The sequence below is a fragment of the Triticum aestivum genome, chromosome 6A (genome assembly GCF_018294505.1).
Source record: "Triticum aestivum cultivar Chinese Spring chromosome 6A, IWGSC CS RefSeq v2.1, whole genome shotgun sequence".
Taxonomy (NCBI): Eukaryota; Viridiplantae; Streptophyta; class Magnoliopsida; order Poales; family Poaceae; genus Triticum; species Triticum aestivum.
Genome location: NC_057809.1, coordinates 325,444,155 through 325,516,243, shown reverse-complemented (window position 1 = coordinate 325,516,243; position 72,089 = coordinate 325,444,155).

Below are 72,089 nucleotides of genomic sequence, written 5' to 3'. Positions count from 1 at the left end.
CGTTCCTGAATCGCTTGCTACTCTCCCTATTAGTCATAATCTGGATCTAAGCTTTCATGACCCACTGGCTCGTCAAATGTTTTTGCTTCACAATGCTCTTCGTGAAGTCTATCCCCCTAACTGCACTGTAGGGTACGACACCAGCGTCTTCAGAATGGATTATTGATAGTGGGTGTACAAATCACATGACTGGCAAAAGAAGCCTTCTTGTGGACTCAACGTTACGTCCATCCGACAAGAGCCACATCACATTTGCTGACACTGGTAAAAGTAAGGTATTGGGTCTAGGTAGAGTTGCAATCTCAAGGGATCAACACATGGATAAAGTCATGCTTGTTGAATCCCTTGGCTTCAACTTAATGTCTGTCTCAATGCTTTGCGATTTAAACATGATCGTAATATTTGGAAAATATCGTTGCCTTGTTCTAATGGAATCTGACAAGTCTCTAGTATTTGAAGGGTATCGAAAAGATGATTTGTACGTGGTAGATTTCTCAGCAGGACCACAGCTTGCCGTATGTCTTCTAGCAAAAAGCTTCAGAATGCTGGCTCTGGCATCGGAGGCTTGGGCATGCTGGCATGGGGAACCTCCACACCATGGCAAAGAAGAAGCATGTCATAGGCATCGAGGGCGTCAAGTTCAAGAAAGATCACTTATGCGGTGCCTGTGAGGCAGGAAAGATGACAAGGGCCAAACATCCCTCGAAGACAATCATGACCACCACTCGACCCTTCGAACTGCTTCACATGGATCTTTTCGGTCCCACTCATTACTCAACTCTTACTACTACTGCTTGTCTCTATGGCTTTGTCATTGTTGATGATTATTCTAGATATACTTGGGTGCACATAATCCTTTACAAGATTGAAGTGTAGGATGTCTTCAGACGCTTCGCCAATCAAGCAATGAACAACTATGGCGCCAAGATAAAGCATATCAGAAGTGACAATGGCACTGAATTCAAGAACACTGGCCTTGATACATATCTTGATACCTTGGGCATCACACATGAATTCTCAGCCCCGTACACGCCACAGCAGAATGGGGTCGTCGAACGCAAGAACAGAACACTCATTGAGATGGCCAGAACGATCCTAGATGAATACAAGACTCCAAGAAAATTCTGGCCTGAAGCCATTGATACTGCATGCCATACAATCAATCGTGTTTATCTTCACAAGCTTCTGAACAAGACATCTTATGAGCTCCTTACTGGCAAGAAGCCAAATGCCAGTTACTTCAGAGTATTTGGCGCCAGATGCTGGATCAAGGACCCACATCAGACCTCAAAGTTTGCACCAAAAGCACATGAGGGTTTTATGCTTGGATATGGAAAGGATTCGCACTCCTACAGAGTCTTCAATCTCTTTCATTACAAAGTGGTTGAAACAGTGGATGTGTGGTTCGATGAGACCAACGGTTCACAAAGAGAGCAACTGCCAAATGTGCTAGATGAAGTTCCATCTAGTGAATCAATCAAGCTAATGGGAACTGGAGAAATTATACCTTCTGAAGCTCATCCTGAAGAAGAACTTATCATCTTAGCACCTGATCAACATGAAGACAATGCTCAGCCTGAAGACATTCCTTCTAACAATGACAATGATCAGAAAGAGCAAAATCTTCGCCCTGTGCATCCTCGCGTTGCCAATGAAGTGCAGATTGAAAGAATAATTGATAGCATCAATGCACCCGGTCCACTCACTCGTTCAAGGGCAACTCAGCTAGCAAATTTCTGTGGGCACTTCGCATTCGTCTCAATAACAGAACCCAAGAAAGTTGAAGAAGCCTTCATGGAACCTAAATGGATTCAAGCTATGCAAGATGAGCTTCAACAGTTTGAGCTGAATAATGTATGGGAACTGGTCAAGCGTCCCGATCCTCGGAAGCACAACATAATAGGCACCAAATGGATATACCGCAACAAGCAAGATGAGCATGGTCAAGTTGTCAGAAACACAGCTCGTCTCGTTGCTCAAGGATATACTCAAGTGGAAGGCATTGATTTCGATGAAACATTTGCTCCTGTGGCTAGACTTGAAGCCATACGCATACTGCTAGCCTATGCAAATCATCACAACATACTTCTTTATCAAATGGATGTGAAGAGCGCCTTCCTCAATGGCAAGATTGAAGAAGAAGTGTATGTTGCACAACCTCCTGGCTTTGAAGATCCAAAACATCCTGACATGGTATACAAGCTCAACAAGGCACTGTATGGCCTCAAACAAGCCCCTCGGGCCTGAAGTACAGTGAAGAGTTTGGATATATGATGCAAGAGCAATATCAAATGTCTATGATGGGAGAGCTGAAGTTCTTTCTCAGTCTTCAAATACGACAGCAACGCAACGTCATCTTCATATATCAAGAGAAGTATCTCAAAGATTGCCTGAAGAAGTTCGGTATGCAAGACTGCAAAGGCTTCATGACGCCAATGCCAGCCAAGCATCATCTGGGTCCTGACGACAATGGTAAAGAGTTCGATCAAAAGGTATACCGCTCCATGATTGGTTCTTTACTTTATCTATGTGCATCTAGGCCAGATATTATGCTTAGTGTTTGCATGTGTGCTCGATTTCAAGCGGCACCAAAGGAGTTGCATCACTTAGCTGTGAAGCGAATTCTTCGATATTTGGCTCACACCCCAACTCTAGGATTATGGTATCCAAAGGGCTCAGAGTTTGATCTGGTTGGATTCTCGGATGCTGATTATGCTGGTGACAAAGTTGATCGCAAGTCTACATCAGGCACATGTCACTTTCTGGGACGATCACTTGTATGTTGGTCTTCAAAGAAGCAGAACTGTGTATCTCTCTCCACTGCTGAATCTGAATACATTGCTGTTGGATCTTGCTGCGCTCAGCTTCTGTGGATGAAGCAAACGCTCAAAGACTATGGCATTCATCTGAAGCAAGTGCCACTCTACTGCGACAACGAAAGTGCCATCAAGATTGCCAACAACCAAGTTCAGCACTCGAAGACAAAGCACATTGAAATTCGTCATCACTTTCTCAGAGATCATGTTGTGAAGGAAGATATTGATATCATACACGTCAACACTGAAGAGCAATTGGCAGATATTTTCACCAAGCCCTTGGATGAGAAGAGATTTTGCAAGTTACGGTGTGAGCTACATATCCTGGAATCCTCAAATGTCCTGTGATTAGGCACACATCCTAACCCTTATGCATATTGATGACTTAGATGTGCAACACACGAAGTAAAGTATATCTTCAATCAATGAAGACATACATTCTAAGTGTGAATACATTAATGTGGAATTTGACTTCGGAGCGCCACGATGATTGTGCGCCGTGTCTGGGTCTAATACTTCCTATACGGTGGGTAACGCCACCACCAAATGTTCTATTTTGAAGTGTTTCACTCATGGCGTTACCTTGCTATGTCTTCACATTTGATTTGGCTTCAATTTCAACATGTCTTCATGATTATCTTGACTATGTTGATTATATATATATACTAGTGTTCTGTCCTCTACAGCATTCACTTATAGCTATGTCTTCTTGTTGAATCTTTTGAACTAAGTGAATGTGATCGGACCCTAACCTCTCTATGCTATCTATCTCAAACTCTATCTCTCCAAATCATATGCATTCTACTGAAACTATTGAATGTCTTCTCTGCGTCCTTGTCAGCAGAAGATACAAAGACAAACCTTAAGTCCACTTTCAATGCTCATTCCTCCACATGAAACCCGGAGAAGTAGGAACGACCACCTGACAATCCAGGTGTGCGTGCGACGTGGAACAAACCCCAAAATTCTGCATAATGGCCACGTGTTCCTCAGATGCGAATCGCCAGGGCCACCTGTGTAATAACGCAGTGCCACCCCTGTACCTATAAATACACACTTCATGGAGGTCATTATCTCTTCTTCCACTCTCGCACGAACCCTAGCGCCACCGCTAGCCCTCGACGACGCCGGCGACGAAGTGCTTCACTGCCGCAACCTCTCCGACGCCGTCTTCACACCGACCGCGGACATCATCCTCTCCGCCGTCGCCGTAGGTGTCCTCCGTCGCCAAGTTAGGGCACGGACGATCGAACTGCTCGGCCTCATCTTCCACTCCGTCTAGCAGTTCTTAGTGTGGTAAATAAAACTTCCTTTTTACGGCACCGTTGATCCTATGGCTTTGTCACTTTCTACCACAAGCAGTTTCTATTCACACAAGTTAGATCTCTCTCATACTGCATCTCATAACATGCCTAGTATATTCACTTATGCTTCACAAAGTAGTTAGATTCCTCACTTGTACTGATCTCTGGATTCGTACAAATCTGGAACCAACTCCTTATCTATGAGTGAATGTCTTCGCACGATGAGGTCAATGTCTTCTAAACTGATTTATATTCAAAATCTTATGAGAATGCATATGACCTCTTCCCCTTCCCTTGCACCTTAATGCTGTCACAGGTACATGTCCGTGGGAGAATCCCTTGGTTCTCATAGTCTGCATTCATTTGCAGAATGCTTACAACATCATATAAATTCTCCCGAAGCAAGTTCCTGTTTGTCCAGCAAGCGAAAATCTTTGAAGCCTTTGAACGTGTTGAAGCCTTTCAGTTTAAAGTTCATGGCTTCAGAGAAATCAACAAGGAAGGGTGGCAGAAAGCGTCATGGAGAAACATCTAGAGATCTGCCAGATGACCTCTCAGAACTGTACAAGACAGATCCTGAAGAGGATTACAATCAGCGCAAGACCCGAATCCAATGGATTCGAAGATATTGGGCAGAACAATGGTTCAAATACCGGTTTGTAACCCAGGAATATGCTGAGAAAAATGCCATCAAGAGACCGTGGGGAGACATCCTATACAAGAATCTTCAACCCAGGTCCAGAGATGAAGCCATTGAACAAGGCTTCTATCCCTGCATGGTCCGTGGGCCACAGCCTGCTGATGCACACACATCGTCACTACTATGGTGTCGTGAAGACATTCTGTTCAAGCGCAACTCCCAGTTTGCCCAGAACTCAGCGAAGCAAAACAAGAAGACATTGGGACTAGACTTCAACCCTGGTCCCTCAGCTCCAAGGGCTGATGGCACACGAGATGCAGAACCCAATGTCGTCGGTCCTTTCTACAACCTTGAAGGCCTCATCACCCATATCTTGGTTCAAGGGACTGCAATGAATGAGCCTGCAGCTGACGCTGAATCAGATGAAGCGCCTGCAGCGTCGAAGCCAAAGAAGTTGAAGAAGCCTAAAGCTTCAAAGCCTGCCCCTTCACCAAAAATCTCACGAGCGAAGCCACTGGCAACTGCACCTCCTGAAGACAGTGTGCAGTCTGAAGATTTATCACGCATCTCCAAGCCCTAGAAGGTCAAGATGCCTCTGCCACACACCGGCCAAGAGCTAACAACTGCTACCATTCCGCGCAATGATGCCATTGATCTGTCAAGTGATGAAGATCTTGCAGATGACGCTCTTGAGCAACTCATCAAGAGCAAAGAAGAAGCAGAAATCTTCAATGATCTGCCTCTCTTTGATGTAACAATCATCCACAACTTCATTGACGAGTGGTTTGACATGCCAAACATCAGCTTTGAAGATCTGCAACTACCCATTAGCCTCAGTGTCGCCTTCCATGGCACCATTGCTTCAGAGCTAGCTATCGCCCAGCGCATTGTTGAACTGAAGCAGAAGATTGACTTTGAGAAATCTCAGTTCAAGAAGCATATGGCCAAGCTCAGCGTGCAAGAGGTGAAGAACTTCAAGATTATGCTGCACGAGCTCAAGGAAGCCTTTCTCAAGAAACGTGCAGAAGCTCAGGGTTTGCATGAGTGCATGAAGGTTCTGGCTGACAAATGTGTGCAAGCCTATAATGAGGCTGAGAAGCGCAAGGCCCTTGGGCGTCCTGGCATCGACCCCAGGATGGCCGCAAAGAAGAAGAAGAAGCCCGCTATGGCTGAAACCGACGCACCAAGGCAGGAAGCAGATCCCATTGTCTTCCCAACTAGAATGACTGGCTCGAAGCCAAAAAGCCGGTCAACCGCTTCAGAGCTCAAGAAGACGAGGACTGCTGAGGCTGAAGCCAGGAAGAGAAAACATCCTGAAGCCTCTCCTATTGCCCCCTCTAAGAAGAAAAGGAAGACCAAGAAAGATCGGACTGCTCCCACAGAGCCCTTGATTGTTGAACCCATTTCCATGGTTCACCCCGACGCCGATCCACAAGAACGTCAACTGACTGTCCATGAGCCTGCTTTCATAGAGGCTCATGAGGCTGAAGACTTTCCAGCAGCTGATCCCATCGCTGCTGAAGACATTGGTCACCATGACCATGTTGAAGATGATGCAACCCTTCCTCAGCTAGAGCACCAACAGGTATCATCGCCTGTGCTCACGCACAGCAAACTCATCAGCATTGGTCGTCCACTGACGCCAATTGCACATGATGCTTCATGGGTGGATCGCCCACAAGAGGAAGAAGACTTTGAGGCCCAGCCAACGGCAACTCCAGAGGCATCACCCGCGTTGCGCAGGCTTCGCAAAGGTCCAAGGCCTCAAGTCTCTGCTGAAGACAATCCGGCTGCCACCACCAACACCACTGAAGCCACTGACGTTGTCATGGCTGAAGCTAACGTGGAGCCCTCACCAACAAAATCACCAGAAATCAGCGAAGCCACTGATCCCTTCACTTCTGTTCCTGAGTCTGCTGCCGGTCCCCAGTTCGACTATCATGTTGAGCACAGGCCTCAGGTACAGAAGCCAATCCCAAGATTGCCAAGGTTCCCAGGTCCTGCATCAGCACCTGGCTCCTTCAATATCAATGGCTTCAGAGCAGACAACACATTCTTCAACAGCTCCAGGAACCCCTACTCCAGGGAAAGAATATCATCTGATCGGTTCTGGAGTTATCCGCAGCGAAGCTATTACTCATGCGTTCTTTACAACCAAGGTCGCATCTTCCCACACAAGCGCCTTGACATTGAAGCAATAGCTGGTCTGCCCTGTCTGGAAGAAGCTCTGCATTGCTTCAAAGAAGTTGGATTGCTGTCATTCGTTACTGACCAAGAGCATTGGAATGAAGATTGCTGCTCCAATTCTATGCCACACTTCACATCCGCGGGTATAGCAGAGATCCGAAGACTTGGGTCCTGGAGTGGATGACAGGAAACGTTCATCACGAAGCCAAAGCCTTTGACATCATTGAGCTCACTAGTTTGCCCACTCCTGGCGATCTCTACGAGCATGGCTGTCAGCTTCATAGTGAAGCTATTGAGAGCACCTTTCAGAAGACTGAACCTAATATGAGTCAGATGCTCAGTATGATGAAGCCATTGCCCCAAGATGCTGCTTATCCCACGGAGTTCTTCGTTGAAGACCTTGAATATCTGCCAAGAACCATTTATCACATTATAAGGCGAACTCTCTAGCCAATCAAAGGACATTCTCCCCATGCCAAGCTGGAAGGTGCAATGAAGACTTTGGTCTTCTACATTCTTCATGGAAAATGCTTCAATACACAGGATTTCTTCATTCGCCAACTTGCCGCATCTGGCTCTGATCTGTTTGGTTTGAAGTTCTACGCCCCTTGGGTGATGCGGCTGATCAAACTTCACTCCGCTATCTCATATCAGCCCTCGGCCCGCAACCATCGGATCTTTTTGCCTGATGTGGATATGTCTATTGAAGCCATCTATCCTGAGCCCGCCAAGGAACCTCTCAGTCTTCAGAATGCAGAGCATCAAAGTTTCACTCAGAACGTTGAAGGCGTGGAAGCCGTAACTCGTGTGTATCCTTTGGCTGGCACTACACGTGCACCGCATCCTGCTCTCACTGAAGCCACTGATAGTACAACTGCTCCACGACCCAAGAAGTGCACTCATGTTCTCAACGACCGAGAGCTTCTTGTGGCTCTTCATCAGAAATAGGATAGGCATCATGACTGGTTGAAGCGTCAGATGCAAAGCCTCTTGGTGGATGTTAATCGCATTCGCAATCTTGCCACCAAGAATGCTTTTGTTGCCCATGAAACCTCTCACCGCACATGGAAAGGGCTAACGCTGATGTGTTCTCAAGATGATCTTCAAGAGGATGGCTTCACTAAGCGATTCAAGTTTGACTCCACACCTCCTAGAAGGGCAGTGCTGCGACAAACTCCATCCCTTGAAGACTCTGAGTTCTCTTCCTCTGCTGCAACTGTGAATGCCAGAGTGATCGAGGATGAAGACGATGCTACTTCACCGCCACCTCCTTCAGCATGCTTCGACTCTGCTCCAAGCTCTTCAGCACCACCAAACACCACCAACGACCCTGCTGCTTCACCTACTCCTCATGGGAACGAGTAGATGCTCTATGTCTTCAAACCTTTTTGGTCCTTACTGACAAAAGGGGGAGAAGCATATGAGGTTGATAGTCTTCAAGCGGGTCCATATGGGCGGGTGCTTTATATTTTGCTTCGTGCTTACAACTCTCGTTTTGCTACATTTGGTTCTTTGAGTTGTAACACTTAAACTCGATGGTCGTCTGATACTTATCTGCCACCTTGTGTTGCGATGATAAATTCCGCACTTAGATCATTCTGCAGACGTCCATTTTCCATTATGCATGTCATTATCTTCATATACTTTCACATGCATAGTGGATTGTCATCATAAGTTGAAGTGGATCTCCACAAGTACAACCTGCCATGTGCATTTGCATTCCAAAAGCAAATTACTTATATGCACATCTTCAGGGGGAGCCCTTGCAACTTATGAAGACAATTCCTTATCCTTTACAATTTCACAGATTATATTCCCCGTTGAAAACTTCAACTAGTTTGTCATCAATCACAAAAAAGGGGGAGATTGTAAGTGCATCTAGTGCCACCCCTAGTTGGTTTTGGAGTATTGACGACAAACCTAGTTGAGGGACTAATGTGTTTGTGATAATTGCAGGATAACACAGGTAGAAGTCCCTCATTGATTCGGTTTTCCTACCAGAGATGACCCCTTAAAATGTATGAAGACATTGAAGTCAAAGGTGGTATATGAAGATATTCACATTGAAGACTATGACAAGAGAAGACACCACATGAAGCCTATGGAGCTCGAAGACTTAGATCTTTCGTAGTTCTCTTTCTTCTGTGTTGAGTCATAGGAACCACCGTACTGTTAAGTGGGGTCCAAGAGAACCAGTCAGAATGACTGAAGTGATGCTTAAACAAAACCTTTGTCTTCGAGTGAAGACTTTGAGAGCGAATCTTGTCCAGAGTCGGGCAAGTCAGCTTTGCTTGAAGCCCAAGTAAAGTTTCCGTGTGAGTTTGAAATCTGACCGTTGGAACACGTGTCAGTTCCTTAGTGACCCAGGGTCATTTCGGACAAATTAGGTCGGGTTGCCAAGTGGCTATAAATATCCCACCCCCTACAACCATAAACGGTTGGCTGCTCAGATTTAGAGTACGACTTTTGTTGTTTGAGAGCAACCCACCTCGAAGCCTTTGAGAGAGAATTCCTTGCGAGGATAAAGCCCTAACCACCCAGAGCCAAAGAGAATTAGGCATCACTTAAGTCTTCTTGTATGTGTGATCTGAAGACTTATTACACTTGAGGACTGTGCATCCTCCAGCCGGTTAGGCGTCGCATTCTGAGCATCCAAGAGACATTGTGGATTGCCGGTGAAGGAAGTCTGTGAAGGTTTGAGAGTCTACCTTGAAGACTTACCAGAGTGATTGGGCGAGCTCTGTGTGATCTTAGCTCATGGGGAATACGGTGAGGACTAGGTGTCCTGAGCTGCATGTTCAGGACTGGGTGTCCAGGACTGTGTGTCCTAAGGTTTAAATACCTAGCCGCCTTAACCAGACGTACAGTTGTCACAGCAACTGGAACTGGTCCAACAAATCATTGTCTTCAGCGAGTCACTGGTTTCATCTTCCCTTCCCTTTACTTACTGTTACTCCTTGTGAAGTCATCGTATGTTCGCACTATCTTTTGTCTTCACTGAGTGACTGCGTGTTCTGTGTGGCTTCACAATATCTTCCTACCTGATCCTTACTACATTGCTACTATTAGTCATTGTGCTTTCACTCTATTGAATACTTGACTATGGCTTGCCTAGTGTAGTCTACCTTCCGCTGCAGGGTAATAGGTTTATTTCTATCGTTTGTCTTCATAACTTCCACGTTTTGAAGACTTACATAAAAATCGCCTATTCACCCCCCCTCTAGTCGATATAACGCACTTTCAGAAGCACTAGAGAAAATGACAAACTACTCCAAAAGATATAAGTGAAGACCAATGAGTAGTCGAATAATTATGTAACTATGTGAAGACTCCTTCTCATAAATAAAATTTCAAATCTTAAGTACTTTATTCAAACAACAAGCAAACCAAAATAAAATGACATTGCAAGGATAGCACATATCGTGTGAAGAAGCAAAAACTTAGGCTCAACCAAAACTGACCGATAGTTGTTGAAGAAGAAAGGTGGGATGCCTACTGGGGCATCCCCAAGATTAGAAGCTTGAGACATTTTGGAATATTAACTAGGGATGCCTTGGGCATCCCCAAGCTTGAGCTTTTGTGTCTCCTTAATTCCTTTCACATCGCGATTTCCCTAAATCTTAAAAACTTCATCCACACAAAACTCAACAAGAACTCGTGAGATAAGTTAGTATAAATCAAAGCATAAACCTTATCATTCTCTACTATAGAAAATCACTAAAATTATTATTTGACATTGCATACTAAATGCCTCTGCATATTTAATAGTCCTATCCTCAAATAGAATCATTGAACAAGAAAACATATGCAAACAATGCAAACATAAAAGCAATCTGTCTAAACAGAATATTCTGTAAAGAATGGTAGAGGAATCGTACTTCCCTAACTCCAAAAATTCTGAAAAATTACCACACTGTAAAACATTTGTTGTTACTCATTGTGTAAAAATTTCAAGATTTATCATGTTCTGACTATTCACAAATATTCAAAACATAACATCAAACTTTCTGTTTTTAAACAGCAACAACCGGACTTGCAAAATAAGCATGCTAAAGGCTATACTTGACCTTTTTATTGAAATAAAAGATGAAAAACATTGATCTAAATAATAGCAAGAAAATATTAATAAAAGAAAATGACGCTCCAAGCAAAACACATATCATGTGGTGAATAAAAATATAGCTCCAAGTAAAGTTACCGATGAATGAAGACGAAAGAGGGGATGCCATCCGGGGCATCCCCAAGCTTAGGCTCTTGGTTTTCCTTGAATATTACCTTGGGGTGCCTTGGGAATACCCAAGCTTAGGCTCTTTCCACTCCTTATTCCGTAGTCCATCAAAACTTTACCCAAAACTTGAAACCTTCACAACACAAAACTTAACAGAAAACTCATAAGCTCCGTTAGTAAAATAAAGCAAATCACCACTTAGGTACTGTCAAGACAAGAATCATAATTTCTCTCACACGATTCCAACTGTACCCTATCATTTCTACAATTTATATTAAACAATATAAGCCATATAAACTAGAAAACAAGCAAACTATGCATCGAAAACAGAATCTGCCAAAAACAGGACAGTCTGTAGTAATCTATAACTCTCGAATACTTATGTAAGTTCAAAAATTCTGAAAAATCAGGACGACCCGAGCAATTTGTTTATTAATCTTCTTCAAAAATAATCAATATTTTATCATGCTTCTGTTAAAATGAGAATTGTTTTTCTTAGCGCAAAAGTTTCTATTTTTCTGCAAGATCAAATCAACTATCAGCATAGATCATCCCAAAGGTCTTACTTGGCACATTATTGAAAAAAAGCTATAAAACATGATTACTACAATAGTATAATCATGTGATCACATAAAAAAATTAGGCAAAAGTGTTGGGTTCTCTCCCAACAAGCGCTTTTCTTTAATGCCTTTCTAGCTAGGCATGATGATGACAATGATGCTCACATAGAAGATAAGAATTGAAACATAATGGGAGCATCATGAAGCATATGAATAGCACATTTAAGCCTAACCCACTTCCTATGCATAGGGATTTTGTGAGCAAACAAATTATGGGAGCAAAAATCAACTAGCATAGGAAGGTAAAGCAAGCAAAACTTCAAGATTTTCAACATGTAGAGAGGAAACTTGATATTATTGCAATATGTAAGAGCACATGTTCCTCTCTCATAAAAAAATTCAGTAGCATCATGAATGAATTCAACAATATAACTATCACATAAAGCCTTATTTTCATGATCCACAAGCATAGAAATTTTACTACTCTCCACGTAAGCAAAATTCTTCTCATTCATAGTAGTGGGAGCAAACTCAACAAAATAACCATCATGTGAGGCATAATCCAATTGAAAATTAAAATCACGATGACAAGTTTCATGGTTATCATTATTATTTATAGCATACATGTCATCACAATAATCATCATAGATAGCAACTTTGTTCTCATAATCAATTAGAACCTCCTCCGAAATAGTGGATTCATCACTAAATGAAGTCATGACCTCTCCAAATCCACTTTCATAAATATAATAATAAGATTCAACACCCTCCAAAATAGTGGGATAATTATTATCTAAAGTTGACACTCTTCCAAACCCACTTTCATAAATATAATCATCATAAATAGGAGGCATGCTATCATCATAATAAATTTGCTCATCAAAACTTGGGGGACTAAAAATATTATATTCATCAAACATAGCATCCCTAAGCTTGTGGCTTTGCATATCATTAGCATCATGGATATTCATAGCAAACATACTAACAACATTGCAATCATGCTCATCATTCAAATATTTAGTGCCAACCATTTTATTAACTTCTTCTTCTAACACTTTGGCACAATTATCGGAATCCTTATTTTCACGAAATACATTAAAAAGATTAAGAGTATGAGGCAATCTCAATTCCATTTTTGGTTGTTTTCTTTTATAGACTAAACTAGTGATAAAAGAAGAAACTAAAATATTTGATTGGAAGATCTAAAGATATACCTTCAAGCACTCACCTCCCTAACAACGACGCCAGAAAAGAGCTTCGTTGACGGGATGTGAGTGCCTCTTACCTAGCCTCCTTGGAAATGGCGCCAGAAAAGAGCTTGATGTCTACTACAAAACTTTATCCTTGTAGACGTTGTTGTGCCTCCAAGTGCAGAGTTTTGTAGGACAGTAGCAATTTTTCCTCAAGTGGATGACCTAAGGTTTATCAATCCATGGGAGGCGTAGGATGAAGATGGTCTCTCTCAAACAACCCTGCAACGAAATAACAATGAGTCTCTTGTGTCACCAACACACCCAATACAATGCTAAATTGCATAGGTGCACTAGTTCGGCAAGGAGATGGTGATACAAGTGCAATATGGATGGTAGATATAGATTTTTGTAATCTGAAAATATCAAAACAGCAAGGTAACTAGTACCAAAAGTGAGCAAAACGGTATTGCAATGCTTAAAAACAAGGCCTAGGGTTCATACTTTCACTAGTGCAAGTTCTCTCAACAATGATAACATAATTAGATCATATAACAATCCCTCAACGTGCAACAAGAAGTCACTCCAAAGTCACTAATAGCGGAGAATAAACGAGGAGATTATTGTAAGGTACGACACCACCTCAAAGTTATTCTTTCTGATCGCTCTATTGGGCTATTCCTATAAGTGTCACAAACAACCCTAGAGTTCGTACTAAAATAACACCTTAAGACACAAATCAACCAAAACCTTAATGTCACCTAGATACTCCAATGTCACCACAAGTATCCGTGGGTTTGATTATACGATATGCATCACACATCTCAGATTCATCTATTCAAACCAACACAAATAATTTCAAAGAGTGCCCCAAAGTTTCTACCGGAGAGTCAAGACTAAAATGTGTGCCAACCCCTATGCATAAGTTCACAAGGTCACAGAACCCGCAAGTTGATCACCAAAACATACATCAAGTAGATCACGTGAATATCCCATTGTCTCCACAGATAAGCACATGCAAGACATACATCAAGTGTTCTCAAATCCTTAAAGACTCCGATAAGATAATTTCAAAGGGAAAACTCAATCCATTACAAGAAGGTAGAGGGGAAAAACTCCAGATGATTCAACTATAGTAGCAAAGCTCGCGGTACATCAGGATCGTGCCAAATCAAGAACATGAGAGAGAGAGAGAGAGAGATCAAACACATAGCTACTGGTACATACCCTCAGCCCCGAGGATGAACTACTCCCTCCTCATCATGGAGAGCGCCGGGATGATGAAGATGGCCACTGGTGATGGTTTTCCCCTCCGGCAAGGTGCCGGAACGGGCTCGCGATTGTTTTTTCATGGCTAGAGAGGCTTGCGGCGGTGGAACTCCCGATCTAGGTTCTGTTCTAGGGTTTTGGGGATTTATAAGAGGTGTTGGCGTTGGGAACAAGTCAGGGGGCCCACGAGGAGACGACAAGGACGGGGGCGTGTGCTAGGGGGGTGCCCTCCACCCTTGTGGTGGCCTCGGGACTCCTCTCCGATAACTTTTGGTTCCAGTATTTTTTATATTTTCCAAAAATATTCTCCATAAATTTTCAGGTCAATTGGACTCCGTTTGTTATTCCTTTTCTGCAAAACTCAAAAACAAGGAAAAAAAAGAAACTGGCACTGGGCTCTAGGTTAATAGGTTAGTCCCAAAAATCATATAAAATAGCATATAAATGCATATAAAACATCAAAGATAGATAATATAATAGCATGGAACAATCAAAAATTATAGATACGTTGGAGACGTATCACTTGGACACCAAAACCGTGAAGAAAACCTCCAGGCAGGTGATCGAGAAGTACTAAGTTAGTACTGAAGTTCAAGATTCCAGTTGCCGGCAGGCCCCGCATCGGCAAGCCAAGACCCGGCAAGCTCCTTGCCGGAAATCTTCCCCCTTCTCTCTTCTCGACTGCTCCACCCTATCGACTGGCTGGTGGCTTGTCAAGATTAGGTGTCAAGCGGGCGAGCGACTTGGGGAGGATCATCAGGACGCATGTCAGCACATCACATGCACATCAACTTTATTGACACCCGTCTAGTGGACGTGTCGATGAGATAGGATCATTCACGTCAATGGCACATAAGGAGAGACACCTTTTGACAAAGGATTGCTATCAGTTCATGGCTCATTAAATGCCCTTGTCCTAGTCTCGCAGGATTAGGTTGAATAGCATCGAGACCACTATTCACATTGTAATGACCATATTGCCATCGTGGTGACCTTCTTTTGTCTATAAAAGGAGGCTCATGGCTACCATGGCATGGGTCGACACCCTGCTCACTCTTACACAGTAGCTGCACCCGGCTCACACATTTTTGGCAAGCTGCGCTTATAACTTGATCCCCAAGCAAACCACCCAAAGACATGAGTAAGGTTTTACGCCTCCACGCTGGCCCGAACGTGAGAAAACCTCATGCGTGTACTCTTGGATTTGCTCTCCGTGCTCGTCGATCTCCTAAGCCGAACTGCAAATGGATCCTCGCTGGTCCCATAGATCGTCGTACTCCGACATCTTTGGCGCGCCAAGTAGGGGGATCGCTTGTGCGGATCCACTCTAGCAGTCTTCATGCAAGTTTCATCATCTTCTTCATCCATGGCATCGAAGAAGAAGAGCGTGGCGGTGGGTGCACCGTCGGGCTCCAAGCTGCCGGTCTAGATGCCTCCGGCGGGCAGGACCGGCGGCGAGTGCTCCCCACACCCTTTCGGCGACAAGAGTCGTACTTGCTCCGTCGGAAGCCACAACCCGCGTGTTGCTACGTCGAGAGGTGGTGTCACGGTTCAGAAGGTCACTACGGCTACATCCAAGGACGATGCCATAGGGTCCAAGAAGGACGGAGTGGCGGGACGCACTGAGGCCATCGCAAGATGGACACGAGACGCTTCCACGCAACGATGTCAACCCTGGCCAACGGCTAGGTAGGGAGCATGTGCACCATTCTCATGGTACACATGGCCTGCCCACCACGTCAAACTCCTAGCGAGCATCGACCGTGTCAGTAGGACAGATGGAGCTCCTTCTGCCTCACGTAGAAGTCGAGCCACCTCTCAATCCTTGCACCCAGTCATGCCCACGCCACCGGTGGAGGTGCTGGCGCAGGTGGAGCTATTGTTGAACTTTCCTTTGGCTCAAGAGAAGATGGATGAGTGGGTTGCCACCATCCAGAGCCTCGTGTATTTCGCCAGCAACGATGGGGCACGGCCGGTGGGTCCCTCTCACTGGCAGCCAACAATGCCATTATGGAGGGCTAACAGGTGAACTGTGGGTGCTGCACCAACGGTGCAGTCCCCTCCTCGGCAAGTATGACAAAGCCAGCGGGTCGACGCCCATGACAATATGTCCATGGCGTCGTTTGATCCGCATGGCCTCCGGAGTCGCCACCTAGACCAACGCCATGTCATCAAGGACCGGCGTGCTGAAGATTCTCGAACCACCATCGAGCGACACCGGTAAGCGCACCATCAATCAGATGCGCGAGAAGGGCCAGTGGTGAGAGACCATGCGCCGGGGTTCCTTGAGTGCCTACCTATGATGTGGGTTGTCTAGTGTTTACCTACGAGCTGCGACAAGTTCAATGGCCCCACTCCCAAAATTTCAAGCCTAACTTTTCGGACAAGTACGACGGCAAGCTCAACCGGACTGAGTTTCTTGAAATCTACACCATCGCGGTGCAAGCTGCTGGTGGCAGAGACGACAAGATTCTCGCCAACTATTTTCCATTGGCGCTCAAGTCCATCGTGAGATCTTGGCTGATGAACTTGCCGGAGACCTCCATTTCTTCTTTGTCGGACTTGTGTCATGTGTTCATTCAGACTTATATTGGGGGCCACGAGCCTCCAGGAAAGCCCATCGACATCCACTTGATTCCACAAAAGGATAGTGAGTCCCTTCATAAGTACGTCCGGAGGTTCAACCGTGTGCATCACAACATCCCCAATGTGCACCCTGCTGCTGCGATTGCATTGTTCCACATGAATGTGCACAATCGCTGGATGCAGGCAGAGTTGAACTTCGGTCAGGTGAACACCATCAATGAATTGTACACCTTGGCGGATCAGTGTGCACGTGCTAAGGAGGGGAGAAGACTTCTCGGGGAGGACGCCGGAGCCGAGGTTGATTCTGAGAATGATGACGCGTCCACCCCCAAAAAGATAGGCCAGAAGCGCAATCACAAGTGCAAAGACAAGGTGGTGATGGTAGTTGAGAGTTCCGGCAACTTAGATGCCGCCAAGAATCCCAAGACTGACAGCCATAACAACGAGCTTGCCGGATGCGCTGATTGTAGAGAGGTTGTGGCAAGCGAGAAGGTGGATGGCTCTGGCAAAACCAAGGGGTCGTACTGCAAGATCCACCGCACCAAGGACCACGACTTCAATGACTGCCGACAAGTGGAGCAGCTTGCCGTGAAGCAGAAGCAAGAGTACGAGAAGCATGACCAGGAGAAGGACCAAGATGGTGCTGGTGGGTCCGGCAACAAGAACTACGGTGGCCGTGGCGGTCGTCGGGCCAAGGGTCAGCAGTAGAAGGAGAATCCTACTCGCGGCCATGAGAAGTAGGAAGGTGAGGATGGTGATGATGAGGAATCTAGAGAATAGGAGTTCCAAAAGGTTGTGGAAGCCATGTGCGTTGACGGAGGTGCATCTTTGCACTCCTCTCACTGCTAGCTCAAGCAGTGGGCGTGTGAGATCAACACAGCCGAACCAGCAGTAGAGGCGCAGAAGCCACTCAAGTGGTCTGACACACCCATTGTTTTCGAAACTGAGGACCACCTTGACCGCTCCACTGTGGTCAGGTGTTTGTCTTTGTTAGTCTCACCAACAATTCGCAACCTCAAGGTGACGAAAATACTGGTTGACGGTGGGGCCAGCTTGAACTTGATGTCCCCCGATGTGATTAGGAGGCTGCAAATCCCTGATGGAGATCTCCGAGAAATGGGAACGTTTTAATGGATCAATCTGGGGAGGAGCCAGCCCACCGGCAAGGTTACCTTACTGGTCACTTTTGGTACTGAACTGAACTGTAGGACCGAGAAGGTCGCTTTTGATGTCGTTTCCCTACAATGGCATTCTTGGTCGTCCGACCCTGGCAAAGTTTATGGCGGCGGCCCATTACGCCTATAATACTTTGAAGATGCTGGGCCCGATGGGCATCATCACTGTCCACTCCGACAAGAAGGACAAAATTATTTGCGCCGACAAGCTCTACCAGGAGGCAGTGGCAACATCTGCCGTCAAGGCACCTGCTCCTACCGGCAAAGCTCCAGGGGAAGGAAAGAAGAAGAAGACCGGCAAGACCTCTAACAAGGACTCTGAGAAGCGCACCTCTTTGGAGTGTAGCGTGCCCATTGAGGACATGTCGGAGAGCTCCACCAGCAAGATCAAGAATACCAAGGCCTCACCACCTGCTACGAAGCAAGTCTCCGCAAGGGAGGATGGCACTGGCCTTACTTTTACCGTGAGTGCCACCCTTGATGGAAATTAGGAAAGCGCGCTCGTTGCCTTCCTGCGGGGGAATATTGATGTGTTTGCATGGCAACCATCAGATATCCCCGGTGTTCCTAGGGAGGTTATTAAGAACCACCTTGCTATCTGCCCTGATGTGAGACCCGTTGAGCAGAAGGCCAGGAAGCGAGCTTTGGAGCGGCAAGAGTTCATCGCCTAAGAAATCCAAAAACTAGATGTAGTAGGTTTGGTCAGAGGAGTGCTCCATCCAACTTGGTTGGCAAACCCAGTGGTCGTTTGCAAGGCAAATGGGAAGTGGAGGCTTTGTATTGACTTCACTAATATAAACAAAGCATGCCCAAAGTACCCCTTTCCCTTGTCGCAAATTGATCAGATTGTGGACTCCACCGCTGGCTGCGACTTGCTCTCTTTTCTTGATTCCTACTCTGGTTATCACCAGATCTTCATGGCCAAGGAAGATGAGGAGAAGACGAAATTCATGTGGTACGTACTACTTTGTACACATGCTTTTCGGATTAAAGAGTGCTGGAGCAACATTTGCAAGGGCTGTGCAAGTTGGTTATGCCTCTCAGCTACACATAAATGTGGAAGCCTACATGGATGATACAACGCTCAAAACCAGGCACAAGGATTCCCTATCCGGGATTTAGAAGAGACATTTGCAAACTCTCGCGCAAGATCAACTTGAAGCTCAACCCTAAGAAGTGTGTGTTTGGCGTCCCATTCAGCAAGCTTTTTGGGTTCTTTGTATCTCAGCGTGGAGTTGAAGCCAACCCCAACAAGATCAAAGCAATTAAGCAGTTGGAAGCATCAAAGCGCGTCAAGGACATAGGGCGTCTTGCTGGTTGCGTGTCAGCTCTAAGAAGGTTCATCTCCAAGTCAGCTGAGCACGCCTTGCCATTTTTCAAAATCTTGAAAAAGGCAGGTTTGATGCAATGGACCCCTGAAGCGGGGGCCACACTCCAAGACTTGAAGGAGTACCTTGATATTCTCCAACGTATCTATAATTTTTTTATTGTTCCACGCTATTATATTATCCATCTTGGATGTTTTATATGCTTTATTATGCTATTTTATATCATTTTTCGGACTAACCTATTAACCTAGTGCCTGGTGTCAGTTGCTGGTTTTTCCTTGTTTTTTTCTTTTACAGCAAATAAATACCAAACGGAGTCCAAACAGAACAAAACTTTTTGACAATTTTTCTTGGACCAGAAGACACCTAGGAAGCTTCAGGAGGAGGGCAGAAGATCAATGGATTGGCGACAAGCTTGGAAGGCGCGGCCCCCAGGCTTGTGGGCCCCCTGTGCCTCCTCCAAACCTAAACTCAGCTCTATAAATACCCAAATATTCATCATATACCAGAGGGCACACCAAAAATACATGTCCACCGCCACAAGTTTCTGTCCCCGTGAGATCCCATCTGGAGACCTTTGCCGGTACTCCACTGGAGGGGGATTCAATCACGGAGGGCCTCTACATCAACCTTTCTGCCCTTCCGATCATGTGTGAGTAGTTTACCACAGACCTACGGGTCCATAACTAGTAGCTAGATGGCTTCTTCTCCTCGATGTTCTTGGAGATCTATTCGATGTAATCTTCTTTTGCGGTGCGTTTGTTGAGATCCGATGAATTGTGGGTTTATGATCAGATTATCTATGAATATTATTTGAGTCTTCTCTGAAGTCTTTTATGCATGATTAAGATAGCTTTGTATTTCTCTCTGATCTATTGATTTGGTTTGGCCAACTAGATTGATTTTTCTGGGAATGGGAGAGGTGCTTTGTAATGGGTTCAATCTTGCGGTGTCCTCACCCAGTGACATAAGGGGTAGCGAGACACATATTTGTATTGTTTCCATTAAGGATAAAAAGATGGGGTTCTCATCATATTGCTTGAGTCTATCCTTCTACATCATGTCATCTTACTTAAGGCATTACTCCGTTCTTTATGAACTTAATACTCTAGATGCACGCTGGGTAGCGGTCGATGTGTGGAGTAATAGTAATAGATTGATGCGGCTTGAACTACGTTGGTATTTCCCCAAAGAGGAAGGGATGATGAAACACGACTACGGTAGGTATTTCCCTCAGTGATGAGAACAAGGTCATCGAACTAGTAGGAGAACCACGCAACACCACATAAACAGCTCCTGCACACCAAGAACAAATACTTGCAACCCGACGTAAGAGAGGGGTTGTCAACCCCTCACGGGTAAAAAGATAGGTAAAATTGTAGTAGATTGGATTAATAGATCTCGCGGGAACGCGAGATAAAATAAATAAATAAAAATTGCAGTAAGGTATTTTTGTATTTTTGGATTAATAGATTTGAAAATAAAAACAAATAAAAATAAACTGTGAAGGCAAATATAATAAAGAAGAGACCCGGGGGCCGTAGATTTCACTGGTGGCTTCTCGCGAGAAAAATAGCATACGATGGGTAAACAAATTACTGTTGGGAAATTGATAGAACTTCAAATAATCATGACGATATCCAGGAAATGATCATTATATAGGCGTCACGTCCAAGATTAGTAGACCGACTCCTGCCTGCATCTACTATTATTACTCCACACATCGACCGCTCTCCATCATGCATCTAGTGTATTAAGTTCATAGAGAAACAGAGTAACGCAATAAGAATGATGACATGATGTAGACAAGATCTATTTATGTAGAAATAGACCCCATCTTGTTATCCTTAATAGCAACAATACATATGTGTTGTTTCCCCTTCTCTATCGTGGGAAACCACGACCACCTATGGGACCAAGGGTCCCTTGCTGGTTCGGCAGGGGGGATGTCATGTTGCAAAAATAGCAGAAGGGCGTGGGGCAGCATGACAGAGATCACACGGGCGATTTTACATAGGTTCGGGCCGCCATGAGGCATAAAACCCTACTCCAGCTTTGGTGGATTGATGGTGGAAGAAATGTGGAGAGCGTAGTACACCTGCCCGGCAGGGTTGCCTAGGGGCGCAGTGACTACACGCGTATGAATGTGTGGAGATTCAATCCTCTAACCCTTTCTACGGTTGCGATGGGCCGCCTTTTATAGGTTAAGGGGTCACCACAATGGCAAAGTAGTCATTATGCACTAATAAGATAGTAAACAGTGCTATCATACCTAACTCTGCAGGCTGACAAGGTGCATTAAATGTGCCGCCCGACGTCACATCATCACTTGCCCGGCAAGCCTTGCCAGGCTATCTTGCCAGCTTCACACCTACTCTCTTGACACATCGCAAGACGGGTGTCTCTTGTAGGCTTCTCCTATAGAAAGAGGCCGCCATGTGGCGAATGGCTACCACTTAGTCACTTTGCGGCTTGAAACCGCATCGATTGACGATGTGGGTCGTGGTGGAGTAGTTGGGCGAGGTGGTTTTGCCTCCGCGAGTCCCAGCAGGCCCTGCCGGGACATCTAGGACTCTCTCTTCCGGGGGTGACCCCGCCCTCGCCGAGCTCGTGCCTACCCAGCAAGGGAGGCTTTCCTCCTGGTGGTGTCTTGCTTCTCTGGGTTGATCTTGGTCCTCTTGATCTGCATGTTGGTCCTTCGAAGACTTCGGTTTCTTGTATTCTGGCATGGCCTTGGCTTGTCCGTGCACAAGTCAGGGGAAAATATACACTCCTGTCTGTTTTCCCCGACATAAGCCCCCGGGCCTAAGCCACACGTCTTGGCGCCGCATGTTGGGTTAGGCCCCAAACAGTGCACAGACACGTGGCAGGAGAGGGCTGCGCATGCCGGTTTGCCATGACGATTGGTCAATCCAACTTCCAATTCGCACAATTACTTCACGTCATGGGGTCATGGGACTGTTGCAGTTAAGATAAAATGGTAACTTTCTGAAGCGTCGTGCCTCCGTTCTGCACTCCCCCTCCTTAATAATAGGGAAAAGCGGAGCGGCACGGCTCACTTGTTGCTTGTCTCGCCCCCATCATCTTCCTCCGCAAGCCAAACGATGGTTCCCCCTCCCACTCTCCCATCCGCCACCGCCCTTCCCACCTAACCCTTTCCCCATCCGCACCGCCGCCGCGGAAATGGGGAAAAGGCCAGCAGAGAAAGGAAAGCAGATGACCGCGGTGAAGGAAGTAGCCACCGAGGGGAGCAAGAGTGCGGCGGAGCTGAACAAGAAACGGAGGGGAGACACCGTCTTCCTTCTGTCAAACATGAGCGGCCCAGTTCTTCAAGTGGGGTATGGGTATCTATGGGGGAGACCTGTTCCGAAAGGGCATGGAGCGCCCAATGTTTTGGCGGAGGGGAAGGAAGATCCGCCAGACTCGTATCAGTTCTTTTGTGCTTACTTTATCTGCGGCCTTGATACGTCTCCGTTGTATCTACTTTTCCAAACACTTTTGCCATTGTTTTGGACTCTAACTTGCATGATTTGAATAGAACTAACCCGGACTTATGCTGTTTTCAGCAGAATTGCCATGGTATTATTTATGTGCAGAAACAAAAGTTGTCGGAATGACCTGAAACTCCATGGAGATTATTTTTGGAAATAATAAAAAATACTGGCAAAGAATCAAGGCCAGGGGGCCCACACCCTAGCCATGAGGGTGGGGGCGCGCCCCCTGCCTCGTGGCCCCCCTAGAGCTCCACCGACCTCAACCTTGACTCCATATATTCGTGTTCGGGGAGAAAAAAATAAGGAAGAAGGATTCATCGTGTTTTACAATACGGAGCCGCCACCAAGCCCTAAACTCTCTCGGGAGGGCTGATATGGAGTCCGTTTGGGGCTCTGGAGAGGGGAATCCGTCGCCATCGTCATCATCCACCTTCCTCCATCACCAATTTCATGATGCTCACCATCATGCGTGAGTAATTCCATCGTAGGCTTGCTGGACGGTGATGGTTTGGACGAGATTTATCATGTAATTGAGTTAGTTTTTTTAGGGTTTCATCCCTAGTATCCACTATGTTCTGAGATTGATGTTGCTATGACTTTGCTATGCTTAATGCTTGTCACTAGGGCCCGAGTGCCATGATTTCAGATCTGAACCTATTATGCTTTCATGAATATATGTGAGTTCTTGATCCTATCTTGCAAGTCTATAGTCATCTACTATGTGTTATGATCCGGCAACCCTGAAGTGACAATAACCGGGACCACTCCCGGTGATGACTGATACGTCTCCAACGTATCTATAATTTTTGATTGCTCCATGCTATATTATCTAATGTTTTGGACTATATTGGGCTTTATTTTCCACTTTTATATTATTTTTGGGACTAACCTATTAACTGGAGGCCCAACCCAGAATTGCTGTTTTTTGCCTATTTCAGTGTTTCAGATAAACGGAATATCAAACAGAGTCCAAACGGAATAAAATCTTCGGGAACGTGATTTTCTCACCGAACGTGATCCAGGAGACTTGGACCCTGCTCCAAGGAACAAAAGAGGCGGTCACGAGGGTGGGGGGCGCGCCCCCCTAGGGCGCGCCCCTGCCTCGTGGGCCCCTCGTTGCTCCTCAGGTGTACTTCTTCCTCCTATATATACCCACGTACCCCCAAACGATCAGAACAGGAGCCAAAAACCTAATTCCACCGCCACAACTTTCTGTATCCACGAGATCCCATCTTGGGGCCTGTTCCGGAGCTCCGCCGGAAGAGGGCCGTCATCACGGAGGGCTTCTACATCATCATAGCCTCTCCGATGAAGTGTGAGTAGTTTACCTCAGACCTTCGGGTCCAAAGTTAGTAGCTAGATGGCTTCTTCTCTCTCTTTGAATCTCAATACAAAGTTCTCCCCCTCTCTTGTGGAGATCTATTCGGTGTAATCTTCTTTTTGCGGTGTGTTTGTTGAGACTGATGAATTGCGGGTTTATGATCAAGTCTATCTATGAATAATATTTGAATCTTCTCTGAATTCTTTTATGTATGATTGGTTATCTTTTCAAGTCTCTTCGAATTATCCGTTTGGTTTGGCCAACTAGATTGGTAGTTCTTGCCATGGGAGAAGTGCTTAGCTTTGGGTTCGATCTTGCGGTGTCCTTACCCAGTGACAGAAGGGGCAGCAAGGCACGTATTGTATCATTGCCATCGAGGATAACAAGATGGGGTTTATTTCATATTGCATTAATTTATCTCTCTACATCATGTCATCTTGCTTAAGGTATTACTCTATTTTTAACTTAATACTCTAGATGCATGCTGGATAGCGGTCGATGAGTGGAGTAATAGTAGTAGATTGTAATGCCCTCATGCGGCTATATCTCCCACGTGTCGAAGCACGACTTAGAGGCATAACCGCATTGAAAGCAATGTTGCAAGTGAGGTAATCTTCACACAACCCATGTAATACATAAGGGAAAGAGATACATAGCTGGCTTACACTCGCCACTTCACACAATACATGAATAAAGCATTACATTCATCCAAATACACTCAAGGTCCGACTACGGAACCCAAAATACAAGAAGACTACCCCAAATGCTACACAGATCCCCGATCATCCCGACTGGGCTCCACTACAGATCAATTAGAACGAAACAACATAAAGGACAAGATCTTCATAGAGCTCCTCCTTGATCTTGGTTGTGTCATCTGCACGGTTCAACGGCACCTGCAAACTGGTTTTGGAAGTATTTGTGGGTCACAGGGACTCAGCAATCTCACACCCTCGCGATCAAGACTATTTAAGCTTATGGGTAAGGTAAAGGTATGATGTGGAGCTGCAGCAAGCGACTAGCATATATGGTGGCTAACATACGCAAATGAGAGCGAGAAGAGAAGGAAAAGCACGTTTGCACAACTATGATCAAGAAGTGATCCTAGAACAACCTACATCAAGCATAACTCCAACACCGTGTTCACTTCCCGGACTCCGCCGGAAAGAGACCATCACGGTTACACACGCGGTTGATGCATTTTAATTAAGGTCAACTTCAAGTTTTCTACAACCGGACATTAACAAATTCCCATCTGCCCATAACCGCGGGCACGACTTTCGAAAGTTCAAATCCTTGCAGGGGTGTCCCAACTTAGCCCATCACAAGCTCTCACAGTCAACGAAGGATATTCCTTCTAGCGGGAAAACCCGATCAGACTCGGAATCCCGGTTACAAGACATTTCGATGATGGTAAAACAAGACCAGCAAAGCCACCCGAATGTGCCGACAAATCCCGATAGGAGCTGCACATATCTCTTTCTAAGGGCACATCGGATTGTCCAAGGTTCTGGTAGGCCAGCCCAGAGTTGCCCCTGGTGGCCACCGGCAGCTGACAGGTTGGACCAACACTCAGAGGAGCACTGGCCCGGGGGTTTAATAAAGATGACCCTTGGGTAGGCCTACCCAAGGGAAAGAAAAGGCTAGGTGGCAAATGGTAAAACCAATGTTGGGCCTTGCTGGAGGAGTTTTATTCAAAGCGAACTGTCAAGGGGTTCCCATTATAACCCAACCGCGTAAGGAATGCAAAATCCGGGAACATAACACCAATATGACGGAAACTAGGGCGGCAAGAGTGGAACAAAACACCAGGCATAAGGCCGAGCCTTCCACCCTTTACCAAGTATATAGATGCATTAATTAGATAAGAGATATTGTGATATCGCAACAAGTAAACATGTTCCAACAAGGAACAACATCTCCATGTTCCAACAAGGAACAAACTTCAATCTTCACCTGCAAGTAACAACGTTATAAGAGGGGCTGAGCAAAGCGGTAACATAGCCAAACAACGGTTTGCTAGGACAAGGTGGGTTAGAGGCTTGGTTTAACAATATGGGAGGCATGATAAGCAAGTGGTGGGTATCGCAGCATAGGCATAGCAAAAGAGCGAGCAACTAGCAAGCAAAGATAGAAGTGATTTCGAGGGTATGGTCATCTTGCCTGAGATCCCGTAAGGAAGAAGAACGAGTCCATGAAGAAGACAAATGGAAGTAGTCGAACGAGTCCTCACAAACGCGACGTTATCGGAACCAACCCAAAGAAGCAACACCGGAAAGAAGCACACAACATAGTAAACAACCAACCCATGAACATGGTATGATATGCGGGATGCGGTATGCGGTGCACATGCATGATTTGAAAAGGAATGATTGAACCTGGCCTCAACTTGGAAATCCAAGAGTGCCACTGGAAAAGTGAGGTGATTTCGGTTGAAATCAATATAAAGATCACCGGAATCGGATGCACGGTTTGGAAATGACAAGCAAAACAAATATGGCACCGGTCTGCGATAAACAGCAAGTAGCCACCTAAATGCATCACGATGAATATGCTACAGCACTCAAACATGGCAACAAAATACATGGCATGGATGCACTCAAGATGCTTGACAAAAGATGAACACTGAGCTACGGCTAATTCACCGATTAACAGGTTCAAACAAGCATGGCAAAAATGCAAATGATAACAGGTTTCAGGCTTAGTGAAATAACAACAAATCAGGAATTTATCATCAGCAAGCACATTTTAGAGCATGAAAACTACATGCTACAGGAAATTAACATGGCAAAGCAAGGCATGGCATGAAGCTACTCAAAGCACTTAACAAAAGGCTTTTAGTGACCTTGAGCCAAAAGGGATCAGAAAATACAATTGCAAGCATGTGAACATGGCAAAAACATAAACAGATTCAGACTTGGTGAAAAACTGGAGCATGCAAAATAGTTAACGAGTAGGCATGTTTACGAGCTCGATGCACTCACTACAGAGCATGGCATGACAAACTAAACATACACCCATCAAGAATACATGACATAGAAGCTAGACATGGCAAGAACAACAACATAGCATACACGGATCAATAGCAACATCCTCGGCAAAATCGCTAATAAGTCAACAATCTTCCAGGATTCACGATATAGCAAAAGTAGAGCTCGATTGACTCAAGCTAGGGTGCTCCATAAATGCAAACAAAGACATGGATGGATAGAGCACCACAGTATTAACAAATCATCCTTACTGATCATCCTCAAAAGAGGCACGGATCACTAGGAAACAACATGAACATATGGCATATCAACAAAATCAGGACAAGGACTTGGTGAAAAACTAAGTCCCTGAAATCAGCATTACCGATTACGCTACTTTGCAAGCTTGTGCTAGTCACCACACATATCACAAAAATACATGGTAAGCACCTCTGTAAAGATGGCATGGCATATAACAAAACTCATGTAGAGCTCAGGACCATATCATGCACACATTAATCATGGCAAAAATGACAAATAGCTATTTGATGAAACAGATCTGACAAGTTACTCACATAGCCCTCTTCCAACAGCATTTCGGGCATCAAGATAAGCTAAAACAAAAATGATGCAATGAAATGAAATGATGTACTCATCGAGGCGAACATTTCGATATGCTACACGCTCAAAACGAAGCTATGGATGCAAAGTTATGACATGATGAACATGGGCACATGAATCTGGAAACTTCGGGGACTTAGTGAAATTTTACCTCCGCGAGAAGTCAACGCGGGATGAGGATATCCGGGACGGAGGGATCCGTGGACGGGCGCGGGCGTTTGGATCGGGCACCTGGTGGATCTGATCCGCCTTCTTCTCCGGCGAGGCGCGGACTCCGGCGACGCGGGAACTCCCGCGAACGGTGGCGCAACTCCCGAGGAGGCGGCGGATGAGGGCAAGGCGGCGGCCGGCGAAGCTCGCGGCGGCGGCGGAGAGGCGAAGAGGCGACGGCGGTGCACGATGGACGAAGTCCGGTGACGAGGCGGCGGAGTCGCGGGCGCGCACGGGTCCAGTGGCAGGCGGCGGAGGTCGCCGGCGGGAGGCGCACGGCGGTGTGGCGGCGGGATCCGTCGCGCGCGCGGGGCTGCGCACTCGGGCGGAGGCGGTAGAGCGGTTCGGGCCCGGGCGGGCCTGCCCTGGGCCCGGTGGGCCGCGGCGGCGGGGAGGAGAGAGAGGAGGCGGCGCGGGACGAGGTGGCGCGTGCTGATTGGAGGAGAGCGGCGGCGGGGCGACATGGCAAGCCCTGATTGGCCAGGGTGAGGTGGTTGCGGGGCGGCGGACATGTCCAGCGTGGTGGGGAGTTTTTGTCCGGCGGCACGAGGAGCGGGGCTAGGGTTTGATCTGCGCGGAAATTTTGGAGGGGATTGCATATATATAGGTAGAGGGAGCTAGGAGAGTCCAAATGAGGTGCGGTTTGCGGCCACGCGATCGTGATCGAACGACCGAGATGATGGAGGAGGTTTAGGTGGGTTTTGAGCCACTTTGGAAGGGTGTTGGGCTGCAACACACACGAGGCCTTTACGGTCCCTCGGTTAACCATTGGAGTATCAAACGAAGTCCAAATGGCACGAAACTTGACATGCGGTCTACCGGTGGTAAACCAAGGCCGCATGACAAGTCTCGGTCCAATGCGAAAATGTTTAACACCCGCACACAAAAAGAGGTAGAAAGGGACACCGGGTGACATAGGAGCGCCGGATTGCAAAACGGACAATGGGGAAAATGCTCGGATGCATGAGACGAACATGTATGCAAATGAAATGCACATGATGACATGATATGCAATGCATGACACGCAAGCAATGACAAGGCAATAACAGCGAATAACTGGACGACACCTGGCACATCAGTCTCGAGGCGTTACATAGATGCAGAATCGTTTCGATCTACTTGTCACGGACGTGATGCCTATATACATGATCATGCCTAGATATTCTCATAACTATGCTCAATTCTGTCAATTGTTCAATAGTAATTTGTTCACCCACCATAGAATACTTATGCTCTTGAGAGAAGCCACTAGTGAAACCTATAGCCCCTAGGTCTATTCTCATCATATCAATCTCCATTATTTTAATCTTGCTTTGCTTTTTTTACTTTGCCTTTACTTTTTACTTTGCATATTTATACCAAAAACACCAAAAATATTATATCTATCAGATCTCACTCTCGTAAGTGACCGTGAAGGGCTTGATAACCCCTAATCGCGTTGGTTGCGAGTAGCTATCGCTTTGTGCAGGTACGAGGGACTTGAGCGTGGGCTCCTACTGGATTGATACATTGGTTCTCAAAAACCAAGGGAAATACTTATGCTACTCTGCTGCATCATCCCTTCCTCTTCGGGGAAAACCAATGCAAGCTCAAGATGTAGCAATGATCGTAGTTTGAGGAGTTCATGTGTTCACTATGTGTTAATGCTTTGGTCCGGTACTCTATTAAAAGGAGGCCTTAATATCCCTTAGTTTCCACTAGGACCCCGCTGCCACGGGAGGGCAGGACAAAAGATGTCATGCAAGTTCTTTTCCATAAGCACGTATGACTATATTCGGAATACATGCCTACATTACATTGATGAATTGGAGCTAGTTCTGTGTCACCCTATGTTATGACTGTTACATGATGAACCACATCCGGCATAATTCTCTATCACCGATCCATTGCCTACGAGCTTTCCATATATTGTTCTTCGCTTATTTACTTTTCCGTTGCTATTGTTATCATCACTACAAAATACCAAAAATATTACTTTTGCTACCATTACCTTTTGCTACCGTTACCACTACTATCATATTACTTTGCTACTAAACACTTTGCTGCAGATATTAAGTTTCCAGGTGTGGTTGAATTGACAACTCAGCTGCTAATACTTGAGAATATTCTTTGTCTCCCCTTGTGTCGAATCAATAAATTTGGGTTGAATACTCTACCCTCGAAAGCTGTTGCGATCCCCTATACTTGTGGGTTATCAACGATGGCAAAAGGTAACGGTAGCAAAAGTAATATTTTGGGGTTTTATAGTGATGGTAACAGTAGCAGGGGAAAAGTATATAAGCGAAGAAAATCTCGTAGGCATTGGATCGGTGATGGAGAATTATGCCGGATGCGATCGATCATGCAACAGTCATAACACAGGGTGACACAGAACTAGCTCCAGTTCATCAATGTAATGTAGGCATGTATTCCAAATATAGTCATACATGCTTATGGAAAAGAACTTGCATGTCATCTTTTGTCCTACCCTCCCATGGCAGCGGGGTCCTAATGGAAACTAAGGGATATTAAGGCCTCCTTTTAATAGAGTACCAGAACAAAGCAATAACACATAGTGAATACATGAACGCCTCAAACTACGGTCATCACTGGTAAGTATCCCGATTATTGTCACTTCGGGGTTAACGAATCATAACACATAATAGGTGACTATAGACTTGCAAGATAGGATCAAGAACTCTCATATATTGATGAAAACATAATAGGATCATATCTGAAATCATGGCACTCGGGCCCTAGTGACAAGCATTAAGCATAGCAAAGTCATAGCAACATCAATCTCAGAACATAGTGATACTAGGGATCAAACCTAACAAAACTAACTCGATTGCATGATAAATCTCATCCAACCCATCACCGTCCAACAAGCCTACGATGAAATTACTCACGCACGGCGGTGAGAATCATGAAATTGGTGATGGAGGAAGGTTGATGATGACGATAGATTCCCCTCTTCGGAGCCCCGAACGGACTCCAGATCAGCCCTCCCAAGAGAGTTTAGGGCTTGGCGACAGCTCCGTATTGTAAAACACGATGAATCCTTCTCTCTGATTTTTCTCCCCGAAAGTGAATATATGGAGTCAAGGTTGACGTTGGTGGAGCATCAGGGGGCCCATGAGGCAGGGGGCGTGCCCAGGGGGCTAGGGCGCCCCCCTCATGGATAGGTGGTGGCCCCCCTAACGTGGATCTTTCTTCCAGTATTTTTTATATATTCCAAAATAATTCTCCGTTGATTTTCAGGTCATTCCGAGAACTTTTATTTCTGCACAAAAATAATACCATGGCAATTCTTCTAAAAACAGCGTCAGTCCGGGTAGTTCCATTCAAATCATTCAAGTTAGAGTCGAAAACAAGGGGAAATGTGTTTGGAAAAGTAGATATGACGGAGACGTATCAAGAACGAGAAGAATTTCTAAAGGCACATTATCCAGAATGGTTTTCCCGAGCAACCGAATCTTGAGGACGAGATTCATCCTAAGTGGGGGAGGTTTGTGATAGCCTGGCTTTTGCCCTCTCTTCCTTGTCTGATTTTCTTTTGATTTGGATTTGAATTTGGAATTTTGAATCACTTCTGATGGACTTAAGCACTTGGGTACCAGCTTGACTTTCACCCAAGTGACTCAGTTCTCTCCCTAGCCACCATTTCTCCTCTGATCCACCTCAAAATAATATTATGAATATTTTTCTTAAATGAAAAATATTCATTTTCCCTCCCAAAAGCCTAACTAGCCCATTGTGTTCCAAAGCAACCCAAAATTTTCTTGCCCACAAAAATCTGAGAAAATTCACAAATATTCTTTGAACCCTAGGGCACCTTCCTAAGCAAAAATATTGCATCACTTTTTGGAATATTTTTGCTACAGAAAATATTTTCTTTTCTGGACAGAAATGGTAGTTTTACAGCAACTACCATTTTACTTGCTCAAATGCTACTGAATTTTCTTGTGAATCACCACCCTCCTAGATGACGGCTAGCCTCCAAAGCTCAGCTTCCAACTCTTAGTAGTTTGACCACAGTAAGCTCTCAAAGTTACTGCCCAGAAACTTACCTTGAAGTAGAAATCCACCTTACTACACTTGAGCTCAACCCAAAGTGTGGTAACTACTCAAACCACCAAGGACTACACGCCGACATGAAGTTTAGGCTTAGCGCGGCCTGATGTCATAGTTCACGCGGTGACCGTGTTCGTCCAGGTGTGCTGGCATACGGCCGACGCGCTCTGCACGTGCCCGAGCCGCTGTTGAGCGCATGCTCGCTTCCCTGCCCGCCGCGCCTTGCCAAACTTCGCCACAATCATCGTCCCGACCCCCTTAAGTCCCTCCTGGCGCTCGCCGACGCCGGAGCTCGCTGCAGCGAGCACGGGCGCGGTTTGGCCAACCCAATAGTGCGTCGCGCACTGTGTTCCTCGTCACCCCCTCGCTCCTGTGCTCATCTCCGTTCGCCCACAGTGCCCTCGTGAGCTGCATCGCCTTCTCCCTCTCTCACTAACGCTGTTCGTCCGCAACCGTTGTGTCCAGGTGTCCTCCGGCGGAGCCCGAACCCCTCACCCTGCTCGGTTATAAATACAACGCTCCCCAGCCTTCTCGAGCATCATCCACTCCTCTCACACACTCCACAAGCCAGTAGGTAGCCGTAGCCCGGCCAGGCAGGCCGCGGGCTGCCGTCCCCGAGCTCGAGCTTGCCGGCGATCCCCTCGGGTCGTCTCCGCAGCTCCAGCCCCTCCCGAGCTCGGTCGACCCTTCCAAGGCCTCCACTGTGCTTTGGTGGTGCCATCTAGCCCGATTGGAGCCTCTGGTGCCCCCTCTAGTCGCCGTCATCTCCAACTCCGGCGACCTCCGCTCTCTGCCGCCGCTGGAGAGGTCGTTTCCGACGCCGTCCGACCACCCCTAGCTAACCAACGGGTACGGGCAGGTGCGCCTTCATCTTCTCTTTCGATCCATTCCTTTAGCTCGGGCCAAGACGCCCTCCTCGTCGGCGTGTGCTCCGGCGGAGCCCCGCCGCGCTCTGTTGCCCACTTCCCCTCCCTCTCACCTGGCTAGCGGGGCCTGCTAGTCAGCCACTCTGGCCGCACCTGAAGCGGTACGAGTGGTGGCGCCCCGCGGGGTTTACGCCTTCGACGTCACCCCCCCGAGTTCTATTTTATTTAAATCAAATTCAAATATTCCACAGAGCTTCAAACAGCCACAACTTTTTAACCACAAGTCCAATTGAGCTGATTCTTTTTTCATTGTGTTCTTTATGAAAAGATCTAGCAGCACACAAAAAATGAGATTTTTCTCCGCTGTCTAGATTTTCTGGTGAATTTCAGAGTGGTTCTTGATGTTTTCTTTTTGTGTTTATATTTGTTTCCAGAAGGTGAAGCTTGTCTTGAGGAACACCAGGAGGAGTGTGACCCTCGCCTGCACTAAGGCAAGCCACAACAACATTTTCATGGTGCCATTGCAATGTTTGTGATATTTTTCAACTTGAACAAATGATTTAATCCATGCATTGAATTCACTAAAGTATATATTTATATTCTGCTGGATGCTTGTTTAAGTTGATATGGTTAGTATACAGAAGTTTACAACTAACTAAGTTAGTTTAAGTCATTAGAAGTAATTTTTGATTATGAAGAAGTAATATGTTTATGAAAAGGGAATTACTTGGTTTAATATTTTCTTGTGTAAGAAAGGACTTATGCTAAGATATTGTCATGGTTAAACTGCTAACTAAACATAACCAGAGAACTGTTGTGTGTTGTTGAGATCTATGCTTAGTAATTGATGAAGTTGAATCAGTTATTTTCGATGATTTATGGTGCATATATATTAGTGTTGCATTTTTATGGCATATCATGACACCGGTTACTTTCACTTTAAGTTGAACTTGATAATAATTCAACTTGAACATATCGTTGATCGGGTCATGGTGCCACTGAATCGAGATCTTCCCCAGTGCAACCACATTTTCCTTTGTGGGAAGGCCTTTATTCGGTCCGTTGTCATGCCTCTGGTCGGTGCCTCCAACGAGGGAAGGTTATGGGCGTGCGTTACCCTGGCCCGGTAAGCAGATATAACCTTGTGTGCTCGTTGTTGTTATGGTACCTTGTCCCCATTTGGGACCGTTTATGTTTTGCCACGACGGTGGCTGTTGGTGTCTTTGGTAGACACGGGGCCACCCATGACTTAGCCCAGTGGGGAGTTAGTCGGAGTGGCCGGGAGAGTGTCATGGCAATGGAGGGGTTCTGTCGGAATGTCGTTGGTCCACCCGAATGGGAGTGTGAGGCCATGGGTTCCGAGGTGTGGGTATAGTATGCTACCTCTGCAGAGTGTCTTAAATCTATCGATAGCCGAGTCCATGGTTACAGACAAGCTCGACAGTAGGTCACACCATGTATCAACGTTTAAATAATTTTGCACACTAAGATAATAACCTTGCACTGTTGGAGAGAGGATGGTTGAGAAAGCATCTTGATGCTGGAGGCCAAGTTGTTGGCCAGTTTGTGATCCGAGTATGATCATGGTTTGGTTACGAGGTAACCCGATTAAAGACCAAGATGTTGGTCTGATTGTGGTCCAAGAGGGATCACCATTTGGTAAGCAAGTCCGAGGGACTTAAGTCATGAAATCATGAGCACTGCATACCAAGTATGATTTTGCATTAATGAGTAAATGGTTTAATTATCATGATATTGTTTCTGATTATGTTTATGCTTGTTGTGAGCGTGCAAGTACATTCAATGTACTGACCTAGAGTGTCATGCCAACTTTCAGGAAAGTCTTGTTGGAAAGGGGTGATGCCCGAGTCTAGGTCGTGTCCACATTGGTGTCCCTATACTATGGAGTCCCGCTTTTTCATCGTTCCGCTGCCGCGTAGTTGTCTTAATCGAGGCCCCTTTATGTTCACTAAATAATGTACATATTGTTTAGCCACACCGTGCGGCTTGGTCTCGCAACTTGTTGTAATATGAAGTATGTTCCGCTAGTATCAATAAAGCGGTTGCTTTTTGTACCAAGATGTTGTGTATTGCCAGAAGACAAGATCTCTGGGCTGGCAATGCAAGGTAAGCCGGTTGCTCTGAGCCGGGGTGCCACATCACCAATGAGGATGATGAACCCCTCTGTGATGGTGTCTAGATTAGATCTATGATTTCTGGAACTTGCGGCGGCTGGAATTGATTTTCGTCGACTCCCCTAGGGTTTCTGGAATATTGTGGTATTTATAGAGCAAAGAGGTGGTGCGGGAGGCCACCGAGGTGGGTACAACTGACCTAGGCACATCTGGGGGCCCAGGCGCACCCTAGTGGGTTGTGCCTCGCTCGGGGCACCCCCAGGTGTTTCTCTGGCCCATTTGGTGTCTTCTGGTCCAAAAAATCCGCAAAAAGTTTTGTTGCATTTGGACTCCGTTTCATATTGATTTTTTGTGATGTAAAAAACAAGCAAAAACATCAACTGGCACTTGGCACTATGTCAATAGGTTAGTCCCAAAAAATGATATAAAATGGTTGTAAAACATCCAAGAATGATAATATAACAGCATGGAATAATAAAAAATTATAGATATGTTGGAGACGTATCAGCATCCCTAAGCTTAATTCCTGCTCGTCCTCGAGTAGGTAAATGATAAAAACATAATTTTTGATGTGGAATGATGCCTAACATGTTCATCACATATTCTTTCATTTATAGCATGGGCAATTGGACTTTTATATGGTTCAAAGCAATAGTCTAGTTTGAGGACTTCAATACTCAAGCATATCAACAAGCAACCATGTCTTTCAAAATATCAACGCTAAAGCAAGTTGTCCCTATCCCATTATGCTCAACCATTGATCCATTCATGAAACATACTCGCATATTAGCTATACCCAATGCTCAAGTACGATCAAAGTGCCCCTTAGTTGGTGCTTTATAATAGAAGATGGAGACTCAAGTAAAAATAAAAATTGCATAAAGTAAGTAGAAAGGCCCTTCGAGGAGGGAAGTAGGGATTTGTAGAGGTGCCAGAGCTCAAAGTGAAAGAGATAGAGATAAAACATTTTTGGTGGCATGCTTTTCCTGTCAACGAAAACGATCGAGTAGTTCCCAATACTTTCCATGCTAGATATATCATAGGTAGTTCCCAAACAGAAAATAAAGTTTATTCCTTTTTCCACCATACTTTTACTTTCCATGGCTAACCGTATCCACGGGTGCCTTCCATACCAACACTTTCCAAGGAATTTATTATTTGACAACATAAAGTAAATTCATTTTTCATTTCGGGACTGGGCATCCCTAATACCTTTGTCGTACTCTCGTGCAATGACAAGTGAATAAACACTCATCTTGAGAATAACACATCTAGCATGGAAATATATCAGCCATCCCCTACCATTTCATGAGCTGTACGAGCACACAAAAGAGAAATTTATTTTGAAAATTAGAGATGGCACATACAAATTTGCTTAGAATGGCAAAAGAATACCGCGTATAGGTAGGTATAGTGGACTCATGTGGCAAAAACTGGTTTATAGGATTTTGGATGCACAAGTAGTGATCATACTTAGTGCAAATGAAGGCTATCAAAAGATTGAGAAGCATCCAACCAAGAAACGAAAAATCTCATAAGCTAGCATTAAGCATAACTAACACCGAATAATGCACCACAAGTAGGATGCAATTTCATTGCATAACTATTGACTTTCGTGCTTGCATAGGGAATGACAAACCTTAACACCAATATTCTTACTAAAGCATAATTATTCATCAACGTGACTCACATATCACTATCATCATATCTCAAAACTATTAAAAAGAATCAAGTTTATTTTTTCCAATGATCTTCATGAAAGTTTTTATTATATCCTCCTTGGATATCTATCACTTTGGAACTAGTTTCATATGTTGCTTTTAATAAGCTCAAACAAATATAAGTGAAGAACATGAGCATCATATTTCTTTCTCTCAAATTAATGTAAGTGAATAATGAGAGAATTTCTTAAAAAAATTACTAACTATCAATAAATCTAAGTGAAGAATGAGAGCATTTCTCCAAAAATACTAAAGCACACCATGCTCAAAAAGATATAAGTGAAGCACTAGAAGAATTCCATAGCTCAAAAAGATCTAAGTGAAGCATAGAGAGAAATTCTAACAAGTCATGGAATAATTTTGGCTCTCTCAAATAGGTGTGTCCAGCAAGGATTGATGACTAAAAATAAAAAGCAAAACAAGCAAAGACTCATATCATACAAGACGCTCCAAGCAAAACTGATGTCTACTACACAACTTGTTCTTGTAGCCTCGTGTTGGGCCTCCAAGCACAGAGTTCTGTAGGACAATAGCAAATTTCCCTCAAGTGGATGACCTAAGGTTTGTCAATCCGTGGGAGGCGTAGGATGAAGATGGTCTCTCTCAAACAACCCTGCAACCAAATAATAAAAAGTCTCTTGTGTCCCCAACACACCAAATACAATGGTAATTTTGTATAGGTGCACTAGCTCGGCGAAGAGATGGTGATACAAGCGTAGTAATTATAGTAGATATTGATTTTTGCAATAGTAACAATAAAGAACAGCAAGGTAACGAGTAGCAAAAGTGAGCACAAACGGTATTGCAATGCTTGAAAATGAGGCCTAGGGTCCGTACTTTCGCTAGTGCAATCTCTCAAGAATGCTAATATAATTGGATCGTATAACCATCCCTCAACGTGCGATGAAGAATCACTCCAAAGTTCCTATCTAGCAGAGAACATAAGAAGAAATTGTTTGTAGCTATTCTTTCCGATCGATCTATCCAAGAGCTTGTACTAAAATAACACCAAGTTATTCTTTTCGATCGATCTATCAAGAGTGCGTACTAAAATAACACTAAGTTATTCTTTCAGATCAATCTATCAAGACTTCGTACTAAAATAACACCAAAGCAAATTCAGATTCATAATACTCAATCCAACACAAAGAACCTCAAAGAGTTCCCCAAGATTTCTACCGGAGAACAAAAGACGAGAACGTGCATGAACCCCTATGCATAGATTACCCCAATGTCACCTCGGGAATCCACGAGTTGAGTGCCAAAACACATATCAAGTGAATCAATATGATACCCCATTGTCACCACGGGTATTCACAACAAGACATACATCAAGTGCTCTCAAATCCATAAAAGTATTCAATCCAATAAAACGAAATCTCAAAGGGAAAACTCAATTCATCACAACAAGATAGAGAGGGGAAAACACCATATGATCCAACTATATTAACAAAGCCCGCGATACATCAAGATCGCGCCATCTAAAGAACATGAAAGAGAGAGATTAAACACATGGCTACCGGTACAAACCCTCAACGCCGAGGGTGGACTACTCCCTCCTCATCATGGTGGCCGTCGGGATCATGAAGATGGCCACCGGTGATGATTTTCCCCTCCGGCAGGGTGCTGGAACGGGCTCCCAATTGCTTTTTCGTTGCTACAATGTAGCAACCAGACCTCAAACAGTCTGATCTCTGTGGATCAATGCCATCCCTGGATCGGTAATGCTGACATGCACAGTACTTGAGGGTTTATAACAGAGTAGCAATCAAACACTTATTACATCGAATGTCTCAAAATAGAACTTATTACAATAAATATGGCTTAAGGCCATCTAATACGATAACAGCGGAAGGCTTGGAAGATAAAGTGAGTCCATCAACTCCAACGACATCACTGAGTGAAAGACCATGACCTAAGGCTCCTTACTCGTTGTCTAAAAAGTCTGCAACATGATACGTTGCCTCCCGAAACGGGTCAGCACATGGAATATGCTGGCAATGTAACACAAGAGAGTAATGAACAGAATAATGCTATCACTACATGCATATATGGCTGGTGGAGGCTGTATGGTTAATATGTTCTGCGGAAAGCCAATTTTTCCCTACAAGAAAGGAATAAATTTTATTTAACTATCATGGTGGTTGTTAAACATTGAGAAGGTCCACTCAACTCAATCCCAATTAAGCATCATCATTAAACCCAATCAAATTATATTAAGAGTGATGAGATCCACATGATAATCCAAGAACTAGATACTCAAGATGTCCATAACCGGGGACATGGCTAACCATGATTAGTTTGTACACTCTGCAGAGGTTTGCACACTTTTCCCCACAAGACTCGATCTCCTCCATTGAATTTCTCGCACTACATGATGTTTGAGAAACGGATGACTGAGACACAATCTTTCCGAAGAGGTCACCTTAACCGATAGATAGGCCCGTACACCTACAACCCCCTACATCTGCTAGCCCATCATGGAAAGGTTTCCCACAACTTACTCAACTATGCCAGAGCCCATAATGGCATGTGTCTGCACACGGAAGTTTCTAGCATGAATAATCTTATCATCCCTTTGAGCCTGAGTGGCAGTCCATAGGAGAATCACACCTTACCCCGGGATTTCCAAAAATACAGGCAACACTGGGTTCCCCAGGTGCCTCAATCCACCTAGATGTGTATTAAAGTTGCCACCTTAAGTTAACCATTAATTAACAACTCACATCTGTCATGGATACACTCAAACCCAAAACACATCTACGAGCATAGCATAGCAATATAAGCAACGTAAAAGTAACTCCCATAGGTTTGATAATAAACAGGTGAATAGGTACTCCGCTTTCCTGACCAGGGAACTGCTATCTCAAGGATAGTCAAGTCCCGGATTCGAAAGTCGACATGATACGCTTGATTGGTCTGGCATCGCCGGTTTCGCAGGATCACTTATGCTATTTCGAGAACAGAACCTGGCCCATGGGGAAGAAGTAGTAGCCAATGCCGAAACTACTTGCTTGCTTTTACTTTCCGACGCCAATGCCAACAAGTGCTTTCCTGACTCGAGAACGCCAATGATACGCTTTTACTTTCCTTATCTACTTCCCAACCCACAATTTATTCAGATCCTAACCATGCAATTGTTTGAGAATTGATCTAATGCAATAAAACAGGGTAGTAAAGGGGTATGCGCAAAGTGTTACTTGCCTTGCTGATGATCCGTGAAACCTAGAGACTCGTAGTAGCACGCTTCGCACTCCAGGTACTCTATCGCAAACAAACAAGTATACAACAAGCAATCAAGCAAAGATGCACGAGTAAAACTCAAATAAGAGGTTCTAACCAGAAAGTTCATCTTAAGAACTCCGGTTTGCAAAAAGAATCAAAACAAAAGAACCAACAAAACTCAAACAGCGAAAGAAACAAGCTTCGATTACTAATATGGACTAAAGTCAAATTTTACAGTAGCAAAAACTCGTGTAAGTTCATTAAATAGAAAGAGGGCTTCGAGACGAAACTCTAGACGCTTGAATCGTCTGATTCTGATAAACGAGTGAAAAGTTAAACTAAAACAAAAATTGGATCAGAAATCGCGATCGAAAATGATCGCAAAAAAATCCGAGAAAAAGAAAAACTAATGAACAGGCTAACGAACAAACGTTCGCTGTCTGCGGTTAAACTATGAAAATCGTTTGTTAAAACAAATGAACGAATGGGCGTTCGCTAAATAAATAAACCAAAAAAACGATCTAAAAATGCATCTAGGATTTTACCGAAAAACCGAACCGGTCAAAGGAAACCAGTGGCGGTGGCGGCGAACTCCGGCGACGGCGACGGGGTGGCGAGGCTCCGGAGGGTCAGCGGCGGCGCGCGGCGCGGGCGGCGGGGTTGCGGCCTCGGCGGCTTATAAAGCCCCCCCCCCCCGGGCGGAGTCCCGGGCGGGTACGCCCGAAGTCGGTTCCTCTTTTAAAAAAATATTCCGCGCAGAAAAATGAATAAAAGAAATACTAAACGGACTCCAAAAATCCTTAAATAAATTTTCCCCGTCCTCCAAAAATCTACCGGACAAGGTGAATATTTATTTGGGACTCTAATGCAATTTTGAAAAACAAATATTTTTTCTAATTCAAATAAAATAGCAATAAAACTCCGAATAAAAAAATCTTATTTGATTTTAATATTAAATTTCCAACATTTCTTTTCTTTGAGGAAGTCATTTTATCCTCTCTCTTTTATTTTTATAAAATAAATATTCAAAGAGAAAATAAGTAAAATCAAACGATCCTATTTTCAAAATTTGAGAAAACTCAAATATGAAAATAACGAAATTCCCGACTCTCTCCGTGGTTCCTTGAGTTGCGTAGAATTTCTAAGATCAAGCCAAAATGCAATAAAATATGATATGCAAAGATGACCTAATGTATAACATTCCAAATTGAAAATTTGGGATGTTACAAACCTACCCCCCTTAAGAAGAATCTCGCCCTTGAGATTCTGGTTTGCTAGAAAATAGGTGAGGGTGATCTTTCCATAGGTCTTCCTCTCGTTCCCAGGTGGCTTCATCTTCAGTATGGTTGCTCCACTGAACTTTATAGAAGTTGATAACTTTGCTGCATGTAACTCGGCTGGCAAACTCGAGAATCTTGACTGGCTTCTCCTCGTAGGTCAAGTCGCTGTCCAACTGTATCGCTTCCAGTGGCACTGTATCTCTCAGAGGGATATCAGCCATCTCTGTGTGGCACTTCTTCAACTGAGAAACGTGAAACACATCGTGAACTCCTGACAATCCTTTGGGCAATTCCAACTTGTAAGCAACTTCTCCCATACATTCCAAAACTTTGTATGGTCCCACAAAACGTGGTGCTAACTTTCCCTTAACTCCAAAGCGCTTCACTCCTTGAAGTGGTGATACACGAAGATACACTCTGTCTCCGACTTCGTAAACTGTCTCCTTGCATTTAGAATCCGCATAACTCTTCTGCCTGGACTGGGCTACCTTGAGTCTATCGCGAATCAGCTTAACCTTCTCCTCAGACTCTTTAATCAAATCCGGTCCAAACAACTGTCGGTCTCCAACTTCATCCCACAACAACGGTGTCCTGCACCTCCTTCCGTACAATGCTTCGAAAGGGGCCATCTTCAAGCTGGCTTGATAGCTGTTGTTGTAAGAGAACTCTGCGTAAGGCCAATTGTCATCCCAACTAGATCCATAGTCTAGCACACAAGCTCTCAACATGTCCTCCAAAATCTGATTGACTCTCTCGGTCTGTCCATCTGTCTGCGGGTGAAAAGCTGTACTGAACTCTAGCCTGGTTCCCAAAGTTTCATGCAACTGATTCCAAAACTTTGAGGTAAACTGGGTTCCTCTATCTGATACAATGGTCTTCAGAACTCCATGCAAACATATGATCCTGGTCATGTATATCTTTGCTAACTTAGCACTGGTGTAAGTGGTCTTCATTGGGATGAAATGAGCTACTTTCGTCAAATGATCGACTACAACCCATATCGAGTCATAGCCTGAACGAGTCCTGGGCAATCCCGTGATAAAATCCATACCTAGCTTGTCCTACTTCCATTCGGGTATCAACAATGGTTGTAGAAATCCCGCTGGCTTCTGATGCTCTGCCTTCACTCTCTGACATACATCACAAACTGCTACATACTCCGCAATATCCTTCTTCATTCCGGTCCACCAGAATCTATCCTTCAAATCCAGATACATCTTGGTATTTCCTGGGTGAATCAAATATGGCGAATCATGGGCCTTGATACGTCTCCAACGTATCTACTTTTCCAAACACTTTTGCCCTTGCTTTGGACTCTAACTTGCATGATTTGAATGGAACTAACCCGGACTGACGCTGTTTTCAGCAGAATTACCATGGTGTTATTTATGTGCAGGAACAAACGTTCTCAGAATGACCTGAAACTTCACGGAGCCACTTTTCAGAAAATATGAAAAATACCTGCAAAAGATGAAGGCCAGGGGGCCCACCACCTCTCCACGAGGGTGGGGGGCGCGCCCCCCACCTCGTGGGCCCCCTGTTGCCTCTCCGACTCCAACTCCAAATCTATATATTATGTTTCGGGGAGAAAAAAACCAGGGAGAAGAAATCATCGCGTTTTACGATACGGAGCCACCGCCAAGCCCTAAAACCTCTCGGGAGGGCTGATCTGGAGTCCGTTCGGGGCTCCGGAGAGGGGAATCCGTCGCCATCGTCATCATCAACCATCCTCCATCACCAATTTCAATATGCTCACCACCGTGCGTGAGTAATTCCATCGTAGGCTTGCTGGACGATGATGGGTTGGATGGGATCTATCATGTAATCGAGTTAGTTTGTTAGGGTTTGATCCCTAGTGTCCACTATGTTCTGAGATTGATGTTGCTATGACTTTGCTATGCTTAATGCTTGTCACTAGGGCCCGAGTGCCATGATTTCAGATCTGAACCTATTATGTTTTCATCAATATATGAGTGTTCTTGATCCTATCTTGCAAGTCTATAGTCACCTATTATGTGTTATGATCCGTTAACCCCGAAGTGACAATAATCGGGATACTTACCGGTGATGACCGTAGTTTGAGGAGTTCATATATTCACTATGTGTTAATGCTTTGTTCCGGTTCTCTATTAAAAGGAGGCCTTAATATCCCTTAGTTTCCGTAAGGATCCCGCTGCCACGGGAGGGTAGGACAAAAGATGTCATTGTAACATCCCAAATTTTCAATTTGGAATGTTATACATAGATCATCCATGCATATCATGATTTATTGCATTTCCGTTCTGCAATCCTCGAAATCCTAAGCAACTCAAGGACCCACGGAGAGAGTTGGGGATTTTCCTGTTTTCATATTTGATTTTTATCAAATAATGAAACGAGGATTTTGATTTTAATAATTTCTCTCTCCAAAATATTTCATATTAATCAAATGAGTGGAGATAATATGACTTCTCCGAAATAATTGAAATATTGGAGGAAAAATATTAAAATCATTTATTGGATTTTATTTGGTTTTATTCAGATTTTATTTGCATTAGAAAAATTGCACGTTTTCAAAATTGCATTTTAGGGCCAAGAAAATGTTCAACTCGTCCTAAATATTTTATTTAGACGGTGAAAATTTGTTTTCGCATTTTTAGATTTTTATTTATTTTTCTAGGATTTTTCTTCTGTCGGCGAAATTATTAAAAAAAGATTATCTCACGCCCGACTGGGCCTAAGGCCCAGCCGAGCCAGGCCGGCCCAAGCCGCCACCGCCTCCCCCGCGCGCGTGCCGCCGCCGACCCGGACTCCAAGTCCGAGCCGGACTCCCCGCCGCCTACGCTGCCTTGCCCCTTCCCCAAGCAGCCGCTGCCCCCTCCCCTTTCAATACCGCCGCCGCCCCTCCTTGGAGCCCAAGCCACAGCCCCCGCAGCCCCTCGCCCCACCGCCTGCAGCCCCTCGCCCCGCCTCCTGCAGCCGCCCGCGCCGCCGCTAGGAGCCGCCGCCGCCTCCCGCCGCCGCCGCCGCAGCCGCCGCCACCTCCCGCCGCCGCCGCAGCAGCCCCGCCACCCCACGCCGCCCCGCCGGAGCCGAGCCAAGGTAGCCGCCGCACCGCCCCGGTTTTCTAAAGAAAAACCGTTCAGTTTTTTAAGAAACCCTAGTTTTCGTTTTTTTCCTAAATAGATCGGTTTTTCTCTGGTTTATTTATTTAGCGAGCGTTCGCTCATTCGTTCATTTTAACGAACGCGTTCGTCATTTAGATCCAGATAACGAACGTTCGTTCGTTAATCTGTTCATCGTTTTTCTTTTTCTCGGTTTTATTCTGTGATTTTTCTGATCACAATTTTGGATCCGATCTTAATTTTTGTTTTTCTTCTCGCTCATTTATCGGAATCAGGCGATTCAAGCGCTTGGAGTTTCATCTCGAAACCCTCTTTCCGTTTAATCAACTCAAACAAGTTTTTGTTACTTTAAAATTTGGCCTAGTTTCAGATTAGTAAACGAAGCTTCTTTCTTTCGCCGTTTGACTTTTGTTGCTCCGTTTGATTTGATTCTTTTTGCGTACCGGAGTTCTTAAATTGAACTTTTTGGTCAACCTCTCTTATTTGAGTTTTGTTTGTGCATCGTTGCTTGTTACATATGTATGTTATTGTTTGCTTGCGATAGAATTCCCGGAGTGCGAAGCGTGTTACTACGAGTCTCTAGGATTCGCGGATCGTCAGCAAGGCAAGTAACACTTTGATCATATCCCATTATTACCCAGTTTTTTATGCATTAGTTCCAATCCTCAAACATTGCATGATTAGGATGTCATTAACTTGTGGGTTGGGAAGTAGTTGTTGAGGTAGAACCTATTGCCCTGTTACATTCAAACCCTTGGGAGTTACTTCTACGTATTGCTTATATTGCTATGCTATGCTCGTAGATGTGGTTTGGGTTTGAGTGAAATTCATGACAGATGTGAGATTGTTAATTAATGGTTCAACTTAAGGTGGCAACTTAATCAAACAACTGGGTGGATTGAGGCACCTGGGGAACCCAGTGTTGTCTGTATTTTTTTTGGAAATCCCGGGGTACCCGTGTGATCTTCCTATGGACCGCCACCCAGGCTAAAAGGGAACTGAGATGATTCATGCTAGAAACTTCCGTCTGCATCCACAAGCTATTATGGGCTCTAGCATAGTTAAGTAAGTTACATGAAGCTCTTGAAGAGGTAGATCAGCAGGTAGTGGGTTTTTGGTAGGTTTGGTATGGTCTACCCGGAGTAGAGAGTTAACGTTTCTGAAAGACTATGTCTCGGTCATCCGTTTCTCAAACACAATGTAGTGCGAGAAATCCAACAGAGGCGATCGAGTCTTGTGGGGAAAAGTGCACAAACCTCTGCAGAGTGTACAATCTAATCATGGTTAGCCGTGTCCCCGGTTATGGACAATTCTTGAGTATCTAGTACTTGGGTTATCACATGTATCTCACCATGTTTAATTAATACTGTTGGGTTATTAATCACTTCAATTGGGATTGAGTTGGGGTTACCTTCTTAATGATGTTTCAACCACCATGATAGTTAAATTAAAATCTATTCCTTTGTTGTAGGAAAAAATTGGCTTTTCGCAAAAACTATAACCATACAGCTTTCCACCCGCCATATATGCATGTAGTGATAGCATTATTCTGTTTCTGCTCTACTGTGTTATATTGCCAGCATATTCCATGTGCTGACCCGTTTTCGGGCTGCAACATATTATGTTGCAGACTTTTCAGACGAGGAGTAAGGTTCGTTAGGTCGTTGCCGTGCAGCTCAGCTATGCCGTTGGAGTTGATGGACTCACTTTATCTTCCAAGCCTTCCGCTGTTATCGCATTAGATGGCCTTAAGCCATATTCGTGTAATAAGTTCTCTTCGGAGACATTCGATGTAATAAGTGTGTGATTGCTACTCTATGATAAATCCTTCGAGTACTATGTGTGTCAGCATTACCGATCCAGGGATGACACTGAAGCACAGAGACTTGACCATCTGAGGTCGGGTCGCTACAAGATGGTATCAGAGCACACACTGAGTGTAGGACACGACCACTAAGATAAACCCTAGGTCACACTTCTCTTCTTATTTCTGACTCCTCTCCATTTTCTACTCTTTAGGATGGCGAAGATGAAGAACAAGTTTGCACAACCGGATGAAGACACATCTTTTGGACGCCACTTGAAGGAAGTCACTAGATACTTGAACATTGGAATACCAAGCTTCACCGGGACGTACAACGCCATTTTACCAAAAGAAGAGCGCTGGATGATTCAAGTACAAGTTCCAGGAAGGACGTTCTCGCCAACCTCTAAACCCATAGAATTTTCCTTCGATGCACTAACCTGGAGTTTAGGAAAGAGTATGGCAGCCCACATCACCATGGGAGGCATTGGAGAAGTTTACAACAGGGATCTCCAGGACACTATCTACCAAATATGTGGGCACCGAGACGAGCAATGGGAAGTAATCAGCACTAAGAAGGATAGATCCATTGCAGCTTTCATCCAGGAGTTAAACCAGCACATTCGACGTCAGGAGAACCAGATGTGTGCGGACATGATGGATTTGAAGGAGGCGGAGACTAGGATCATCGAGCTGGACGAAGAACTCAAGTTTACCCGCGATGGATATGAGGAGGAAATCAAAATCCTACTGGAGAAGAATGACGACCTAGTCAAGAAGATTGGAGTATTCATGGGAGGACTAGCACCAATAGAAGAAGAATAAGAACCCAAGGAAATACGCCCCGAGGACTACATCATCATCGACGACACCGATTCCGATCCTAGTGATGAAGACTTTGAAGACGAAGCTGGAGCAGACATCATGGAGTCTTCCACCGATCAAAATTTCTAGATGACCACCAACTATTAGTAGTATTTCCCCCTTGTATATAGTAGTAGTGAGAACTTTTGCGATAGTTCTAGACCGTTTGTATGCCCTTGCTTGATTGATTGACTGAAATGATTGTGTTTGTCTCATGTGCAGATGGGTAGTGCCTTCTCATTAGACCCCTTTTCTATTCTAAATCTCTTCCATCTAAACCCATCAGATGGCTCTGAGACGTGACACCGGTTTTTCCTTCCCGCCGGAGCTCACCCAGTTGATCCAGCAACAGAATGCCTTAATGCAATTGCTAGTTCAGAACCAGGGCAACAACAACAACAACAACAACCCACCGCCAGTGGACAACCTAGCCCATTTCCTAAGGTTACAGTCGCCGGTATTTTCCAGTAGCACGGAGTCTATAGTTGCTGATGATTGGCTATGCCGTATTGGAAGGGAGTTGACCACCGCAGGTTGCACAGATGCTGAGAGGGTGCGCTTTGCCGCACATCAATTGGACGGACCAGCAGCCTCATGGTGGGAGAATTACACAACCACTTTTCCTCTAGTCAATGTCACTTGGGACCAGTTTCAGCAAGCTTTCCGCACCACCCATGTCTCAACTTGAGCTATGCAGATGAAGAAGCGGGAGTTTCGCAACCTACGCCAGGGGAACCGTACTGTGGCTCAGTACGTGGATGAGTTTAGCAAGTTATCACGCTATGCCCCTGATGATGTGGCCACAGATGCGGCGAAGCAGGAGAAGTTTATGGAAGGGCTGAATGATGAGATGAGCATGCAGTTGATGGTAGCAACCTTCAACAACTACCAGGAGTTGGTAGATAAGGCTCTTATGATTCAAGGGAAACAGCAGCAGATTGAGAGCCGCAAGAGAAAGTATGGACAAGGGAAGTATAACTCAGGAGCTCAGCAGAAGCCTCGCCTAACCCCGAACTCGGGAGGACCTATCCATAACCATGGAGGTCACAACAACACTAGATGAGGATCACATAACCACAATGGTGCTAAGAATGGGAATGGGAACAGAGCTAACAACAATCAGAACCGCTCCAACCTGTTCACTCCCGCCAAAAGAGACTTGAGTCAGGTTACCTGTTTTAAGTGCGGGAAGATAGGGCACTATGCCAATGATTGCCCCAAAGGAAGGAATGGAAACGGAAATGGAAGCGCTGGGAAGAAGCCCAATCCATTCAACAAAGGACAAGTGAACCACGTTAACGTGGAGGAGGTTGAAGAGCAGCCGGACGCGGTAATAGGTAAGTTTTTGGTTAAGTCATTTACCGCTCTTATTCTTTTCGATACCGGTGCATCGCATTCATACATATCAAGGGGATTCGTGGATAAGTTTAAACTACCAACCCAAACCCTTAGGACCCCTCTTTTAGTGAGTTCACCCGGAGAAGAATATATGGCTAGCCGATGGTGTGACCAGATACCCTTAACCATTGGCACACATGTGTTTCCGTCCGACCTAATTATCTTGGAGTCGTAAGGATTGGATGTGATATTGGGTATGGACTGGATGTCAAAGTATGGAGGAAGCATTGACTGTGCGAGTAAGTCAATTTATCTCACCACCCCGGAGGGAAAAAGGATTAAGTATGTGTCTACGCATGTGCCAAAAAGGAGCCAAGTGAATGCCCTTACGGGAGTTCTTCAGGAGGAAGTGCCGGTAGTAAAGGATTACCCGGATGTTTTCCCAGAGGAGTTACCAGGCATGCCGCCGGACAGAGACATTGAGTTTTTGATAGAGTTGTTGCCAGGTATAGGACCAATATCCAAGAGACCCTATCGGATGCCCGCAAATGATCTGGAAGAAATTAAGAAACAGATCAAGGAGTTATTGGAGAAAGGATACATCCGAAGAAGTTCATCACCTTGGGGAGCCCCAGTACTTTTGGTTGAGAAGAAAGATAAATCCCTAAGGATGGTTGTTGATTATCGAGCCTTGAATGAAGTGACAATAAAGAACAAGTACCCACTGCCGATGATCAACGATCTGTTTGATCAGTTGCAAGGAGCTAAAGTGTTCTCAAAGATCGATTTACGATCAGGGTATCATCAGTTGAAGATACGAGAGAAGGACATACAAAAGACGGCGTTCACAACGCGATATGGATTATACGAGTACACGGTCATGTCGTTTGGACTGACTAACGCCCCTGCCTATTTCATGAGCATGATGAACAAGGTGTTCATGGAGTATTTGGTCAAGTTTGTTGTGGTGTTTATTGATGATATCATGGTATACTCGAAGAACGAGGAGGAGCACAAAGAGCATTTGCGTTTAGTTCTCGAGAAGCTCAGGGAACACCAGTTGTATGCTAAGTTTAGCAAATGCGAGTTTTGGCTGAAGGAAGTCGGATTCCTTGGACATGTTATATCGGGAGAAGGTATAGCAGTAGACCCCATCAAGGTTCAGTCAGTCACTGAATGGTTGGCACCCACCTCAGTTAGCGAGATCCGCAGTTTTCTTGGACTCGCAGGATACTACCGGAGATTCATTGAGAATTTTTCCAAGATTGCAAAACCAATGACTGAACTGTTGAAGAAGGATACCAAGTTTAAATGGATAGAAGATTGTGAAGCAAGTTTCCAGGAGTTGAAGAAACGTTTGACTACAACCCCAGTGCTAGTACTGCCAGATATACATAAGGAGTTCCAAGTGTATTACGACGCCTCTCGCTTAGGACTTGGATGTGTGCTTATGCAGGATGGAAGAGTTGTTTCGTATGCCTCACGAACACTAAAACCTCATGAGTTGAATTATGCTACGCATGATTTGGAGCTAGCAGCCGTAGTGCATGCGTTGAAGACTTGGAGACATTACCTTATTGGAAACCGTTGTGATGTGTACACGGATCACAAGAGTTTGAAGTACATCTTCACCCAGAAGGAGCTGAACCTTAGGCAGAGGAGATGGTTGGAGATTATAAAGGATTATGATATGAAGCTACACTATCATCCAGGAAAGGCCAATGTCGTAGCAGACGCATTGAGTCGGAAGAGTTATACTAATATCCTTGAAAGTAAAGGACTGCCGAAGAAATTAGCAAAGGACATCATGGAACTTCGATTAGAGATTGTACCTAGAAGGTTCATTGCCACAATGGAGGTTCAGTCGACATTGCTGGACAAGATTCGGGAAGCTCAGAAAGATGATAAAGAGATTGCCGAGATAAAGGAGAAGATGGGCAAAGGAAAGGCCAAAGGTTTTCGTGAGGATGAGCATGATACCCTATGGTTTGAGGACCGGATTTATGTGCCCAACAACCAGGAGATTAGGAAGTTAATACTTCAAGAGGCCCATGACTCACCATACTCGATACACCCCGGAAACACCAAGGTGTATTTGGATCTGAAGGAACGTTTCTGGTGGACTGGTATGAAGAAGGATATTGCCGAGTATGTAGTGGTATGTGATGTGTGTCAGAGAGTTAAGGCAGAACATCAGAAGCCAGCAGGACTGTTACAGCCTATGCCGATACCCGAATGGAAGTGGGATAAACTTGGCATGGACTTTATTACCGGATTACCTAGGACTAAAGCACTATATGATTCCATATGGGTAGTAGTTGATCGTTTGACCAAAGTAGCTCACTTCATCCCAGTGAAAACCACCTATACAAGTGCAAAGTTGGCCAAGATCTATATGTCCAGGATCGTATGTCTGCATGGAGTTCCGAGGACCATCGTATCGGATCGAGGAACACAGTTTACTTCAAAGTTTTGGCATCGGTTACACCAGACTCTGGGAACGAGATTGGAGTTCAGTACAGCGTTTCACCCGTAGACAGACGGACAAACTGAGAGAGTCAATCAAATTTTGGAGGACATGTTGAGAGCCTGTGCGCTAGATTATGGATCTAGTTGGATGACAATTTGCCGTATGCAGAGTTCTCATACAACAATAGCTACCAAGCTAGTTTGAAGATGGCACCGTTTGAAGCCCTGTATGGACGCAGGTGCAGAACACCGTTGATGTGGGATGAGGTAGGAGACCGACAGTTGTTTGGACCAGACTTGATTAAAGAACCTAAGGAGAAGGTAAAACTGATCCGAGAACGACTGAAGATTGCTCAGTCCAGGCAGAAGAGTTATGCAGACTGAAAACGCAAGGAGGTAACCTACGAAATTGGAGATAGAGCATATCTGCGAGTATCGCCCTTGCAAGGAGTGAAACGTTTAGAGTTAAAGGAAAGTTAGCCCCGAGATTTGTAGGACCATATCACATTTTGGAACGGATGGGAGAAGTTGCCTACAAGTTGGAGTTACCTAAGGGATTGTCAGGAGCCCATGATATGTTCCATGTTTCACAGCTAAAGAAGTTTCATGCTGAGATGGGTGATATACCATTAAGAGATACAGTACACCTGGAGGCGATTCAGTTGGACAGTGATTTGACTTACGAGGAGAAGACAGTTAAGATTCTTGAGTTTGCCAGCAGAGTCACCCGTAGTAAGGTTATCAAGTTTTGCAAGGTTCAGTGGAGCCACCATACCGAGGATGAAGCCACCTGGGAATGAGAGGATGATCTCCGCAAGGACCACCCATACCTATTTTCTAGCCAACCCGAATCTCGAGGGTGAGATTCATCTTAAGGGGGGTAGGTTTGTAACATCCCAAATTTTCAATTTGGAATGTTATACATAGATCATCCATGCATATCATGATTTATTGCATTTCCGTTCCACAATCCTCGAAATCCTAAGCAACTCAAGGACCCACTGAGAGAGTTGGGGATTTTCCTGTTTTCATATTTGATTTTTATCAAACAATGAAACGAGGATTTTGATTTTAATAATTTTTCTCTCCGAAATATTTCATATTAATCAAATGAGTGGAGATAATATGACTTCTCCGCAATAATTGAAATATTGGAGGAAAAATATTAAAATCATTTATTGGATTTTATTTGGTTTTATTCGGATTTTATTTGCATTAGAAAAATTGCACGTTTTCGAAATTGCATTTTAGGGCCAAGAAAATGTTCGACTCATCCTAAATATTTTATTTAGACGGTGAAAACTTGTTTTGGCATTTTTAGATTTTTATTTATTTTCTAGGATTTTTCTTCTGTCGGCAGAATTATTAAATATATATATATATATATATATATATATATATATATATATATATATATATATATCACGCCCGATTGGTCTTAAGGCCTAGCCGAGCTAGGCTGGCCCGAGCCGCCACCGCCTCCCCCCCGCGCGCGCCGCCGCCGACCCGGACTCCCCGTCGCCGCCGCTGCCTTGCCCCTTCCCCAAGCACCCGCCGCCCCCCCTCCCCTTTAAATACCGCCGTCCCCCCCCCCCTTGGAGCCCAAGCCGCAGCCCCCGCAGCCCCTCGCCCCGCCGCCTGCAGCCCCTCGCCCCGCCGCCGCCAGGAGCCGTCGCCGCCTCCCGCAGCCGCCGCCTCCCGCCGCCGCCGCCGCAGCCCCGCCGCTTCCCGCTGTAGCCCCGCCACCCCACGCCGCCCCGCCGGAGCCCTGCCGGAGCCGAGCCAAGGTAGCCGCCGCACCGCCCCGGTTTTCTAAAGAAAAACCGTTCGGTTTTTTTAGAAACCCTAGTTTTTGTTTTTTTTCTAAATAGATCGGTTTTTCTCCGGTTTATTTATTTAGCGAGCGTTCGCTCATTTGTTCGTTTTAACGAACGCATTCTTCGTTTAGATCCAGATAACGAACGTTCGTTCGTTAATCTGTCCGTCGTTTTTCTTTTTCTCGGTTTTATTCCGTGATTTTTCTGATCGGGATTTCGGATCCGATCTTAATTTTTGTTTTTCTTCTTGCTCGTTTATCGGAATCAGGCGATTCAAGCGCCTGGAGTTTCATCTCGAAACCCTCTTTCCGTTTAATCAACTCAAACAAGTTTTTGTTACTTTAAAATTTGGCCTAGTTTCAGATTAGTAAACGAAGCTTCTTTCTTTCGTCGTTTGACTTTTGTTGCTCCGTTTGATTTGATTCTTTTTGCGTACTGGAGTTCTTAAATTGAACTTTTTGGTCAACCTCTCTTATTTGAGTTTTGTTTGTGCATCGTTGCTTGTTACTTATGTATGTTATTGTTTGCTTGCGATAGAATTCCCGGAGTGCGAAGCGTGTTACTATGAGTCTCTAGGATTTGTGGATCGTCAGCAAGGCAAGTAACACTTTGATCATATCCCATTATTACCCAATTTTTATGCATTAGTTCCAATCCTCAAACATTGCATGATTAGGATGTCATTAACTTGTGGGTTGGGAAGTAGTTGTTGAGGTAGAACCTATTGCCCTGTTACATTCAAACCCTTGGGAGTTACTTCTACGTATTGCTTATATTGCTATGCTATGCTCGTAGACGTGGTTTGGGTTTGAGTGAAATTCATGACAGATGTGAGATTGTTAATTAATGGTTCAAATTAAGGTGGCAACTTAATCAAACAACTAGGTGGATTGAGGCACCTGGGGAACCCAGTGTTGTTTGTATTTTTTTTGGAAATCCCGGGGTACCCGTGTGATCTTCCTATGGACCGCCACCCAGGCTAAAAGGGAACTGAGATGATTCATGCTAGAAACTTCCGTGTGCAGCCACAAGCTATTATGGGCTCTAGCATAGTTGAGTAAGTTACGTGAAGCTCTTGAAGAGGTAGATCAACAGGTAGTGGGTTTTTGGTAGGTTTGGTATGGTCTACCCGGATTAGAGAGTTAACATTTCTGAAATACTGTGTCTCGGTCATCCGTTTCTCAAACACCATGTAGTGCGAGAAATCCAACGGAGGCGATCGAGTCTTGTGGGGAAAAGTGCACAAACCTCTGCAGAGTGTACAATCTAATCATGGTTAGCCGTGTCCCCGGTTATGGACAATTCTTGAGTATCTAGTACTTGGGTTATCACATGTATCTCACCATGTTTAATTAATATTGTTGGGTTGTTAATCACTTTAATTGGGATTGAGTTGGGGTTACCTTCTTAATGATGTTTCAACCACCATGATAGTTAAATTAAAATCTATTCCTTCGTTGTAGGGAAAAATTGGCTTTTCGCAAAAATTATAACCGTACAGCTTTCCACCCGCCATATATGCATGTAGTGATAGCATTATTCTGTTTCTGCTCTACTGTGTTATATTGCCAGCATATTCCATGTGCTGACCCGTTTTCGGGATGCAACGTATTATATTGCAGACTTTTCAGACGAGGAGTAAGGTTCGTTAGGTCATTTCCGTGCAGCTCAGCTATGCCGTTGGAGTTGATGGACTCACTTTATCTTCCAAGCCTTCCGTTGTTATCGCATTAGATGGCCTTAAGCCATATTCGTGTAATAAGTTCTCTTCGGAGACATTCGATGTAATAAGTGTGTGATTGCTACTCTATTATAAATCATTCAAGTACTGTGTGTGTCAGCATTACCGATCCAGGGATGACACTGAAGCACAGAGACTTGACCATCTGAGGTCGGATCGCTACAGTCATGCAAGTTCTTTTCCATAAGCACGTATGGCTATATTCGGAATACGTGCCTACATTATATCAATGAACTGGAGCTAGTTCTGTGTCACCCTAGGTTATGACTGTTACATGATGAACCGCATCCGGCATAATTCTCCATCACTGATCCATTGCCTATGAGCTTTCCATATATTGTTCTCCGCTTATTTACTTTTCCGTTGCTATTGCTATCATCACTACAAAATACCAAAAACATTACTTTTACTAGGGTTACCTTTTGTTACCGTTATCAGTATTATCATATTACATTTCTACTAAACACTTTGCTGCAGATATTAAGTTTCCAGGTTCGGTTGAATTGACAACTCAGCTGCTAATACCCGAGAGTATTCTTTGGCTCCCCTTGTGTCGAATCAATAAATTTGGGTTGAATACTTTACCCTCGAAAACTGTTGTGATCCCCTATACTTGTGGGTTATCAAGACTATTTTCTGGCGCCATTGCCGGGGAGCATAGCGCTATTCTTTGAGTCACTTGGGATATATATCTGCTTATCATTATGAAGGACTTAAGAGATCCAAGAACCAAGATATGTCTCTCAACTACGAGGGGAGGTAAGGAACTGCCATCAAGCACTGCACTTGATTCACCTTCTGTTTTAAGTAAGCTTGCAACACCTACACCTGCTTCTGCTATTCGTTCTGATATGTCGCATGTTATTGATGATGCCACTTCTGCTATGCATGATACTTATGATGAAACTACTTCTATGCCTGATACTACTGTGCCACTTAGTGATTTTATTGATGAACAACTTGCTAGGGCTAGGGAAATTGAAAATATTGAATCTGATGATACTAAAGAAAGTGAGGATGAAGAATCACTTGTTATTCCTAAGGGTTATGTTTTTGATCAAGAAGCTTCTTTCGCTATTTTAGCTTGCAAAAATAGAAATGAACTAGAAAGGTTATTAGCTAAATGGAGTAAGCAATCTCTAAGTGCTAGAATGAAACCTGGCCCTCCTTTTGTTACTTCACCTATCTGTGTTACCGATAAGGATTATGAATTCTCTGTTAATCCTGATATAATTACTTTGGTTGAATCTGATCCTTTTCATGGTTATGAATCTGAAACTGTTGTGGCACATCTTACTAAATTGAATGATATAGCCACCCTGTTCACTAATGATGAGACAACTCGCTACTTTTACATCCTTAAAATATTTCCGTTCTCATTAAAGGGTGATGCTAAGATATGGTTTAATTCTCTTGATCATGGTTGTGTGCGTAGTCCCCAGGATATGATTTATTACTTCTCTGCTAAATATTTCCCTGCTCATAAGAAACAAGCTGCTTTAAGGGATATATATAATTTTGTGCAAAATGAAGAAGAGAGTCTCCCACAAGCTTGGGGGAGGCTTCTCCAATTACTTAATGCTTTGCCTGATCATCCTCCTAAGAAAAATGAAATACTTGATATCTTCTATAATGGACTAACCTATGCCTCCAGATATTACCTGGATAGCTGTGCTCGTTCTGTTTTCAAGGAAAGAACACCGGATCAAGCTCAAATTTTATTGAACAATATGTTGACAAATGAAAATAATTAGACACCTCCAGAGCCAATTCCTGAGCCTATTCCTAAACCAACTCCGAAGAAGAGGGTATTCTATTTCTCAATCCTGAAGATATGCAAGAGGCAAAGAAATCTATGAAAGAAAAAGGTATTAAAGCTGAAGATGCTAAGAATTTACCTCCTATTGAAGAAATACATGGTCTTAATTTACCGCCTGTTGAAGAAACATATAATCTTAATCCATTACCTATTGAAGAAACGCATGGTCTTGATAACCCGACACAGGTAGTAAAGGTAAATTCTCTCTATAGATATGATAAAGCTAAAATCCCATTTACTAAATTTGCTAGCCCATGCTTAGATGAGTTTGATAAATTTATGGCTAAGCAAGAATACTTTAATGCTTATTTTGGTAGACAATTGAAATACAATTCAAATATGCTTGAACACTTGGGTGATTATATGGCTAATGTCAAAGGTGAACTTAAACTTATTAGTAGACATGCTTCTATGGTTACCACTCAAGTAGAACAAGTACTTAAAGCTCAACATGATTTCCTCAATGAATTGAATAATAAGAATAATGATAATGCTCTTAGAGTGGCTACTAGAACTGGTAGAATGACTCAGGAACCTTTGTATCCTGAAGGCCACCCTAAGAGAATTGAGCAAGATTCTCAGAGAAATAAAATAGATGCACCTAGTCCTTCTAAAAATAAGAAAAAGAAAAATGATAGGACTTTGCATGCTTCTAGTGAACCTGCTATTGAACCACCTGAGAATCCAAATGATATTTCTACTTCTGATGCTGAAACACAATCTGGTAATGAACCTGAAACTAGTGGTAATGTTAATGATAATGTTCATAATGATGCTCAACCTAGTAATGATAATGATATAGAAATTGAACCTGCTGTTGATCTTGATAACCCACAATCAAAGAATCAACGTTATGATAAAAAAGACTTTGTTTCTAGGAAACATGGTAAAGAAAGAGAGCCTTGGGTTCAGAAACCCATGCCTTTTACTCCCAAACCATCTAAGAAAAAGGATGATGAGGATTTTGAGCGCTTTGCTAAAATGGTTAGACCTATCTTTTTGCATATGCGATTAACTGATATGCTCAAAACCAATCCTTATGCTAAGTACATGAAAGATATCATTACAAATAAAAGAAAGATACCGGAAGCTGAAATTTCCACCATGCTAGCTAATTATACTTTTAAAGGTGGAATACCAAAGAAACTAGGAGATCCCGGTGTACCCACTATACAATGCTCTATTAAAGGAAACTATGTTAAAACTGCTTTATGTGATCTTGGAGCCGGTGTTAGTGTTATGCCTCTCTCTTTATATCGTAGACTTGATTTGAATAAATTGACATCTACTGAAATATCTTTGCAAATGGCTGATAAATCAACTGCTATACCTATCGGTATTTGTGAGGATGTGCCTGTTGTAGTTGCAAACATTACTATTTTAACGGACTTTGTTATTCTTGATATTCCCGAGGATGATAGTATGTCTATTATTCTTGGAAGACCCTTTTTGAATACTGCAGGGGCTGTTATTGATTGCAATAAAGCCAATGTCACTTTTCATGTTAATGGTAATGAGCACACGGTACACTTCCCGAGGAAACAACCTCAAGTTCATAGTATCAACTCTATTGGAAAAATTCCATCGATTATATTTGGAGGTTTTGAATTTCCTCTTCCTACTGTAAAGAAGAAATATGATATTCTTATTATTGGGGATGTGCATATCCCCGTTGAGGTAACATAGTGTTATTCGAAATTTCTCTGGTTCCATGTTATTCGGAATGAGTTCGTTAACAAGACTTGATCAACCTTGTTAGTGGATTCCTTTTGATGATCATGAGATGGATGAAACTAGAAGGCACAACCTTCTGTACCCCACTTTTACTTTCAGTTATTTATATTAAATAAAATAAAAATAAATATTTTTCTGTCTGTTATTTGATTATCCGTGCAATATAAAAATACCCTGAAAATAAAAGTTCTCCAAATGCCCTGAAATTTAAATATGATTTTTTCTAGAATATTTGAGAATATTTGGCACTGAGAACACAACAGGGGGGCCAACCACCTTCCCACGAGGTGGAGGGCGCGCCCTACCCCCCTGGGCACGCCCCCTGCCTCGTGGGCCCACGGTGGCCCTCCTCCACTTATTCTTTCACGCATACACTTCTTCTTCCTCCCACAAACACGAATATCCAGCTCAAGCACGAGTTCTAGCTCATCTTGCTGCCATTTTCGATCTCCTTGCTCAAAGCACCTCTCACAAAACTGCTTGGGAGATTGTTCCTTCGTATGTGACTCCTCCATTGGTCCAATTAGTTTTTGTTCTAGTGCTTTATTCATTGCAAATTTTTGCTACTTAGGTGATCCTGTTCTTGATCTTGCATGTCAAATTTATATGGTCAAAAGTAGTTTTGATGCATGATATAGACTCTAGGCACTTGTAGGAGTAGCTGCTATCAATATTATTGAGTTTTGTTTACTTCTATTTTGAAGTTACTAAAAAAAATTCAGAATTTTTCAGAGGAAGAAATATGCTTAGGAAAATGTTCCAAGGTGGTTCTTCAAGAAAGCAAGGACCCAGGCTTGCAATGCGTGATGCTGATGACGAGCCACTAAGAGACGCTCCAGTGCGTCCTTGTGAATGGCCTTCTAAGAATTTTATGGATCGAGCAGGAATTAAGGAAGAATTCAACGCATATTTGCGTAACGCTGATCTTGTGAGCTTCGAGGAAGAGAAGTGCAGCCAGTATCACAACCTCACCAGTACCTTTGTGAGGAGGTTTGAATTTTCAACTTCACGTAATTCTCCAACTGTCCTGTTTGATCTTTATGATAATTCTTACACTATGTACTTAGAGGATTTTACCACCGCATGCAAACTTACACAATGGGGTAGTATAAGGGATCCTCGCAAATCTGAATTTAGAGATTTTCTTGCTAGCATAATTGTGGGAGAATCTAGAGATATTACACAAGCTACCATAGGGAGCATTCACTTTCCTGCTATACATTATTTTGCTCTCTTCATAGGTAGATGCATCAATGGTAAAGATGAGGTATGTCACATGTGTGTCCCCGATCTTAGTATTCTTAGGAGTGATGTGTTAGGAGACCAATCTTATAATTTGGGAGCCATTGTTGCACGTAGGTTGCATCTTAATAGATTTAATGGAGATTTCTTTGGTGGAATTTATGCAACCCGCATAGCTAATTTTTCTTGGTGTAGCCATATGCGAAGATGATATTGAATTACCTCCTGCTTATCTAGATTTTAATGCTATGGTTCACCACCAGTTTATTGAGAGGAATGAATCACCTCTCCAGTATCGACTAATCTTTGACAGACATCGTGCTGTCCATATTACTCTCCCTGCTCCTGCCTTCTTTGATCATCAGGCAAAAGGAAGATATACCGTTACCAGAGAGGAGGCAGATGAGTACGAGAGGAGAGCGGAGGCCGCTCGTCGCCACGCTGTAGTTCAGCAAGCGATAGCCGCTGCGTCGCAGTACGACCCCAACTATTATTATGCATATCCGCCAGGCCAGCCGTGGCCATAGACCAACTTAAGCCAAAAGCCTAAGCTTGGGGGAGTACGTATTTCCCACCGACATTACATTTATGTTCACACACTCATTGCTAGATGTCGATGCTCATACTTTTTCATTGTATCATCCATGCTAGTTTAATTTCCTTTTTATGCTTTCTTCTTGTGTGTTTAATAAACCTTAAGAAAAACCTAAAAAATAGTTGTAGCTTTTAATCAGTTTAATTTCCATGCTTGTAGTAGTAATTAAAAAGAAAATCCAAAAATATTTCCTGTTCTTCTTTTGCTTGTTGGGAGCTTTCCCGTGTAAATATTTTTATTTCTTTTCTTTTCTTTGGGGGTCGATAGGAGAAGACCATGATTAAATTGTTGAACTGGCTCTCATATGCATAAATGTTAATCTGACAAAAGAGCCCATATTGCCTTGTCTTCTCCTGTTTATTGAATGCCTGCAGATTCCAGCTTAGTCCAATGCACGTGCACTATTATTATTATTCACACTATTCGGTCGTGCAAGTGAAAGGCAATTATGATGATATATGATGGACTGGTTGAGATGAGAAAAGCTGGTATGAACTCGACCTCTTTTGTTTTTGTAAATATGAAGTTCCTCATTCGGCCTATTATGAATAAACATGTTTGCAATGACAACCAGAGATCATAGTTTCTTCTGCCATGCTTGATTAGCTATGAGTTATAATGGTTTACCTTGCGTGCCAACATGCTATCGAGATAGTTATGATGTGGTATGATAGGGTGGTATCCTCCTCTGAATGATTTAAGTGACTTGACTTGGCACATGTTCACGCATGTAGTTGAAACAAAATCAACATAGCCTTCACGATATTTATGTTCATGGTGGATTATATCCTACTCATGCTTGCATTCGGTGATGATTAATTTTAATGCATGTTCATGACTGTTGTCGCTCTCTAGCTGGTCGCTTCCCAGTCTTTTGCTAGCCTTCACCTGTACTAAGCGGGAATACTGCTTGTGCATCCAATCCCTTAAACCCCAAAGTTATTCCACATGAGTCCACTATACCTACCTATATACGGTATCTACTTGCCGTTCCAAGTAAATTTGTATGTGCCAAACTCTAAACCTTCAAATAAATAACCTGTTTTGTATGCTCGAATAGCTCATGTATCAACTAGGGCTATCTGTATCTTCCATGTTAGGCGGGTTATTCTCAAGATGAGTGGACTCCGCTCCTCACTCACGAGATAAATGGATGGTCACCGGGATGCCCAGTCCCATGCTTTATGCAAACTAAATCAAAATAATTGCAAACAAAACTCCCCCTGGGACTCTTGTTAGTTGGAGGCACTCGTTGTTTCGAGCAAGCCATGGATTGATGCTTGTTGGTGGAAGGGGGAGTATAAACTTTAACATTCTATTTGGGAACCACCTGTAATGTGTGTAGCATGAAAGATATCGCCATCGCTTGGTTGTTATGTTGACAATGAAAGTATACCGCTCAAAATATTATTCACCTCTGTTTCAAAACCGAGCTCTGGCACCTCTACAAATCCCTGCTTCCCTCTGCGAAGGGCCTATCTATTTACTTTTATGTTGAGTCATCATCCTCTAATTAAAAAGCACCAGTCGGAGAGCACCGCTGTCATTTGCATTCATTATCGTTAGTTCACATTGAGTATGACTTGACTGGATCTCTTTTACCATGAATTACAATGTCTAATCAGTCCTTGGTCTTTAAAGGTGCTCTGCATTTATGTTTTGCGGTCTCAGAAAGGGCTAGCGAGATACCATCTTGTTATATCATATTATGATTGTTTTGAGAAAGTGTTGTCATTCGAGATTTATTATTATTGCTCGCTAGTTGATTATGCTATTGATATGAGTAAACTTGAGACCTGAGCGTTATTGTGAATGTGTTTAGTTATAATCTTTGCTGAAAACCTGAATGCTGGCTTTACATATTTACAACAACAATAGCAAACAGAGTTTGTAAAAGTTTTTCTTTATCACTTTCAGCTTGTCAACTGAATTGCTTGAGGACAAGCAAAGGTTTAAGCTTGGGGGAGTTGATACGTCTCCAACGTATCTACTTTTCCAAACACTTTTGCCCTTGTTTTGGACTCTAACTTGCATGATTTGAATGGAACTAACCCGGACTGACGTTGTTTTCAGCAGAATTACCATGGTGTTATTTATGTGCAGGAACAAACATTCTCAGAATGACCTGAAACTTCATGGAGCCACTTTTCAGAAAATATGAAAAATGCCTGCAAAAGATGAAGGCCAGGGGGCCCACCACCTCTCCACGAGGGTGGGGGGGTGCCTGCCCCCCTAGGGCGCGCCCCCCTACCTTGTGGGCCCCCTGTTGCCTCTCTGACTCCAACTCCAACTCTATATATTGTGTTTTGGGGAGAAAAAAACCAGGGAGAAGAAATCATCGTGTTTTACAATACGGAGCCGCCGCCAAGCCCTAAAACCTCTCGGGAGGGCTGATCTGGAGTCCGTTTGGGGCTCCGGAGAGGGGAATCCGTCGCCATCGTCATCATCAACCATCCTCCATCACCAATTTCAAGATACTCACCGTCGTGCGTGAGTAATTCCATCGTAGGCTTGCTGGACGGTGATGGGTTGGATGGGATCTATCATGTAATCGAGTTAGTTTTGTTAGGGTTTGATCCCTAGTGTCCACTATGTTCTGAGATTGATGTTGCTATGACTTTGCTATGCTTAATGCTTGTCACTAGGGCCCGAGTGCCATGATTTCAGATCTGAACCTATTATGTTTTCATCAGTATATGAGTGTTCTTGATCCTATGTTGCAAGTCTATAATCACCTATTATGTGTTATGATCCGTTAACCCCGAAGTGACAATAATCGGGATACTTACCGGTGATGACCGTAGTTTGAGGAGTTCATGTATTGACTATGTGTTAATGCTTTGTTCCGGTTCTCTATTAAAAGGAGGCCTTAATATCCCTTAGTTTCCGTAAGGACCCCGCTGCCACGGGAGGGTAGGACAAAAGATGTCATGCAAGTTATTTTCCATAAGCACGTATGACTATGTTCGGAATACATGCCTACATTATATCAATGAACTGGAGCTAGTTCTGTGTCACCCTAGGTTATGACTGTTACATGATGAACTGCATCTGGCATAATTCTCCATCACTGATCCATTGCCTACGAGCTTTCCATATATTGTTTTCCGCTTATTTACTTTTCCGTTGCTATTGCTATCATCACTACAAAATACCAAAAACATTACTTTTACTACTGTTACCTTTTGTTACCGTTATCACTATTATTATATTACTTTGCTACTAAACACTTAGCTGCGGATATTAAGTTTCCAGGTGTGGTTGAATTGACAACTCAGCTGCTAATACTTGAGAGTATTCTTTGGCTCCCCTTGTGTCGAATCAATATATTGGGTTGAATACTTTACCCTCGAAAACTGTTGCGATCCCCTATACTTGTGGGTTTTCAGGCCTCCTACAAAATCAGCTTCGTGATCTCTTGATCATTTGGCACATATACGCGGTCCTCAAACCATAAGGTATCGTGCTCATCCTCACGAAATCCCTTGGCTTTTCCCTTGCTCATCCTTTCCTTAATCTCGGCAATCTCCTTGTCCGTCTTCTGAGCTTCTCTGATCTTATCCATCAAAGTAGACTGAATCTCCAATGCTGCTACATAACGTCTCAGAACTATCTCCAAACATAGCTCGCGAAGATTCTCTGCTAACTCCTTGGGTAACTCTCTAGTCATGAGTGTATTGACATGACTCTTGCGGCTCAACGCATCGGCTAGTACGTTAGCCTTTCCGGGATGATAGTGCAACTTCATATCATAATCCTTAATGAGTTCCAACCATCTCCTATGCCTGAGATTCAACTCCTTCTGCGTAAAGATATACTTCAAACTCTTGTGATCCGTATATACCTCACAATGGTTTCCGATGAGAAAATGTCTCCAAGTCTTCAACGCATGCACTACGATTGCTAACTCCAAATCATGCCTAGCATTATTTAACTCATGGGGTTTAAGCTGTCGTGAGGCATATGAAACAACTCTTCCTTCCAGCATAAGCACTGCTCCAAGTCCTCGACGAGAAGCGCCGCAATACACTTCATAATCCTTGCGTTGATCTGGTAGGATCAACACTGGTGATGTAACCAAGCGTTTCTTCAACTCCCGAAAACTGGCCTCACATTCCTCAATCCATTTGAACTTGGTGTCCTTTTTTTAAAAACTTCGTCATAGGCTTTGCAATCTTCGAGAAATTCTCAATGAACCTCCGGTAGTACCCTGTGAGTCCAAGAAAACTCCGGATCTCTCCAACTGACGTGGGCGACTCCCAATTTGTCACAGTGATGACTTTGGCAGGGTCTACCGCTATTCCTTCTCCGGATATAACATGTCCAAGGAATCCAACTTCCTTCAACCAAAACTCACACTTGATGAACTTGGCGTATAGCTGATGTTCTCTAAGTTTCCCAAGTACTAATCGCAATGCTCTTTATGCTCCTCTTCATTCTTCGAGTAGACCAGAATATCATCAATGAACACCACAATGAACTTATCCAAAAACTTCGTAAACACCTTGTTCATCATGTTCATGAAATAGGCAGGTGTGTTAGTCAGGCCAAATGACATAACAGTATACTCATATAGCTCGTACCTCGTGGTAAAAGCTGTCTTAGGTATATCCTGCTCTCGAATCTTCAGTTGGTGGTACCCTGATCGCAGATTGATCTTGGAAAACACCTTAGCTCCTTGCAACTGATCAAACAAATCATTGATCATTGGCAGTGGGTACTTGTTCTTGATCGTCACCTCATTCAATCCTCGATAATCAACAACCATCCTCAACGATTCCATCCTTCTTCTCCACTAGAAGTACTGGTGATCCCCAAGGTGGCGAGCTTGGGCAAATATATCCTTTATCCAGTAACTCCTTAATTAGCTTCTTAATTTCCTCTAAATCCTATGCGGGCATCCTGTACGGTCTCTTAGATATTGGCCCTTTGCTTGGCAAAATCTCAATCAAAAACTCGATGTCTCTATCTGGTGGCATGCCTGGCAACTCTTCTGGAAATACATCCAGGAAATCCCTCACCATTGGTACTTCCTCTTTTACAACTCCTGATAAGGAATTTACTTGAGTCCTAATCGGCACATGCCGGGATACATACTTGATCCTTCTTCCTTCTGGGGTGGTGAGCAAAATCGACTTACTGGCGCAATCGATGTTTCCTCCATACATCGATAGACAATCCATACCCAGAATCACATCCAAATCTTGCGACTCCAAAATTATCAGATCTGAGGGGAAAACATGCCTACCTATGGTCAATGGCATCTGAAAACATCCTTGGCTTGCCATATACTCTGCTCCTAGCAAGCTCACTAACATAGGTGTACTAAGAACTTTGGTGGGCAGCTTATACTTATCCACAAATCCCCTTGATATGTATGAATGCGATGCATCAGTATAAAAAAGAATGACTATAGAAATGACTTAACCAAAAACTTACCTATTACCGCATCTGGCTGGGCTTCAATCTCCTCCACGTTAACATGGTTCACTTGTCCCTTGTTGAAAGGGTTGGGCTTCTTCCTAAAACTTCCATTGTCGTTTCCATTCTTAGCTTCAGGACATTCATTGGCGTAATGCCCGGTCTTCTGGAACTTGTAGCAAGTAACGTGGCTTAGATCTTTCTTGGCGGGGGTTGCTAGGTTGGAACGGTTCTGTCCGTTGCTTCCTCCATTACCATTTCCGTTCTTGGAGCCACTATGGTTGTGCAAACTTCCTCTAGTGTGATTGTGACCTCCATGGTTATGCTGTAGGGGTCCTCCGAGTTCGGGGTGAAACGGAGTCTCTGCTGAGCTCCAAAATTATACTTCCCTTGTCCATACTTCCTCTTGCGGTTGTCAATCTGCTGCTGCTTCCCTTCAATCATTAGAGCTCTATCTACTAACTCCTGGTAGTTATTGAAATTTGCCACCATCAACTACATGCTCAGCTCATCATTCAGTCCTTCCAGAAACTTCTCCTGCTTAGCTGCATCTGTAGCAACGTCATCTGAGGCATAACGTGCTAGCTTACTAAAATCATCAACATACTGGCAAACTGTGCGTCCTCCTTGGCGTAAGTTGCGAAACTCACGCTTCTTCATGGCCATAGCTCCTGCTGATACATGAGCAGTGCGAAAAGCCTGCTGGAACTGGTCCCATGTAACATTGGCTATAGGATAGGTGACAGTGTAATTCTCCCACCATGAGGCTACTAGTCCATCCAATTGGTGCGCGGCAAAACGCACCTTCTTAGCATCTGTGCATCCTGCAGTGGTTAACTCCCTTCCAATCCTGCGGAGCCAGTCATCTGCCACTATCGGCTCGGTGCTACTGGAAAACACCGGTGGCTGCAACCTCAGAAAACGGGCTAAGTTGTCAACTTGGGGTGGTGGTGGGTTGTTGTTGTTGTTGTTGTTGTTGCCTTGGTTCTGAACTAACAACTGCATCAAGGTATTCTGCTGCTGGATCAACTGAGTGAGCTCTGGTGGAAAGGTAAATCTAGGGTCACGTCTCGAAGGCATCTGAGGGTTTAGAGGGAAGAGAATAGAATAGAATGTGGTCTAGTGAGAAAACACTACCCATATGCACATGAGACGAACACAATCATATCACTCAATCAACCAAGCAAGGGCATACAATCGGTCTAGAACTATCATGACAAAAGTGCTCGGACTATACTATATACATGGTGGAATACTACTACTGATATGGTGGTCGACTAGAAAAATTGATCGGTGGAAGACTCCATAATATCCGCTCCAGCTTCATCAACATAGTCATCATCGCTATTGTCGGGGTCCGAGGCGGTGTTGTCGATGATGATGTAGTTCTCCGGGCAAGTAGAATCGTCGTCTTCTCCTCCTGGCGCGGGGTCTCCCATGAATACTCCTAGCTTCCTTGTCAGATCATCATTCATCTCCACTAGTATCGTCATTTCCTCCTCGTATCCATCGTGTGTAGACTTGAGTTCTTCCTCCAACTCTGTGATCCTTGTCATAGCCTTCTTCAGATCTATCATGCTTGCGCACATCTGGTTCTCCTGGCGACGAATGTGCTGGTTTAACTCCTGGATGAAAGCTGCAATGGATCTATCCTTCCTGGTGCTAATCATCTCCCAATGCTCATCTCAGCGCCCACAAATCTGGTAGATAGTATCCTTGAGATCCTTATGGTAAACTTCTCCAATGCGTCCCATGGTGATGTGGGCTACCATACTCTTTCCTAGACTCCAGGTTGGTGCATCAAAGCAAAACTCTATGGGCTCAGTGACTGGCGTGAATGTCCTTCCTGGAACTTGAACTTGAATCTGAAGGAAATACGCCCTAGAGGCAATAATAAAGTTATTATTTATTTCCTTATATCATGATAAATGTTTATTATTCATGCTAGAATTGTATTAACCGGAAACATAATACTTGTGTGAATACATAGACAAACAGAGTGTCACTAGTATGCCTCTACTTGACTAGCTCGTTGATCAAATATGGTTATGTTTCCTAGCAATAGACATGAGTTCTCATTATTAACGGGATCACATCATTAGGAGAATGATGTGATTGACTTGACCCATGCCGTTAGCTTAGCACTCGATCGTTTAGTATGTTGCTATTGCTTTCTTCATGACTTATACATGTTCCTATGACTATGAGATTATGCAACTCCCGTTTACCGGAGGAACACTTTGTGTGCTACCAAACGTCACAACATAACTGGGTGATTATAAAGGTGTCTCCGAAGGTATTTGTTGGGTTGGCGTATTTCGAGATTAGGATTTGTCACTCCGATTGTCGGAGAGGTATCTCTGGGCCCACTCAGTAATGCACATCACTTAAGCCTTGCAAGCATTGCAACTAATGAATTAGTTGCGGGATGATGTATTACAGAGCGAGTAAATAGACTTGCCGGTAACGAGATTGAACTAGGTATTGAGATACCGACGATCAAATCTCGAGCAAGTAACATACCGATGACAAAGGGAACAACGTATGTTGTTATGCGGTCTGACTGAAAAAAGATCTTCGTAGAATATGTGGGAGCCAATATGAGCATCCAGGTTCCACTATTGGTTATTGATCGGAGACGTGTCTCGGTCATGTCTACATAGTTCTCGAACCCGTAGGGTCCGCACGCTTAAAGTTTCGATGACGGTTATATTATGAGTTTATGAGTTTTGATGTACCGAAGGTTATTCGGAGTCTCGGATGTGATCACGGACATGACGAGGAGTCTCGAAATGGTCGATACATAAATATTGATATATTGGAAGCCTATATTTGGATATCGGAAATGTTCCGGGTGAAATCGGGATTTTACCGGAGTACCGAGGGGTTACCGGAACCCCACGGGGGCTTAATGGGCCATAGTGGGCCTTAGTGGAGAAGAGGAGAGGCGGCTAGGGCAGGGCCGCGCGCCCCTCCCCCTCTAGTCCGAATAGGAAAAGGAGAGGGGGGCAGCGCCCCCCTTTCCTTCCTCTCTCCCTCCTCTTTCCCCCTTCTCCTAATCCAACGAGGAAGGGAGGGAGTCCTACTCCCGGTGGGAGTAGCACTCCTCCTGGCGCGCCTCCTCCTGGCCGGCCGCACCTCCCCCCTTGCTCCTTTATATACGGGGGCAGGGGGCACCCCATAGACACAACAATTGATTTGATCTTTTAGCCGTGTGCGGTGCCCCCCTCCACCATAGTCCACCTTGATAATACTGTAGCGGTGCTTAGGCGAAGCCCTGCATCAGTAGAACATCATCATCGTCACCACGCCGTCGTGCTGACGAAACTCTCCCTCAACACTCGGCTGGATCGGAGTTCGAGGGACGTCATCGGGCTGAACGTGTGCTGAACTCGGAGGTGTCGTGCTTCGGTACTTGATCGGTTGGATCATGAAGACGTATGACTACATCAACCACGTTGTGCTAACGCTTCCGCTTTCAGTCTACGAGGCTACGTGGAAAACACTCTCCCCTCTCATTGCTATGCATCATCATGATCTTACGTGTGCATAGGAATTTTTTTGAAATTACTACGTTCCCCAACAGTGGCATCTGAGCCAGGTTTTATGCGTAGATGTCATATGCACGAGTAGAACACAAGTGAGTTGTGGGCGATATAAGTCATACTGCTTACTAACATGTCATACTTTGGTTCGACGGTATTGTTGGATGAAGCGGCCCGGACCGACATTACGCGTACGCTTACACAAGACTGGTTCTACCGACGTGCTTTGCACACATGTGGCTGGCGGGTGTCCGTTTCTCCAACTTTAGTTGAACCGAGTGTGGCTATGCCCGGTCCTTGCGAAGGTTAAAACAGCACCAACTTGACAAACTATCGTTGTGGTTTTGATGCGTAGGTAAGAACGGTTCTTGCTCAGCCCATAGCAGCCACGTGAAACTTGCAACAACAAAGTAGAGGACGTCTAACTTGTTTTTGCAGGGCATGTTGTGATGTGATATGGTCAAAACATGATGCTAAATTTTATTGTATGAGATGATCATGTTTTGTAACCGAGTTATCGGCAACTAGCAGGAGCCATATGGTTGTCGCTTTATTGTATGCAATGCAGTCGCCCTGTAATGCTTTAGTTTATCAGTAAGCGGTAGTGATAGTCGTGGAAGCATAAGATTGGCAAGACGACAATGATGCTATGATGGAGATCAAGGTGTCACGCCGGTTACGATGGTGATCATGACGGTGCTTTGGAGATGGAGATCACAAGCACAAGATGATGATGGCCATATCATATCACTTATATTGATTGCATGTGATGTTTATGTTTTATGCATCTTACCTTGCTTTGATTGACGTTAGCATTATAAGATGATCTCTCACTAAATTTCAAGATAAAAGTGTTCTCCCTAAGTATGCACCGTTGCCAAAGTTCATCGTGCCCATACACCACGTGATGATCGGGTGTGATAAGCTCTACGTCCATCTACAATGGGTGCAAGCCAGTTTTGCACACGCAGAATACTCAGGTTAAACTTGACGAGCCTAGCATATGCAGATATGGCCTCGGAACACTGAGACTGAAAGGTCAAGCGTGAATCATATAGTAGATATGATCAACATAGTGATTTTCACCATTGAAAGCTACTCCATTTCACGTGATGATCGGTTATGGTTTAGTTGATATGGATCACGTGATCACTTAGAGGATTAGAGAGATGCCTATCTAAGTGGGAGTTCTTAAGAAATATGATTAATTGAACTTAAATTTATCATGAACTTAGTACCTGATAGTATCTTGCTTGTCTATGTTGATTGTAGATATATGGCCCATGCTGTTGTTCCGTTGAATTTTAATGTGTTCCTTGAGAAAGCAAAGTTGAAAGATGATGGTAGTAATTACACGGACTGGGTCCGTAACTTGAGGATTATCCTTATTGCTGCACAGAAGAGTTATGTCCTGGAAGCACCGCTAGGTGTACCACCTGCGCTAGCAACTACAGACATTGTGAATGTCTGGCAGTCACGTGTTGATGACTACTCGATAGTTCAGTGTGCCATGCTTTACGACTTAGAACCGAGACTTCAACGACGTTTTGAACGTCATGGAGCATATGAGATGTTCCAGGAGTTGAAGTTAATATTTCAAAAGAATGCCCGGATTGAGAGATATGAAGTCTCCAATAAGTTCTACAGCTGCAAGATGGAGGAGAATAGTTCTGTCAGTGAGAATATACTCAAGATGTCTGGGTACTGCAATCACTTGATTCAACTGGGAGTTAATTTTCCGGATGATAGCGTCATTGATAGAATTCTTCAATCACTGCCACCAAGCTACAAAAGCTTCATGATGAACAATAACATGCAAGGGATGGATAAGACAATTCCCGAGCTCTTCGCAATGCTAAAGGCTGCAGAGGTAGAAATCAAGAAGGAGCATCAAGTGTTGATGGTCAATAAGACCACCGGTTTCAAGAAAATGGCAAAGGGAAGAAGAAGGGGAACTTCAAAAAGAATAGCAAACAAGTTGCCGCTCAAGAGAAGAAACCCAAGTCTGGACCTAAGCCTGAGACTGAGTGCTTCTACTGCAAGCAGACTGGTCACTGGAAGCGGAACTGCCCCAAGTATTTGGCGGATAAAAGGATGGCAAGGTGAATAAAGGTATATATGATATACATGTTATTGATGTGTACCTTACCAGAGCTCGCAGTAGCACGTGGGTATCTGATATTGGTTCTGTTGCTAATATTTGCAACTCAAAATAGGGACTACAGATTAAGCGAACACTGGCCAAGGCGAGGTGACGATGCGCGTGGGAAATGGTTCCAAGATCGATGTGATCGCCTTCGGCATGCTACCTCTACATCTACCTTCCGGATTAGTATTAGACCTAAATAATTGTTATTTGATGCTAGCGTTGAGCATGAACATTATATCTAGATCTTGTTTGATGCAAGACGGTTATTCATTTAAATCATAGAATAATGGTTGTTCTATTTATATGAGTAATATCTTTTATGGTCATGCAACCTTGAAGAGTGGTCTATTTTTGATGGATCTCGATAGTAGTAATACACATATTCATAATGTTGAAGCCAAAAGATGCAGAGTTGATAATGATAGTGCAACTTATTTGTGGCACTGCCGTTTAGGTCATATCGGTGTAAAGCGCATGAAGAAACTCCATACTGATGGACTTTTGGAACCACTTGATTATGAATCACTTGGTACTTGCGAACCGTGCCTTATGGGAAAGATGACTAAAACGCCGTTCTCCGGAACTATGGAGCGAGCAACTGATTTATTGGAGATCATACATACTGATGTATGTGGACCGATGAATATTGAGGCTCGCGGCGGGTATCGTTATTTTCTCACCTTCATAGTTGATCTAAGCAGATATGGGTATATCTACTTAATGAAACATAAGTCTGAAACATTTGAAAAGTTCAAAGAATTTCAGAGTGAAGTTGAAAATCATCATAACAAGAAAATAAAGTTTCTACGATCTGATCGTGGAGGAGAATATTTGAGTTACAAGTTTGGTCTACATTTGAAACAATGCGGAATAGTTTCGCAACTCACGCCACCTGGAACACCACAGCGTAATGGTGTGTCCGAACGTCGTAATCGTACTTTACTAGATATGGTGGGATCTATGATGTCTCTTAATGATTTACCGCTATCATTTTAGGGTTATGCTTGAGAGACGGCCGCATTCACGTTAAATAGGGCACCATCGAAATCCGTTGAGACGACGCCTTATGAACTGTGGTTTGGCAAGAAACCAAAGTTGTCGTTTCTTAAAGTTTGGGGCTGCGATGCTTGTGTGAAAAAGCTTCAACCTGATAAGCTCGAACCCAAATCGGAGAAATGTGTCTTCATAGGATACCCAAAGGAGACTGTTGGGTACACCTTCTATCACAGATCCGAAAGCAAGACATTCGTTGCTAAGAATGGATCCTTT